This window comes from Ascidiella aspersa, chromosome 1 (genome assembly GCF_963924565.1).
Source record: "Ascidiella aspersa chromosome 1, kaAscAspe10.2, whole genome shotgun sequence".
In the NCBI taxonomy this organism is placed as follows: Eukaryota; Metazoa; Chordata; class Ascidiacea; order Phlebobranchia; family Ascidiidae; genus Ascidiella; species Ascidiella aspersa.
In genome coordinates this window covers 32,456,441-32,512,120 of record NC_139447.1, presented here as the reverse complement: position 1 = coordinate 32,512,120, position 55,680 = coordinate 32,456,441, and the positions used below count along the sequence as shown (strand labels likewise).

Genomic DNA, 55,680 nt, shown 5'->3' with positions numbered 1-55,680 from the left:
AGATGGTGGACAGGCTGTAAAGCGAGGTCTTCGTTAAGTAAGCGGCGGTTATAAGCAGCTTTAATAGCAACTACGTTCAAGGAAGAAAAGATTGACAACATATAATGGACAAGGCTGTAAAAATTAAAAGGATTTTCGTTAGAAGGGTCATAATGAGATCACTTTACATCACTTGATAAAGGACAGCCTGAAAAAGTAATCAGTTAACATGACATTTGGCGTTCTGTTTCTTTTAGCTCCGATTTACTTTTTACATTGCTGAGTTACAAATGCGCAGCTAAGTTTAAAGTTTTTACACAGCTTCGTTTAAAAATGACAGACTGGTTTTTAATATGCCTTGTTGCATTGGCCATGGTTTAAAACAACGCAAAACATCCCCAAAAATGAGGTTGGTTAAGCGGCGCCTACAGGCTACAGTAAGATGCAATCGGGACAAGTGCGTTGCGGTTGGGCCGGAAATCAATTAGCGAAGTGCGCAATTCCGCATTGAGCCGCTCGCTTTTCCTCAAAAATTGCAACCGAACTCGCTGTAAAGAGCTGCGCTGTTTGCCAGGCAATTACTCCGGCACCTTCCCTTTCTGCTTCGCGTGCGTAATCCTATTTCCACAAAGATGTCGGCCACAAACAACAACAACAAGGGATAAAGTTGCGCGCTGAATCATTCTGTCCGCTCAAAAGAAAATAAGCGTGGCAAAACTGGGGCAATTAAAAAAGCGGGCGACCCGCTATAAGGCAAGGCAAACAAACTGTGTGGTGTCGTATGATCGATTAGCAAGCGCGCTGATTCAACGGTACGTGTTCTGGGCTGTTGTGGTCGGCCCTAATGGGGAGTCGAATTGCGAGGTGACTGCCTATTGCTGACGTCTGGATAAAGACGCAAATCGGGCAGAGGATTGGTGTGTTAGGGGGGGGGTGCTTGGTGTGTGTTTTCGATCGCTTTCAACGCCGCTGACGTCGCGTAATCTCGCGCTCATAAAAGCGACGGGGAGATAAGGCAGATCTTCGACGGCTTTGCGCTTTTAAACCAGGGCGGCTTTTCTTTTTCCGATTGCGCGGCCGATCGTCATGATAACCAGTAGGGCATCAGGGGTGCGCAGCGCATGCGGACTCCTGCCATTCTCCGATAAATACCGTTTAAATAGAGAACGAGGGGGCGATGGTCCCCTCTTTTTGCGAAATGTCATTTGTATACACGCGCGATAAGGGGAAAGCGCGCTGCGCGAAAATCGAGCCATTAGTCTGGAAAACATCGCGCGATCCTGTCGATACAGGCCCGGGAGCGGCGACGCTTGTCGCATAAGCCATAAGCGATCGTATTGTCATAACGCATTCCTGAGGGTGGCGCGTAATTGCCATCGCGGGTTATCGCTCGGACGGGCATTGTTCCTCGATTGGAAGGGATGAGCGGCCTTACGAGCGCAATAACACGCGCCGGCGTGTCTCCGTCGGCGCGGAAAATTGTCGTGTTTGCTGATATAATTTTAGGCTGGCAGCTTTAAAAAGCGCAAACGCTCGAATCCAGCAAAAACAGGCGTTGAGTTTCGAAAATGCACCTTTTTTGGCCTTTTTTTTTACTATTCGACAACTCAAATCCAGCGAAAACAAGGTTTGAGTCCAAAAAGTGCCTTCGTTTCTGCCCTTTGCTTAAATGGCTGAAATCGGTTCAGGCCAAATTGAAGCGGCCACAAAAGGTGGCCAGTCTTTGGGTGCTGGCAAATTGCTTTAAACATCTCGCATTTGTAACTATCCCCGGAAGCGATTTCGATTCACAAGGCCTTGCCTGTTTTGTTGTGCGCGGGCTGCGTCCAAATCAGCATCGCCTCTCAAGTTAAATAAACGGCTTTTTAGATGATTAAGCCGTCGCTAAAAGTAGCAGACTCGACGTGGATCGACCAAATTGGCAAAACGACACATTAGAAGCGGCGAAATTGATGATCGGCTGTCCAACGCTCGCAGATGAAAAGCAGCCAAAACGCTCTGATCCGATTAAACGGCAACGCCGGGCAACGACAGCGGAAATTCCGAGTCGAATTTGAAGAGGGCCGCGCGTTCAGCGTTCCCCTTTACGCCTTTGAGAATTTGCTTGGGACAAGGTTGTTTGGTTGTGGATGGTCGAATCATCGGCCCCGCTTGTCAACATAAAAGCGATGATGTGATAAGGCGCTTTTGTCGCTATGGTGAGAACGTAGGAGTAAACTCGAACGTTCAGTAATTATGCTTTGACGAAATTTTTAACCGTTTGGACTATAAACGCTTTTTTCCATAGGTAATTTTGTAGGTTTTTATTAAAAGGTCGGTGTTGTTTTGACACAACCTTTGAGGTCAAGGTATCTTTGTTTAAAATTCTATTTTATGTCGTAAGCCTTAAACCAGTTTACACGCCTAATATCCAAGTCGACTGGCTATTTACCAATTTAAACCGCATAATAAAACTAGCGGGGAACATCGAAGAGCGAGGAATAGACATGCAAAGACCACAGTTGTGTTTGCGTTGTCTCGGCACGCTGTTTACCAGAACACACGGTCTCGAAACGGGCCTTTCAACGGGGCGGGCGTGTATATGCACGTGACGGTGACACGGCCAAAACCGACGTCAGGTGTTCCCTTACGCAACGTCGGCTACGTTCGTTGTGTCACGTATGCTGAAAAAAACCGCCGGATAAGTTCTAGTTAACACGACCACTTCAAATACAGCGGAATGTCGCCCTATTACCACCGCAGCCCACAGCTAAGTTCGCCAAATCCGGCAAGGTTACTTACAGGAATAAAGTCCAGCTCAAAAGTGTCATTCGAAAATGAGAACGTGGCTCGTTTTAAAGCAGTGTTATCGAATGAGAGAGAGATTTGTATGTAGTAAGGTTAAGGAGAGATCTAAACTCGATGTAAACTCGTGAACCTACCAAGCCGCTGAAACATAAACTCGTTGGGAGTTCGTTTCGACATCGACTGACACCCTTAAAACAGCCCGAAATGGCCACAGGCGCCAAAACAGCTACCGGAGCGAGTCTGTTCAAATTACCACCCCCGGGCAAATTATCAACCAAGTATTCCACACCCACACACTTACGCCATGATAAGGGTACTTCCACAAAAACAGCCAGCTTTTCCGCCTCAAAACGGCCGGCTCCATTTCCAGCGACCCGTAATCGGCCCAAACATGAAAATCGACCGAAAGGAAAAAAACGCCTCTCAAAACCCAGAAACGAAATCTTCGCGAAACGCTTGGACAAAAAAGGCTGAGGCGTGCTGGGCATCAGCGGCATTAATCTGGGCCAGAAGGGCCAGCACTCCCACCGTTCAGCGACGCCTCGATGTCTGACCCGCCGCCACCGCAGCGGATTTATCACAAAGGAATCGCATTTTTATCGCCTTTTCGCTGCGCCATGGCCTACCCTAGGCGATACTTGGGCGAATTGCGCACTGAACGCTTTATATTTTGCCATGGACGATTTGCTTTGGTACGTGACTTTGGGTCGGAGGAAAGTGGAAAGATTAGGCGCGAGCGGATTTCGGCCCAAACCGTGTTTTTTTTTCGGGCGTTTTGTATCGCGACGAAAGATGACAGGCTCTAACGTTTCCGTTGGCGAAAGAAACGACGGTTATTTTTTGCTGTTGAAGTGTTCTGTGGGTGTTGTAAATCCGACTGTTAGCGATTAATACGACTTCCACTTACGCATATTTTTTTTGCGACTCGTTGTCATATTGGCGGGAAAATTATTTGGGTTTAGCAGGGTAATCAAGTGAAAACAATAGTTTAAGGAGAATGGCCATTGGGAATTTTGCATAAAGTGCGAACCTCTGGTTTACTTGTTGTTTAATTCTACAAAAATAAATAATGAAATTAACCCGATGGCTAACTGTTTTACGCAGCGACCAACAGCTCTCAGGTCCCAATCACGTCATAAGGTTCCCAGAAGGCGCCACCATTTTGTTTCGGCCCGCGATTCACAAAAACCAAAACCGAGAAAAGAAATTGCACATCCTCGCGCGCCCGTGTCCCACAGGACCAAGTAGTTACAGCGGTCGCGGAACAAGACGCGAACCAACGAGAATTAGAGTAAAGGGGGGTTGCTGGCGAGTTCAGGCCTCCGATAAGTGGCTCGCTAATCTGCTAAGCTGTGGCGAAGAAAGAGCGATCTCGCGAGAGAGTCGTGTCGAGGACGTGTTCTCGTTAAGCGACTTAAAAGCGCGCCTAACTGTCGATGATGTTGCTGACCCGGGCGCAACCTGGAAATGAACCTACGTCCCTTGTCCCAAGAGATTTCAAGCCAGAAACAACATCGCGCTCTCATATTGTTGGCCTTATTGTTTCCACGCAGCCAGCAAGCACTTGGCCGTCGACCACGTCTATATATAATGCGCGCGTGTGTGCGTGTGTGTGCGTGTGTGTGCGGGGGTGTCACGGCGAGGTTAGGTAACGCGAAACGGGCAAGCTAAGGGAAAAAAGGCGGCGTAATCCTGAGGAAACCAGGTGGGATTTAAGTTTCGCCGCAGAGACAAAACACAGAAATAAAAAGAGAAAGAGAGGGGCGAATTTGGTCCACAAAGCTGCGGCGAAAAATACGCGGAATCGCCTTAATCCGTGTCATCATCAGACGCGCCGAATCGGGCACATGACGAATCGCGCCCGTCCTCACATACAAAGCGGCTAATTTTCCCATTACACCCCGCGTATCGGATTAGGCGGCCCGGCTAATGCGCCGCTTAAACAAAGATCCTGCCCGTGGATTTGGCGCCGTGTCCTTTGGATGACGTGAAAGCGACAGAAACTTCAACCCTGGGCGCGTCTTGGCCCGGCTGTCGTTTGACCGATCGACCCCCCCGTTCGAATCACCCGCTATTATGCAGAGGGGTTGTGGGGTTCAGCCAACATGCCAAGGGCCCTTCGGGGAGCCAGAAAACCATAACCTTTGTTCGTTACTGCAATCCGACGATCTGCTAAAGCAAGCGGCCTCGATTGGGTGACAAGAAGTTCACTTTAATAAAGATTGGAGCGGCTGTTTTAATTAGCTACAGTGCAGTTGCCATTGCCAAACACGCCACTCAACCCATATTAGGTTCTATACGGTTTAAATTTTAAAAGCAATCGCTTTTTAAATCCTATTTTTCTGCTGAGATAACTGGGAAAAAACACCAGGCGCGACTTATATCACTGGAGGGTCGGAAAAAAAACATTCAAAAAGTGACGCGATTTTCTAAGAGGTCATGTAAACGGTCCTTTTGACGGGATTAGCGCGCGGCGTTGCACAAAGAGACAACAGCGCTCTCGGAGCCGACAAAGGGCGTCTTTGTTTTTCGGCCGAGCGACGATAATACCGTCCATTAGGTACCACAGGGTAGGGGAGGGGGCAAAGGGGGTGCACTTAAGCCCAACGCGCTAATCCGCTCTGTTTCGAGGCGTATTTACCCGTTGCCAGACAAGGCAGAGCACAAAAGCTATCACGGCGCTCTTTTGAATGGCGCAGAGCGACCGGGCCGCAAAGTTTATTTAGCTTATAGCCTGGCGCGGGCATCGTCGTCGGCAGCGATATTACTGCGAAATATGGCGAGCTATACATCCTCGTTGAAAAGGCCATAGGGGTCGAGCAAAGGTGATACACGCCGGATGAAGGTTTTTTAGCGCGCGCTCGCCGCCACCTTTTGGGAATAGAGCGTCCGCGTAGCGCAAGGTTCGGACTTCGCCAGATTTTTATCGCCGGCCATTTGCCGCGCGATTTTGTTTTTCACCGTGATGTCATCGCAACAATCGCGCCCTAACGAAAAATCGAAGCTTTGAAAAAGCGTAATTTGCCTGTTTATTTGCACTCGCCGATTCGCCGCTGCGTTTTTAGCGCCGCTGCCGAGAAAATCCGCCCGGATCTTTAGTTCTTTTGCCTAGCAACGCGCTCGGATCAGATAAGCGCCCTGGCAACGCGCACGTTGAAAAAATAAGAGATGTGACATCGGACGCGAAACGAGAGGCGAAATTGCTTGGCTTATCGCTCGATCCGATCAACCTCGTTTCGTCCTCTATGCTCCCTCCTCCAAATCCGGAGGGGAGCGCGATTACGGGAGCGGGGTGATGACGATTAATCGATAAGGAGGCGGAACAAGGGGAGAACGCGGCGTCGAGTAAATGTCAAAGCTGAAGAGCAGGAGGTAACGCGAGATCCCGCTCCTCATTTTGCTCTTCGCTTGCTCATAAGTCCGCCTCATCCCTTAAGTCAACAAGCCGAGATTCGACGCTGCCTAAGTGGACGGGATTTCGCCAAACGCGCTTGCACGGTTTAGGCGCGCGAGGATGCACACACGCGCGTGCGCCCTTGTTTGTATTCGCAGCGACCCGGATCGGCCGTGAGAACGAGCGGAAAGATTAATCCCGAACGCTCGCACGAAATCCAGGATCGAACGAAAACAAAGCACGAGGCATGATTATTCTCCCGCCCGCGGCTACAGCGCACTTCAATTACATTTTTGCTGCAAAAATTGCGCTTCAAAAGCTCACGCGCTCGAAGAATTACACTGGCGCTTGTTACAGCAAATTTTCAGATTTTTTACCTGCGAAAAATGGCGTTTTAGAGCTTAAGCGATCGTCAAATTACACTCGCGTTGGTCGCACATTGATTTAATTTCAAAACGTGGTTATTTCTCCCCTGCGCATAACACGAGTGTTGGCAGACTCGTTTTAAGCGCGACAAATTTGTTTATCGCAGAATTCATGTACGATTTCACGCAGCCTAAAACGTAATGGCGGCCGCAAATATTGCGCCACTAACGAAACAGCTAGTTTCCAACTATTTTTTGCTGGAGCAATTCTGTTTTTAGTAACGCGCGATCGTAGATTTGTCTGGGGTTCGTCAAACGCTGATTAAACACACCAACTAGGGATTATCGGTTTTCCCAAACGGAGAATTTACAAACTCTTTTTGCTCTAGAAATCTTGTTTAAAAATCAAAGCCATGAATTTGAAGTTTGTTTAGCGCCGATTAACCCAACAGTCAAAACAAATTCTCACCCCGCCGCGACTGTTTTCCAGTTATTCCTTTCAGCGAGTCAACAACACAGACTTAATAGCCAAGAACCTCGCGTGTTCTCGCGGGCGCGGTACGGCTTTGAACGCGTTTCGATGCTTATCAGGCCGCCTTATTGGCCTCGAAATTGCGACCCGCGGGTCGTGAGTCGGAGCGCAAGAACTCCGAGCCAGATTTTATCGCCAGAGCCCAGTGACGACGGGCAGAGAGGAATTGCCTTACTGTGACGACGACCCATGCTGATAAAAGCAACGCCCACGCGAAATAGCACGCACGATGTGGCGGTGACTAAATACGGTCGGACGGAACCAAACTGTCGTGTGTTTCAATTCAACGCGTTACGCTACCGCCGAAGCGCAAGTACGACTCTTTTCGCACGCTAGTTTACAAATATGCGTCCGAATTGGGTGAACGTTGGAAACTAGGCTTGGTCATAACAAGCATCGCGAGGGACGAAAGCTACCGTCGGGCGCGGCTGCCATTTTGAAATCGCCAAAAGTCACCGGGTTTAGTTATCCATATTTGTTAAAACAGCGAAAACTTAAGTAGTTATTTTTATATATAACAATATGCCGCCTAGCTAGAGGTTGACAATATTTAAAATAAATACAATTTTATGAGGTTATGCGCTGTTTCCCGATTGTACCCTAGTTTTAGTAAACACAATTAAACAGAACCAAAAAAACAGTTCAAAGCCAAAATGGTGGGGATTTATATATTTTAATAATAATACCAAACATTCCAAATTAGGCGCCAAGCTAGTATAGGTGGCAGCAACTAAACGTTTCAAAATCACTCTTAAACCACAAATATGCGTTGGTCAATTAAATACAACACAAAACAAATCTACAAAAACCTACAGAAACACAGACAAATACTGCCAATTGAAAACGCGTAACTCACCAGAAGTCGGGTAGAGTCCCGCGTTGGATCCAACATAGGGGAACAGGTACGAATAGCAGCCGGCCAGGCCTGAGGCCGGGTAGTTGGCGGCGGCGGCCGCGGCGGCAGCGCTCAGGGAGGCCCGCATGTATGGCGCCATTGACGCCGTGCTGCTTGCGATCTGCGGAAGCGAGCTGGGCTCCGCGCGCGGCTGGTCCAACTTGCCGCCCAGAATGTTGTCGATGCTGAACTGAATAGACATGATGGCTTTGACGCTGATTTCTCGGTTCCTTTTTGAATAGATGCTTGGCGAAATTGAACTGGCGCGAGTGTTATTTTTCAAGGCAAAGTCCGGTTTCTTTCTTGATCTGATGAACAGATGTCTTCTTAACAGTCTTGGGACTGAGCTCTTCTTTGATCTCTTGAGATTGTTGCGATAAAGTGCTGAGTTTTTGCTTGGAGTTGATGCAAATAAAACGTCGACGAACGATCCGATTTCCAGTGAACCAGCCACTGAAGAATACGGATAAGTATATTTTTTATAATACAACAAGAGTCCTGCTCCGTGGTAAAAAGAAAACGGCTCGCGCTTTGTAACGTGTTACCTCGTGGTCATCTCTTGCTCGTGTGATGCCCGCCAAAGCCCGACACTAGCCTTTATCAGCGGGGCGGGCCGCGATCGCTGGTGCGTGACAGGTGCACTGAGGCGCGACGTGCTCGCATTTCTCTCGCGTGATGTAATGGCCGAAGTGCTGGTTGCTGGTTGAGGCTGGCGGTGGCGCAACGAAAGCCAGACAGGAGTTTAAACAAAGTGACTGTTGACAAACCTCGACTCTGAAGGCCTTGTGCGCGCGGTAACACCTTGTTTACGGCCTTTACGGCTTCTAATTGGACATGAACGAAAGCAAATTAGACCGGGGCCCTTGGGAAGCGGTCGCCGTTTACTGCTGTTTACCTTTGGTGGGTTTTGTTCCCTGGACCACACACAGCCGGTGACTGTTTGCGCTTGGGCAAGACGAATGTGGCGAATCGGACAAAAAGCGCCCCTAAAAGAGACGGTCCACGCGTCGCAAATAAACCGAGATGTGCATTAAGGCTGCGTTCAATCATACTTAAGGGATTCGAAAAGGCAACGGGCAGGTGTTCAGAAGAATCGCGGGTTTGCCCCATTTGTCCCAAATTAGGTTAAAAACAGCCCCAGAGCCATTATTCAAAACCACATTGTCAGTAAGATATTTAATTAAAATATTGTTGAGCATTATAGTCTTAGTTCACTATGGGTGGCAACGTTATCCCAGACAAAAATACACAGGTGCGAAAAAATGGAAATCCGTTGGTAAATCGTCCGCCTGTCCAGGATACTAAAATAAGCTCGGATTTAGACTTTGCGTGTCAATGTTTCAAGGGACAGCCTCCGATTTCGCCGTGAATCACGCCACTCGGTCGCGTATCGTATCCCTGACGCATTTTCAAGCCGCCGAAAAGGTCTCCCCAACAAGTTGGCAGATCAGTCTAATCCGTTCATCGGGTCGTATCACACGCAAGGGCGCGCTTCGCCTTAAATGGGCTTTGGCGTGGGCGCGAAGCCGTTTCTCCTATATGCTATTCTCTCCCTCTTTGTCCTGAAATTCCGTGCACTCGACACAACCGTATTGTACTGCAAGTCGTCGCCTGTAACGCGAGTTGCCTGACTAACCGGCCTTGTCGCGCAAAATCCACGCTCGATACAAGTGCGTCTGGAACTTGCAAGACCTGCACGACATTCCGAGCCCCACGTGCAATCTTTGATTTCCTGTCGTACCGATTTTGAGGAGAACTGTTTTACTAAAAATAATCGCGACACTATTTCGCAGCACACCTAAATTAGTAAGACTGTTTCGCTATTCTTTTTTTGAGTGCTGTGTTAATAGAATCTTTACTTTTAAGCGTAGAACGCAATTGCTTAAATTTGTAGTTATGCGTAGGAGAAATATCGAATCCAACATAAATTTATAGGCAATATTAGGTGAACCAATGTTGCTTATGCCTGTATAATCTTTGATGTTTTTCCGGAATCTTTAATCCGTTTAAGATTTATTTCGCAAAACTAAACATAACTAAAAAAATTAAAAATGTTTTTACGGCCACACGGTGTTTTTCAACACTTTTGCTGCACCCAGTTTTTTGTCCAAACATTAGGGTGAATCACACGTTATGAACCACCAACTACAATGACGGAGCATTTTTGCGTTATTTTCGCGAAACGTTCCCAAAGGCAACAAAGAGGAACGTCCAAAATATGTTGTGGCGGTTTATATTCAATGAATATTGAACTATATTAAAATAAATATGAATATTATTCATGGTTAAACTTATATAGTGGTTCGGGATCGAAGTTACCAAAACGAAAGCATAAAAATCAGATGAGAAAATCTGGCTCATGGTAATCAATTTTTTTATTTGAAGCACACCTGTCGAATATGGTTTTCAAATTCCAGGAAAATCGCAAGACGCTTTATACGACTTTGTGTTGATCCGGTTGTCATATCATAACCGTTGAGTTACAAGCTTGTCGCTTAAACCCTATATTGTTTCACGTTTCGTTTGTCGACCGGTCGTAAAATGACTAGATCGCTGTAAAACCGGGCTAGTGTTTTGACAGGTGACTTTTACACGACCGCAATAGACCAGATGTTGGCTGTAATGCCGCTGTATATCATATACCTGTAGGCCGGGGGATCATCGATTTAGGAGAAAAGTGGACAAAACAAACACAGGAAGGAGAGCTGAGGGATTACTGGATGATCACGAACGCCCCTGTGTACAAACGACGCTTCACGCTCCGGCGGACAGATCTCCTTCAATTGACGATGGAAAAGAATCCGGCCGTCGTTTGAAAGCTTCGAGAAGAATTCACTGGTAGAGATAGCTCGTGTTCCACATGAATTTAATAGTTTTCAAATAAGATTTGAAACTTATGATATTTTGCCAACAAAATGTAAATAATTTTTTTTTTCAACTTACAATACTTATTGGTCTGCTACTTATTCTGGGAAATAGCTATTAAGTTTAATTACTAAAAGCAGTTTCTCTCTTTTAAATGGCGGCGAAAAAGAAATTTGGAAGCTTCGAGAAAAATCGCACTGGAAATGAAATCGCCCGTGTGTTAAATTCGAATTAAAACTTACAATAATTGGTCCTCAAAATGTAAAATATTTTGTTTTACCTTACAACCGTTATGTGGCAGCATACCTATTCTGACTAACAGCTTTTAAGTGTAATCCAGTAAAGTGGATTTAATATTATATATTATATACAACCTCTAAGAAAAAATATCACACCTAAAAAACGTATGTATGTTTACACACACAGTGTCGAGCCAAGACGCGAAAAACAACGTTTACAGCTTAAACAACAGATGCGTTAATCCGTGGAAGCTTCCAGAAGAAACGCACCGGGCCAAACCTCGCCCCATGTTCCTGTGCTCAGGCCCTTTGAAGATTGGGATCGCCAAGGCAACGTCAGTCGCATCGCGTCGATTGCAATCGCGACAAAAAGTCCAGTGATGTGGCGAGATGTCGCGCATCTCCTGCGAGCTCCGATTACGCCTCGGAAGACATCATCTTCATCCTTGAATCCTTTAAAGCGGTCGCGTGATCCGACGAAGAGATTAGGCGCCCAAAAAAGAAGAAGCCGTCTAATCGGACCCGCGGTCTCTCTATATGCGCGTTTGCATGATGGCGTGTCGTGTCGTCTTTGTAGATAAATGTGGGATCTGATGGTGATGCGTGCGGACGGTGATGGCATCGACCGGTTGAAAAAATCCGAGCCCTTCAAAGCCCAGAGCGCCGCGCGCCGTTATCTGATGGTCGGACCGCGAGAGGCCTGCCCCGCGAGACGCGACGCACGTGTATTTTTATCCGGCAATATCTGATGGCTTCTGGGTGATGCACGTTGCTTCAAGCTTTTCGTCAGTGTTTTGAGCAAAAGTGCGACTCTGTTTACCGACAAATGCGCTTCGGAGGGAATAAATCCGCCGCAATTGGTGCTGCGTTACGCGTAATTTGTCCAGATAATCGTGACTAATACGGTGCAAAGTAATATTGCTTGTGTCTTTCAAGGGGTAAAGTTGTTTCTTGTTTTTTATCGTGTCCCGAGTCGGCTGAGTTAAATCGAAGGCGGACTTACATTAAATATGATATTGTGTTTCTGTATATGGCCAATTTTCCCGAATATCTGTGACTAATGTAGTGCAGAGTGACAAAAATTGCTTCTTCTCAAAGTTGAAGTTTTATTTCCCCAATCTCAAATCGGCTCAGTTAAATCCCAAACATGATCACGAAATATGGTATCGTGTCAATATAAAGTGCAATGTGATATTACTATTTGCTTTCAAGGGGTAAGACTTTTTTGTATACCAAATCGGCTTTGTTAATTTCTGAGCAGGCCTATTTATGTTGTGTAGTGTTCTGTTACTCGCCATTTTATTAAATTATTATGACTAATATTGCACAAGGAATATATTGCCTTACTTTCCGGAATTAAAAAGTACTATTCGTTTGCGTTTTCTACATCAGGCTATAGACAGGCCTGTATGAAACAAGATTTTATAATACTTTATGCGCATTCAGCCATAATTGATAAGTAACACTAAAGTAAAATTATTTTTTGTTTTCAGGGGTGAACGGTTGGAATATCGTTCGTTTGCCAAAAGGCTTAGTTATAAATTCAAAACAGACCAACGTTAAAATATTTTAAATTGATTAAGATCAAAACTCAGTTGGTATTAATGCGTTTTAAAATAATTATTTAATGTGCCAACAGCGCTTAATCATTGTCTATTTTTATCGAATTTCGATTCTCCATTGCGTTGCCTTATTAGTCAAGAGTTTAACACGCAGGGCTTAAGTTACAATCAACAGTTATTCTATAGCTTAAGCGGTTCGAGGTGTCAATGCCATGACGCGACACGATCCCACAATTAAACCACTTTGGACCACCATCAAAGGCGGCTTTCAAAAAGAGCGGGAAAACAAATCTTACCTTGCATCGCAAACACTCTGACGTCAGAACAGGGGTATTTGCTAAATAGGGGGCCGAAATTCCGTGGAAGTTTTGAAAGGGGTTCAGATTACCCTGCGCGGACCCCGATTTAATTGCAGGGTCCAAAGCGCTGGAAAAGGTTAACTGTGTGAAACGTTCCAAGGGGCCGAAATCTTACCCCGCCGTGGGGTCGAACAAAGGGGCGCGGGGTGCGGGGTCGATGCGGGTGCTTGACAAGCCCCCCTTAGGCCCCCTAAACTGGAAACCGCGCGGGGCGGATTAGGTGTTGAAGTCTTCGCAGTCGGCTCGAAGGCAAAGGATTCTTTTGCTTTGAGCTGCTTCCGGTCAAAAACAAGCTTTTCAAGCTGCTGCTGCTTAAGACGCTAACCTGGGTTTGAGCGCCTTTATAGAATGTAGACGTCTGGTTTAGCTCATCCGGGTTCGATCTTCGGTTCGTTTATCTGGGTGTAATCCCTTCAGTAGACAGTAACGCACAACTTTGGAATGATCACAATAAAGTTCCTATACTTGACTAATTGACGCAGGGTTTGTAACCAAGTCATTTTAAAACGACTTAAACTCCTGAAAAGTCATTTGCAAAATAATAAGTCCAAGTCGAGTCATTTGCAAAAAATTGCAACTCACGTCCCATTTAGGTCGCTTGCCTCAATGACTTCTAAATCAAGTCATTTTGCCGAAAAACTTTAATCAAGTCAGTTTATTTACAAACTAGAACTAAATTATAAGAGGGGGTCGCATGGCACCATGCATAAGGATAAAATAGGCTGTGATTCCCCGCTGGACTTCGCAATGTTGTAACTTATGACTTAACTCTTAAATCACTGTTTTTACATGACTCGATTGGTAGATTTGGTAAGCTTCGTAAATTAATAAATGTAAAGATTTTGCCTTGCCATTTATTTTGTGTTTGCTACGCGAACTATTGTCTAGAATGAAAAGTGTTCGTTGATTTTGTAAATTTAATATATGCATTGAAAATCAACGAATATGATTTGGATTTTGTACGGCAATGGCTTGACTGGGACGTCATTTTAACACAAACTTGTTTAAATGAGTTGAAAACAACACACGTAAACGTAAAGGTGTTCCAGCTTTGCCTTTGCTTTGTCGGGTATCTTCTGAGTGTTTCTGTACTTTAAGCAAACTAAAAATTCGATACATCGAAATAAAACGTATAGAGATATTACTCGTTTCTTTCGCATTGCATCTGCGATTCGATGCAATAAAATGCGAAGCTCGCATAAAAGGATTATTCAGTCAAATGAGTGAAATATTGCTGTGGTTTAGCTGACGACCGACACCAACATAAATATTTCATATTAACGAAACACGCAATTACGTTTGTGTAAACATTTGACGCACTTCTCCGCATGTCGTACATCTTCCTGGACACCAAAATTTAAGACTGGACAGAAATTGTTCGCAAATCTATCATACGTTGGACATTTACAGTGTTGTACAGAAGTCATTTTAAATACCTTGAAAAACCAACTTCAATCCCAGTCAAGTCTTTTGTAAAGAAAATAATAAGTCCTCAGTCCAATCAAGTCTTTATAAAAGCAAGTCAACTTCAAGTCGTGTCATTGGCATGAAAATAAAAAGGTTAAATATTAAAATTGGTAAACTTGACGATTATGATCAACAACCCAATTAAAAACACAAAAACGCAATAAACAGCAGGCAAATTGTTTTACGTGCAAAAGTTTTGACAAATAACCTAATTTATTGAAAAATATTAAATGAAAAAACTCAAGTCTAAGTCAAGTCTTTCTTCTACAAGACTTAAGTCAAATCAAGTGATTTGGAAACAGTGACTTAAGTAAACACTGGAAATTTAGCCATTGAAATTATAAGACTTCTTGGGAAGGGTTTACACGACATTTTAAACCAATTTGTCGTTTTTTTTTAATTTAAGGACGAGAGGAAACAGCTTATACCAGTTTTATTCAACTAGCGTTTTGGTCGTAGGCCAATTCCATCCAATCCATCGACAGATACTTTGCCAAAACAATCCCTTATGACGAAGATTTGTTTTTTCAGTTTATACTTTTGTTAATGCGAATGGCAGCCAAGTCATGGCGAATAAGCCAAATCCTCTTTGTGGATCTGACCTTTAACTTATCGCGTTACCCAAGCCGGGTAGTCCGTCCATTTCGTCGTGCCGTAATCCCATTTCTGGCGTCTACGGCTGCACCTTCGGGTCATCTTCGCCTTATTACTACAAGGGGCTTAGCGCCCGACCGCCAACCCTTTCCCATGGGAAGACGACGGGGCTAAACCTGTTAAGATTGGGCGCACAGGACAGATAGGCTTAGCCCAGTTAGAAGTCATTACAAAATCTAACCTTGCTTGCGAAATCACAGTAAGCCAGGCCACATCAGTAAAAGTCTACAAAGTTAATCCGAAGAAACAAACCTGTCAAGCCTTTAACAAATATTTCCAAAATCACTTTTTGACAAAATTCGATATACGTTTTAGTTAGGGCAACTCTAACAGAATTTGACACGGGGTTGAAATGTTAGACTTCTTTACACTATAAAGTGACGAAATGGCACATCACGGCGATGGAAATTGGCATTTGACTGCTTTTTATGGATGCAATTCAAACAATGTTAATGAAAATTAGCAGAAGTCTAGTGCACAACGAATGGGATTTACGTAAACAGAAGTTGTATATCGATTAACAAAGGCCCTTAAGTTAAATTTATTTCATTACAGTTTTAAGGGTTGGAAAATCACCAATAAATGTTAATTACCCTACAAGGCCTACATGATCTTATTTTACAATTTCATGGGTGGAAAATCAATGACAAAGTTCAACCTAGTGTTTTTTTAGATTTTGTTACAATTTAAGGGGCGAAAACGTTACTGATAAAAACATGTTGGAATTACCCAGTTGATATGTAACCAAACAGCCGAATCGGTCTCTTCAAACACGGTTTCGCCACCATCACTAAAAACAGAACAGCTCAGATCGAAGTATTAGCTGACTCGAGATCTAAAACGGCGACAGTCGAGAAGAGATTATCAGTTGGTTTGTGTCTCTTTTTTATCTTACGTTCAAGAAAAACGACACACTTAGGTTATGACTATAGTAGGCGTAACCCTTGTTCGAACCCCGCCTTACAACAAAAAAGAGACCGATTTCAACAACGAAAGGCGAACCTTTCGGCTAATCCCGGCCACTGCGTAATGCCACTTGTTCCTTATCAGAGCGGAGACGAGTGGTTAGCGGCATTTCATTCCCGACGACCGCCGCGTTGTTGATTCGCCTTCGAAAAGCGCCCGAATCAAGCCTTTCAACTCTTATCGCGACGCTTGTAAGAACCCGTCTCCCTTTGATGTCGAAACGTCGATTGACAGCCGGAGGCTTTACCGGCTCTGATCTCTTCGTAATCCGCCTTCGAAATTAGCGCGTTTAAAAGGCATTAGCCCACGCCGCAGATAGGAAATCAATCTATTCTAAAGGGTGTATTTTGGGGCACTTTGCTCTTTGAGATAGAGTTTGTTCGCACATTAAACTTGTGTTTGGGCCTTATTCGTCTAACTTTGGTTAACGCTAGCTGGAAACCCGTTACAAAATGTGTATGAACTTTTCACACTTAGCTTACTATACGTACTCTTTAAAACAAGTTTTTTTAACTTAATTTAATGGTAGGATCGAACCAAATTCTGCTTAACTGTGTTTTACTTTATATTAGGAATTATACGTTTATTAAGCTTCTCAATTTTTTGATGCTGTCTATTAGGAACTGTACAAAAAGCTAAAATGGAAAACTCCATGTTTCAAGCGTTTTATTTAAATTGAACAAAAACCCTCCTAAACTAAAAATGTCAACTTAATTAATCGTCGGTTATGTCTCAAAACCGTATAGTCTTCAATTTCAAGAGACAGACAAATGAAAATTCGCCAAAACGCTCCATACCGAGAAAAAGGTCACGACTTGCACTACACGAGTTGTTCCTCGTTGTAGCAAAAAGGTCACCGCTGTTCGACCAAGGGTGGTAACACAGAATGACATCAGCAAAAACTTTGTTTTCCACGGGGCCAAGTGTACAAGCTCCAATCAGGCCGAACCGACGGGTGCCGAGCAGTCTTCGAGAAGCCGACACCGAGTTAAGGTCGAAAACAAGAGTTGAAGCAGATACTTTTCGACTTACGAGCGATAATGGCACGGGGACGGGCAAATAAGCGCCAGCAATATTGCCCCTGTTAGTCGGTAAACAGTCTGAGCGGGTCTGTGTGGCGCTGGCCGAGCTATACTTGGCAAATAAGGCAACATAATCTTGCGGTGAGTGCGCGCCAGGGTGTATAGGGAGGGCTTACGAAATCGCTAATTGCACGCGGGAGTGCTTAACTCTTTCCAAGCCGTTGTTTCGAGAATTGGGCCCGCGTATGACTGAGCTTATTAAAGAAGCACATTTTACAAACCGAAATTGCGCGATGCATTTGTAAGGCAACAGCGTGACATAGGTTTTGATACATATTTTTGATAGTGCTCTTTAACAATGAGTACGCTTTCTAAAAAAAACACACGCCAGGTTCTAAACGGCTTTGATGTTTATTTCAGCATTGAACTATTTTCTGCTTAGGATTAGGACACCGAAAGGTACAGTTTGCGAAGTTTTGCGAAAATAAAATTTATCTTCCAACGGTGCTGCCTAAAGAAGTGTTTCTAAAAGTTTTTCACATTTGTTTACCCCTACCATAGAATTCTGCATGCCATCCACACAAATATAAAACCAATGTGACTGCAACATCGTGAACCACTTCCGAGTGGTTTGTATAAGCAACACTTGTTTCGGTGTTTTTATTGGGTGAGCATTGTTGAAGACTGAACTCACTGTGTTGTTACACCTTGTATATGTTTACCAAAACTGAAGTTTGTTATATTTATTTCAGATTAGTGCAACTTTATGAAACGGGTAAAAACACCAATATAAAAATTAAATTCTCACTGTATTACGCCTAGTATATGTTCACCACTAATGATGTTTGCTATATTTGTTTTAGATTGGTGCAAGTTTATAATATGGGTAAAAACACCAATTTAAAAATTCCTTTTTCCTTATTTCCTTAATTCTGTAACTGCTGGTTCGCCCTAGCAAAAATTTTCATTTAATCTGGGGTCAAACTATTCACCAGTGTGAGAAACACTTACCTAATAGACAGTTTTCAAATCAGGCAAATCGCATGACATTAACCAATCGAGATTTTTACCACAAAAAAACTTTCACTACGAAAAAAACACGCGGTGTTGAGAGTTGCCAGACAAGTTCAAGTCTTTCCGCTATGGTTAAATGCAAACCGCCCAAGGTTGCGGTAAAACGAAAAAAGGGGGTTAAAAATCGGACCCCGAATTTCGCCGTGACGTCATCAGACGCGTGGGGGCGCATCGGCGCGCTCCGACCCCATGAGCAAGAAGAATATCCGATTTCTATGTTCGTCCGGGCCGGCCTTGGTCTGCACGCGAACCCCCACGCACAGATTTGGCGCGCGTGGCCTTCGCACGAATCCGACGGGAAAAGTGAAAAACAAAACCGGCATTACGTCACTTTTTCGCGCTTCAGTGAACGAAAGGAAAGCGGAAAAAAATCTGTGCTGCTGCTGCAAAGCTGGATTACGACCCTTTTTTTGTGATTATAGGACTCCTTTTTAGGGCAAAACGCTGACTTTGACTCAAACTTTAAGTCACTGTTTTTAAATGACTTGACGCGACTAAGTCTTTCGGAGGAATGACTTGACTGAGACTTCGTCTTTACGAAACTACTGGTTTACAGCACTGACCAAATTCAATGAACATTTCAGGGCAAGTGTAACCCAATTTGGGGATAAAATGTTAAGACTTTTTACACGAAAAGGTGATAAAATAGAACTTAAAAAGTTGGAAATTGGTATTTGACTGATTTTATGGGGGTCACGTAAACAATGTGATAAAACATCTAGGGAAGTCTAGTGCACGTATAGAATTGAATATATGTAGTATTGTAAGCCGGATTGCCAACCAATTACTTGCTTCAGGTCAAAATGCTTATAGAAAAGAAACTCTAAATTATTAAACGAGCAAGACACACTTTAAATGCAAACATAAAATTCACCGCCATATTGGTTATATTTGCTTGTGTTACATACAAAACAGTCACTTTCAAAGCACTAAGATCGAAAATAGTTAAAATGTTGAAAACACAAAAGAATATAGCGATTCGAACAGCGTTCTTTGGTAGCGTAAACCGTCCAGAGATCTACCTTCCTATGATGACGTCATAGTATTACGTCACGTTATTGAGACTGAAAGGCGAAGGCCGACAACCTGGATTTCGCGTCCCCGGGGGCCGAGTCCCTGGGTCGCTTTCCTTTGGGGGGTTCGGACTCCCCTTGGATGGGGGGCTCATTTTCTTCGTCGTCATTTTGTTCGCCGCTTTCCCGCCTACGCTTTTGTCCGCTAGGGGTCGCACCCTGTCGGGCCTGCTTGGCTCGGTCGGCGTAAATCTGTGAAAAGAATTGAAAGCGTTCGAAAAAACAGGTAAATATTTAGTTCAGGGGTTCTTAAACTGGGGTCCATGGAGCCCCTTTGGGGTACGTGAACTTGTTTTGGGGGTGCATTAAGGCCTTATTGAAATATTCATTTATCTATATTTGAAAAATAGTTAATATTTTAAAGATAATAGTTTAATTAAAAATAAAACGTTTTTCCACTGAATGTGTTTTGACTTCCTTTCACTTATAGATTTTTTGGACAGAAAACATCTATCTGTATCGTGACGCCAATTTATGACGTCTTCCCTAAACATTTCTTGCCTATCCTGGTCCACCGAAGCCCCAAAAAATAGGGGTCCACGGAAAATAAAGTATAAGAACCCCTAATTTAGTTGAATATTCAAGAAACACTTTGAATTGGCTTTGAGCGCCGGTTTCCTAGTGAGTTCTTCAAGCTAATCCGAAATCGCAACCTTTATTTATTCTAAAGGACAGTTGTTTTTGTTCCGGCATTTTCTTATATAATTTCATGGTTTATAAAATTGACAATATTATTTCAAAGTATTTAAAGGGTTCTGCAATTCAATAAATTGAGGAACCACGAAGAATTAAAGCCAAAGGAATAATAAAACGTCTTAGGAACCTTTAACCCACTCTCATGAAAAATGCAAGTACTTATTTTCAAAACTTTACACAGTGTGCAATTCTTCTGGCATTTGCTGTTTATTTTACGCATCAAAACAACCTCCCAATCATTACGATACAAACGTTTATCATTTGGCAACGCCTTGTTTTCCTTTCAATGTATGACGTCACCTTGTTCTCACAATAGAATCAGCTGACTCGATTATTAAAATACAAATCAGTCATAAATTGTGGGTGTAATTATAAAATAATCTCATCTCACCACACAAACATGTAATTAGAGAAATAGAAAAATTGAAACAAATAAGGAAGTTTATTTTACTGTTGAATTGCCTTATCGTCAACAAGTGATGTACCGAAAATATTAACATTCCCTATATTTATGTTAATTTTAGGAAATTCTTATGATTTTTACCAGTTTTTCATAAAACATTCTCAATATCAATGGCAAATTGTAGTTCGAAAAAAACATGTTTTTTAATATTGTTTGAGCCATTAAAGCCCATAGAAAAGTAGCTATTATTATTTTGAACGTTTCGAGTATCTTATTCATTTTTACATAGTCATTCTAAACGTTCAAAATGATACATACTTCTGTATGGTATACAGAAAGCCATCGCAGAGTCACCGAATCTGTCGATGAATGATGCAAGCAAGGCAAGCTAGAAAAACAACTAGTCTACAGTGAGGCTCATTAACATAAGAAAGTTGACAAGGCCGAACAGCTTATGGCAAAATTGCCTTATTTAGCAAACAGTTTAAGATACATTGCAACCTAATAAGACGCTGTTGATTTACAGCATTGCGGGCGTAATTAAGAAAACAAAGCCCACAAAAAACAAACAACTTGGCAGATCTCCGAGAGAGAAGGCCAGAAATAGTTTGCCAGTTACCAACGAGCCACGGCGGAAAAGAAACGCGTTTAATATTCGCATTTCGTCATGTGCAAATATCGATATGTCGAATAGCGAGCAAATGACTCAGGCGGTACGTCAAACAATATGCGACGCTCAAGCAAAAAAGACCACTTGTTTCACAGCGAGTTATTGTGTCCTGGGATGTCCGGGCAGCGTTTTATTGCTGTTTATTCAGCGGGAAGGGCTTCCGAAATTGTGGCTGCGAAACGAGTAAGGGAACTTTTTGCCTCTCGAAGGCAAACGGCGAAGACGCTCCCCACAATTACAGTGACGCTCGAAATTTGAAGACCGGGATTTCCGGAATATTTTTTCGAAAAGAGAGTATATTAGGAACCTTTTGTCCAGATGTTGAAAATGAATCAAGAGATATTCGAAACTTTCGAAATGATAAATACGAAACTTTCGAAAATGATAACTACTTCTTCTGTATGGGCGATGATATTCTTACTACGACTGATGTCCAGTGTTTCTCAACATTTTTAGTGGCGACCCAAATTAAGTATAACAGCAAAAGTTTGGCGATCTAATTCTTTTTACTGATCTTTTTGTAAGCTTTAAGCAAACAAAACACTTCTGAAACATTAGCATAAATAAGTGTGTACTTATAATGATTTTTTTTTAGATTTAGAAAAATTTCTCAGAACCAATCTGACAAATTCAATGTGAACAGCTGCATTCGGCGACTCAACTAAATCGAATGGCGACCTAATTTTGGGGTCGCGACCCATGGCTCAGTGGTCAGGCCTTTGGTCAAAAATGGAACAAATATTTTTCTACATAAAGCAGCAAACCTATTTTATGGAAAGCAGATGCAAATCTCCATTTCAAAAATTTAAGTGTAGAGATAAAATCGCCTAATTGGACCAGAACGTTTAAGTTTCCAAAATTGGACTTGTACAAACAACGTTGGGATATAGCTTCACTATGTACACGGTACCTGTCAATCACTCATACGATTGCCATGAAATAAAAAAACAAAAATAAAATCCGTTTTGGGTTTACTGAGTTTCACTAAAAAATCTAATCTATACTTATGCCAAAAAAGAAATAATTTAAAATCGCTCCACACACAGAAATCGTTTTGCTGATTTCGTTTGAACATTACGTTTTTTCGACCGCTTGAAATTGTCGTTTATATAAAATTTGGGTATTGTATAACAAAAAAAACCTAAAATTGTGCGAAGGTGATTTTGGCAATAATATATTTTTTTTCGTATGTTTTGAAAGGCTTAATAAAAAAGTATCAGCCTTCCAAATCTATAAAACATAAAATCTATAAAACATAAAGATTGTGTTGTTGAAAAACATACCAAAATTAAATTAAAATTTATACAAGTTCTTGTTTTGTTTTTGTAAATCATTAACATGCAATTATTTGAACTTGAAAATGTGAATACCAAAATGCTTTAAGTTTATATTAGGGGTTGACGAAACCTAGTTCCAGAAGCACTGACTTAAAACACAAGTGTATTGCGAAAACAGGATTTAAAAAAAGGATCCGTTTGTCTTTAAAGCGACCAGAAAAAAGGGGGCTTGCAGTAGGTTGCCATGTAACGGGCACTATGAGTCATCCACGTGGACTTTTCAGGTGGCGTTGCTCTGACAGCAAGCCACAACAAGCGTCTTTGTTTGGAATCAGCGACGACCCGTCACCACATTGCCGGGGCGTGTCTCAGTCGAGGGGAAGCACCCGCGGCTAATTGTTCGCGACCAAATTTGGGTCGATGGCGATCGAACATGTACAATGGAATTTATTATTCGGAAAAAAATACGGTTGTTTTGAGAAATAAACTTGAGTTTTTTAGTAGAGGCCCATATCATTTTTAGGGCCGATTACAATACCCAGATTTTCAATGTTTTTGTCAATCGATACCCTATACCGATTTTTTTTACCCGCAATATGTCAAAATTTGAATTATTGAAATGTAAATCCAAATGACCTTTCAGTTTATCTACCTCAATTTTCATGCTGAACAAACCAAAAAAATTAGCAAAAAAAATTAAAAAAATTTGATTTGATTTTTAGGAAACCTATACGACATTTTCGTAGCAAATATCGACCGAAATAAGAACCAAAATTTAGCGATACCGATATGTTAGGTAAAAGCAAAAAGTCGACCCAGATTATCGGTAAACTGATATATCGGTCAAGCTCTTTTTTAACGGTACAAAAGATGTTGCTAACAAATCTGCATATAGCTAAAAACCTTTTTTATGTAAGAAATCTTTCGCAAAGCAGACAACAACTAGAGGGACAAAGCATAAATATTTTCTTAAAATCGACAGAAAAATATTTGTTGTAGTATAACAACCAGCAGATAAGTTACTGTAAAAAAAGCAAACAAGCGATAAATTGCCGAAATACTGATATCATTTAAATTTGTGCTGATTTTTTGGAATTATATATGAATTAAACCCGTTTACCATTATACAGTCAAATAGCCATCACAACTTATGATTCGAAAAAAAAAAGATTGTTTGAACTATTGTTTCATCGAGAAAGTTTTTTTTTTTGCACAACTTAAAACATTTGTCTACATATATCATTGACAAAATAAGGTTGATAAGACCGCACAGCTAAAAAGCCGCAATTGCGACAACTTTAGGCCTTTTGTGCTACTTCCGAAATCAATTTGAACTAAGGAAGATTCTGGAGTTTTCGACAGAAAAGATTTTGTCTGGATTATCAAATCAAGAGTTAATATCAGGAGGCAGAAACGAGTGCAAACAGCAGACAATTCAAAATCCAACGTTACACAAAGGTTGAGGGGGGGGGGGCTTTAAGGAAACACAATCTCGCCGTAATCGGCATCTGGAGGTTGTTAAAAGATCGCAAAACCCGAACGATTTTACCGCTTCCGATCGAAAATCCAATCGCTTCAGAGACAGGAAACAAAAAGGCAGGAGATAGCGTCTAAAGTCAACTTGCAATGAGGAAAACGCGGCTATCACATCCTAACATCGCGGGATTGCGCCCAAATCCGTTTGTTTTTTGCGGAAGGAGCGATCGCCGTTGGTCAATCGCTCAGGGTTCGTGTCATACGCGACGCTGTAGTTCCCACGCGCGTTTATTTGCACGGGTCCGGCGTTGGAAAGCACAGGGGAGTTGGGGGAGGTTTAGGAGGCGCGATAAGACGGGCTACGGGGAAAGGCCAGACTGTAGAGCGCCGGTGGGCAAATATACGACGACGGTGATGAGGTCTCGGTGGTGAAGCGATCGTGTCGCGGTCGTGTTGGGACTTTTGCGAGTCAAATCGCGACGTTGTGACTTGGGAGGGGGGAGGGGGGATTAAAAGAAAAAGGCGTGTATCGCGACCGCTTCCAAATTAACGGATCCTTTTTAGTTCGGCTTGCGTAATTAATCGCATATAGTGAGTTGTGTGTTAGACACCGAAGGGCATAGAATCGACTCACACAAAGCGACTTCAATTTTTTTTTTGCACGTTCTGTGGTCATCGAAACAAAAAAGGGAGAAAAATAGTTTTAACCGGACATCGTAACTTGGCCTAATAGCGCATTTGGACATTACAAATGTAGGCACTTTACAAATTTAAGACGCAATAAGCTCACGCATAAACGTGATGTGGGAACTTTTTCAATGCAAAGGGAGTTTTCGACATGTTTCCTTCTCTGCAAACTACAGTAAAAATGAATCACCTAAATATAAAAAAAAAAACAGAACAAAAAATCATCTTTTTGACAACTCTCGGGTACCCATTACAAAAGGTTAATCTATCCCAGTGTTTTCTCAATCTTTCACGCACCGTCCCAATTCCAATTTTTAACGGTTTGTGTCCCCCACTGCTTACATTTCAGAAAAAATACCTCTGGTCATAAGGGAGATCACAAGGCCATGGTGGCCCTTTCCCCCATACCCCCAGAGGGGCTGAGAGCCCCCGCTGGATCACAAGGTTTAACCTAAAACCAAGAAAAGTTGGCGTTCACAAGCTTACTCTAGGGTTGCATAAGCCAGTGTGAAAAAAGGCAATCACTTGATTTTACCATTGCAATACATACCGGTCGCTTATCGTTCGTACAAACGTCGCACCCTGCATATCATAGGCGCCACGGTTGTTTTTCGCGTGCATACTTCGGTCCTAACAAAGCAAATCGATCCAGCGCTGTTGCGATTATCCCGAAAACACTTTCAGGGCCCCCTCCCCCCATAGAAGCAGGTACAGGTAATTTCAATTAGACCGAACCTTGAACAACTCTTAACGTTCTTTGCACGAAGGCCAACCATTCCAACTTTCCGCCTCGTTATCTCATTAACGTTGCGAAACGGCCTCGCGGTATAAGCGCAAGTTTGCCAAAACACGAGTTTAATGCTTAGCCCGGCATTAAGAGCAAACTAATATCGATTCCTTCCAAAAGGGCGGGGTCTCTGGCGCCTTTAATGGTTTCGCGAGCGTCTCCTGTTTAAACTGGTAATTCAATTACAAGCTTACAGCATTACCGCAGGCCGATCGGTTGCTTGCGGCTTTGCGAATCGCAAATACGAGCGAATCGGACCTGGGAAAGGCAAACAGAAGGCCGTGCGACTAAAGCCTTACGTAATGAAGATGACGCGATAGGGTAATTCTGGAATCATGGGATTGATCCAGACAGACAGAGGGCTCGCTATAGGTCGCATACCAGAAAACGCAGCGGCTTCTTATATAGTCTTCCAAATACAATTTCACTAAATTACTCACGTTTTAATAAGTCCAAATATAAATTAAAATATCTCACTCCTCTGTGCTATAGACGCATAGTTTTAAAATATAGGCCGATTAATGTGGCAAAGACGGGACATAATTTACAGCAGTTGTGTTTATGTGACTTTTGCTGCAGTGAACCAGTCGTGTCTATGACTTCATTATTACAATTTTCAATTATATTGAATCAAGCGTAACTTCAGTCAAACAATGTCTAATATAAATGAATGGACGCTCAAACCATAACTTGAGTTGGTCTGCATACTTAACTCCGGACATTTTATCCAAATTTGGATACAATCAGTTTAGATTTTTCTCAATCTAAATTCTTCCAATTTTGAAATGTGTATTTTATTGACTCTGGTCTATGTATGATACACTATATTTTGGGGGGTCGCGCACATTATCGAAAACTTAAAAGGGGTCGCGAGAACAAAAGGTTGGGACTGCACTAAGAGTAGTTCGCTTATCACCTAAAACGCCAGCGCGTGTATATCATTAGTGGCACGTCTAACACTGGTTAATAACCACTGGCTCTGTAGGTGCAAAAATGATGCAATTTACGCTAATTTGATGCAAAATTATAGAACAGTAGTTCTTAAACCGTGTGAAAATATCACTAAAAGGGTAGCTTGGCAATTTCGTGGGGGTAATTTTGATAACGAAATAAAATGTTTCGTTTCACCGCTATGAAACAAGAAGTATGTAGTAATGCCAACTAATAGGTTATTCATATGCTGTTTATTTAAGTATAAATTTATAAAGAAAGCCTAAATAAAATTCATGAAGTTATTGTTAGGCGAAAAGACACGAAAAGGGTATGAATGAATGCCTTAAGAGATTGGAAACAACTGTTTATTTAAACTAAATGCAATGACGGACACCAAACTCGTATATTTTTTTCAACATTTCATATCTCTAATTTTAATAGCTGTAAGAAAGCTGCCCAAAAAAGATTCTGTTACAAACTTTCTAAAAATACCCAACTCCCCCGAAAAATGCGGGGGGGGTGTAATTTATAACCCAGCAGTCCAAATCACCGACTGTAAGGTATTCCGAGTGGCGGGACGAAAAACCGCAGCCGTCATTTCAAAATTCAAATCAAGCGTGGGCGCTTATTCGGCGAACAATGGCCGATTGTGACGCGTGACGCAGCAGAGGCAGCAGAAGAGAATACCCGGCGAGGACAGATGAGTCAAAACAAGCTTCCTAAGGCAGCATAAGCGACGCTCGACGATTGATTGAAGGATACGCTTCTGCGCCAAACTTCGGAAAGTTGGAAATTGATTCAGGGTGGGGGGGGGTCAGTTTTGGGCAAAAAATTACGACCGTCCTTAGTTACAGAAACACAATATTATTATTTTATTCGGATATATAAAGTTAAAAAACAATTTTTTAGGTTTGTTTTTTTGCATCTAACAAATTAAACTTAGCTGTTTATTCATTTTTTTTACTTTCTTGTTTGCAATTACCATTTGTTTTCCTAAAGCAGGGGTTTGTTAAGCTGTTTTTACCGCGAACCCCTTAAAAAAATGTTTGCTGGTTATTGACTAGTGTAGACAAGAAACTTTGATCACGTTATAGATTTTCGTCACAATACCAATAAACTTCTGAAATCTGCTGTTACCGGTTAAAATATGTGAAAGTGAAATAGCGTCTAAATACATTCAGTGCAAAAAAGTTTCATTTATCTTAAATTATTTTCTTCAAAAATTTGCCTACTTTTTAACTATGCACTAACATTTGAATTAGGCCTTCATAGACCCCCTAAAACTAGTTCACGCACCCCCAAGGGATCCATGGACCCCAGTTTAAGAACCCTGTGCCAAAGGGCAGACAACTAGCCCGGTTTGTTTGCTTGTTTAGGCATTACGTTCGACAAAAGCGCTCTTGCTTATTGGCGGTGAACATTTGGACGACATTCCATCTTGCTGACGTATTTCGGTCGCGACAAAACATATCGCCAGATTCACATCTGTAATTAGCGGTGACGTACAGGAGAAATTTTGAGGCTTTACTGAAGTCCAGTAGGTTCTCATGTACACTATGCACGGATCTGTAATGTAGCTTAATAATGATTTTCAAAGCCGAAATGTGCCAGTGTCACATTAACTGATGATTTTATACAAGTACGTATTAGAAACGTCTTTATCGAGATGATGTCGATTTACTCGAGCGTTTTGGCTTTGAGATGCATTATCAAGCAACAGATTCATGACCAAGCTAAAGTTCTCTTGTCTAAACGTTTGTATGACTTTGATCTACAAACATTCTGCTGAAAATTGTATATGTTATAAGGAGCAATTTCTAAACACATAACTCACTTTGGATAAAATATATTACAAAAAAAATAAAAATGAAAACAAAAAAAAATATTTTTTGAAGGCTTTTTAACACGCAAATCAATTCAAAGACGTGGTGGCAACCTTAAAATGAGTGAGAAAGCGCAGATCGTTCAAGGTCTACGGATCGCGTGGTTCTCAAATGTCGCCAAAGCGCCTATTAGAGCTTCGACTTACGCCCATGTTCCCACACTACTTCAGTGGCCTTTTCGGCTTTGCTGCACGGATTAAGGCAAATCACCGCTTGCCTGATCAGAGCCGCGCGGCCGAGGGCTGGCGTGGCAATTAGCGCGGGCAAAAGAAATGAGAAAAAGTCGGTGCACCTTACGAAAAGCTAATTGGGAGCTTAGCCTCTTTAGCGGGTCGCTGAAGGTAAGCATCGGAAGAAAATACCTGGCATTATCTACAATAAGGGATACATGATACTAGGATTTGTGTGCGGACTTTATTTTTTTTGATAAATTTACCTTGGTATAGTCAATGCTATTAATTGCAAAATATGCTGGAATTACTAATGTTGTAATGACTAAAGTCAATGATTTAACTTACGGGCACTTAAGTCACTGTTGGTAAATGAGTGACTTGACTTGACTTGACTTGACTTGACTTTAGTCTTTTGAACAAATAAATTTGGTTAGAAAGAAGTATTTTCATTTGGCTTTTTTATAATTATTCTTAGGAGTACTATTTCAGTTTTTACTCAAAAAGTGTCAAAAAGCGCCCCAAAGAGTCTTGTGAAATTAAAAAAAAGCTGTATAGCTACATTGTGTGCATTTGTCTTTGCCATAATATACTGATTAAGCTATCCGAAAAACGTCTCATTCGAGAAAAAAGTCAAACATTAACCTTAACAGTACCTATTGAGTTTTTAAATTAAAAAGTGTCCCAAAATCAAAGAGTCATATTTTGTGAAATAAAAAAGATAAGAAAATGAAAAAAATCGCCTCAAGAGCCATAGTTTGTGAAATGAAAACAAAAGAAAAGCGCACTAAAATGCCTAAAACAGTACCGCAAAATACCCTATCGCCTATCCCATCCAAAAGTTTAACCGACGTAAAAGCGAAAATTCCGGCCCGATTTGCATGCGAGTAATTGCGGGGCCGGCTTCAAAGACCCTGACATTACGCCAGGCGGTGATCACGGATTAAACCATCCAATAAACGTCATATTCGGGAAAGAAAATTAACCTTATCATTGAGAGTACTTAAAAAGTCCCAAAACGCCAAAGAGAGACTTAGTTTGCAAAAAGAAAAAAAAAATAGAAAAAGCGCAAAAAATTGCCTAAAAAGAGTCTTAGTTTGTGAAATAAAAAAGATCAAAAAAATCGTAAAAAATGGGCTAAAACACGCTATCCCATCCCGAGATTAACCGAAGTAAAAGTGAAAATTCCGGCCCGATTTGCATGCGAGTAATTGCGGGGGCGGCTTCAAAGACCCTGCCATTACGCAAGGCCGTGATCACTCGGATAGAAGCGAGGATTTGGCGGCGAAAACCACATCCGCGTCTCCCGTGTGAGAACCGGGACCTCGACGGACTAGTCGGGGCTGAAATTAGACGGATTAGGCGCGGAATCGGCAGCAGTAGCGTTTATGGACAACCTTAAACCTTGGGTTAGGCGCTTCGTGACCTTTTCTTCTTTGTTGTACTTGTCGTGGGACTCTTTGTGTTGTTACCTTCTGTTGGTCCGTGAGACAATCGACAGTCGTCTTTTGTGGCTTTTTGTAAAGTTTTTTAACATTTTTAATTTATTTTATGTTGTAATGCTTACATTTATGTTACATTTTTAATTTATTTGTTGACGACGCGGCGCCCTTGATGATGTTTTTGATTTATAGGGAATTATCGGTGCCTTTCAGGGATTGATGGAACAAAGTGTATGATTCTGCACTAGAGTTTAAAACTTTAAGTTTCTACTTGGCCTTAGAAAGTTTTCTTATACTTCCAAGCTCATTAATTTTCTCCCGAAAAAATGAATTTTGAAATGTATTACATCACTTGCTAAGGGAGTAGTGAAGTGAGGAGCCAATAGCGATTTTAAAGCCAATAAACTAGTCATTACCAACCCTCATATACGCACAATGTGGCTGTGTTCGGATTTACCCATGACAAATTAGGACTTTAGGCTAAAATCGATTAGCAAACCAACCAAAGGCATTCCTTTCAATTTCACAGCGGCTATCAGGTTTCAGGACTCAGATTTGCGGCAAAACGATACCGCCATGTCGCGGTTTAATGTACCAGACTGCCTCGACAATCTCATAATCGCTGAAGACCGCAGCCCGCGGAAAATTGATCCCCGATCTTGACATTATTCGAAAAAGGTACCAATTAAAGTGCCAGGTGCGATTAAACGCCACGGTTTTAGCGCGAAATCGAACAAAGCGGGCCGTTTAGCTGGAGAAAGACGGTCGCTGAATGCCTCGCATACCTGCTGCGATTAAGTATCAGACGTCAAACAAACCACATAATGCCCAGTTTAAATTTTTACGAAGGTTGTTTTTTAAAGGATTGCGGCGTTTTTTTCCGGTTAAGCGGTAATATTGGAAAAGAGCATACAAAAAATGTAGACTATTATTACCGATTTTCCAAAATCGGTTTTGTGCCACCCATCGCGAACCGGGATTGAAATTTAACCACTAAGGGTGATGGGGTAAAAAATTTACCCACATAGGGTTCGGGTGATGGGTAAAAAACAAATGAAATCGACCCCATTCAACGCCAAGGATAAGCAAGAGCCGCGCAACCGCGGGGGTCCGAGCTTTAGTTCGACCCCGGTTTGATTGGGGGTAAATAGCCCCCCGAAAGGTGGGTAACCCAACCAACGTCTGCAACCACAACAAGCGCTAACGCAGCAGAATTCTCTGAGAAAAATGCCGGTTGTTGTTGTTATTGTCGTGGGCCTTGAACCAAGAAAATTTCACGACAAATAAAAACCAGGACGATCAATTACTTTGCTTTCTTGCACCGTATAATGCCGTTATTTGGATGATTTCGATTTAATGTATTTTGTTTGTTCTGGCATAGTAATGACGTCATTGCTATCTGCCATCGGATCGGACCGCGGTAGTTTTTTCTGAATTATCGGGTATCGCTATCGAAATGAAATATCAAGTATCGGACATCCCTAATTGGGCATTACTCGTCACATACACATTACAAGTTATCATGTCACTTCTAATTCAGTAGGATTCTGACGTGCCTTTCGAAATTTTCAAACTGTTTCACACACTATTCTAGTCTTATGACAAAACTGCACAACGCAATATAGTATAGACATCCTATACTTCTGTATTTTTTATTCTTTGGCCAAATATTACGGATGGTTTAGAAGAAATCTCTCCCATATTTTCTGTAGTGCATTTGAATCGTGCGTTTTTGCCACCAAAACTTAAAAAATTGTTCATGTCATTGTTTACCGCCACACAAACCAGAATCGTTACTGTCGCAAACGCCCCAAAACGCAGAGGAAAACGCACGACCCACCCCCCATACCAGTCAAACCGAGATAAACGCCAACATCCCGAAATCGCGCTCGAAAAACAAATAATCACAGCCTTCCACTTATCGCGGCTTGTGCGTCAGCCAGCGAGCGAATTAGCCCGGGTTGGCGCAATGGGGCGCAGTCGCCAAATCCCGTGGCCGCTTCTCAACTAATCCAATTAAGGGCTTAACGCGACGCAGGGAGACGGCTCACATTTTAGAATCAACTGAATCACGAGCAAGGCCCGGATTCCGACCATTTCACGCCTGTCATCGGCTGGAAAAACAAGCTTAGCGCCTCGAATCCGAGAGAAGATACCCCAAGGCCCGTTTGCATGGCCGATTTGCGAAAGCGCCAGACAACATTCGATCGTGCTATATAGGTGTGCCTTTTCCACCAAGTTTACGTCAGTGGTTTACTTTTTTGTTGTCGCGACCCCCTTTGCAGTTTTCGAAAACCTACGAGACCCCTCAATTAGATTACAATCATATACCATTTAGCAACTATTTCAAATTTCGAGATATATTTTTTTCTTTGAATTTTTTAGGTGGAAAAAACATTGTTACTAAGAGTTATAGAGTGTCGCAAAACGCCTTTTGGGCGGTAGAATGGCCACAGTACCTATTTGTATTAGATATGGCCAATCGACTTGACTATGATTCGGCTATTGGTTGAAAAAAATTGGTTGAAATTAAGAGCAATGGTGACGTCATAAACACAGCAGTTCCACTGAAACAAATGTCATAAAAGCAATTGTTAGACTGGAGGTTTTTCTACTGCTTAATTTATCTTTTATATTTTTTATTGTAAATATTTCGTTTAACAATACTCGGCGAAACTCAGTGGATGTGTGAGTTACAGCTGTTAATTGGATATTGGAGTCTAACCTTAATTTGAAACTTGTTAGTTTAACCTTAAATAGTAAGACATAATCGTTATCATCTATCAGTCTATTTTTTTATTAAACTTGTTAACTAAAAGCTCCATTTTAATCGTATATTGATTTCGTGTCCAGCTTGACTTATCTAAACTATAAATTTTTCCATAACGTTTTTGGCCCGTTTTGAAACAAAAACAAGATAAAACTCAAAGGATTTGCATTTAAAAAACGGCCAAAGGCCAAAGAAACTGCTAAAATAGCCAAGAAAACTGGCCACTTTTGCGACGAGAGCGGGCCGAGAACGATTCGTGCGCGGATCAAACCAAAAACGAAGGGAAATGATTTCAGTTTCTGTTTATTTAGCGAGGCTTGTTAGATGCATTTTCACTGATGCTTAACACCTGCGAAAAAACGCTAAAGCCGCAAAGACGTCAAAGTCGCCCTCTGGCCCCTGTTTGACGCATCACGAATTTTTGGGGGCTAATTTCGGCACGATCCCATTCGGATGTTAAACGTGTGTGTGAGCTTCAAGAAACCGCTTTTTGTGAAGAGTTTGTTATTTTTCTTTTCGCCTCGCAAACATTTTAGGCTAAATTTTGCACTTTTTTCTATTACTGATTTATGCTTTTACTATCTATTTTTTTATTTTTTTATAATGCAATGGGACGTCAAAATGTAAGTTTGACCTTCAACTTGTAGATTTAACTCTGTTTCGTGATATGACCAACTTGAGTTACGCCTTTTGGGCCATTAAACAGGTTATAAATGTCAAAACAATACATCGAATAAAGCTTAACCTTAAAATACGTGAAATCTATTATAAAGAAAAGTAAAATAAATGGCTAAGTTTGATAGAATTGTTTTTTTAACCTGAATAAACTTCAATATCGACTCAACTTAAACCCTAGTTGATCCAAAATATTATGAGAAATTATTTTTTTCAGTTTCTAAGGCGGTTCGATTAAGTGGTTAAAATTTGGACCACAGTCAGCTCTACAATATGATGTAAACCAGGGACTATATATTGACTATAAGTTACAAGTTTATCGATTTAGCGACATGACTATGACTTACGGTAACACAACTTCAATAGATGATGTGAATCGGTATTAAGTTACAGAAGGAAACCGATCTAGCCACCATCAAATAGTCTACGTTAGACATGCGACGCGTCTAAATGCGAACGACCACGTGCAGATTCGGCAATTTGGCCGCAATGACTTCGCAATTTCGGGTTACGGGATTAGAGACCGCCTCATGGCACGGGCGCAATTGAAAAGCGTTTTAAAAGCCATCAAGGCCTGCCGCGCCCAGCAAAATAGCCGCCGATCAGGACGCAAATCCGACACAGTATAAAGTGCTTGAAACGGTTAAGCCTTGGTTTGGCACTTAGGCGGTGCCTTGATAAATTCCGTCGTAAACAAGCACGGGATATTTCTCTTTTCGGGACTTAGAGATAATGCGGGAATAGAACGATGACCTCGACGCAATTTCGAAGCGATTTGAGCATAATAAGCCACTTGGTCGATGTTGTGTTGTGCCGTAATGTAGGACACTTAACGATCCCAAAATTGCGTCATTATTACGAATACGGTCAACAAAGCGGCTTGTTTTTGTTAAGACAGCAATGTAAACTGGTTTAATGGGACAACTTTTCTTCAATATGTAAAGTTTACAGCTAAATGTCAGGAAAAGTTTTAACTGTTTTATTTTGGGTTGTAAGTATATTGCATTAAATGCCAAGGCGAATACCCGCGCTCACAACTCAAATTTTCGGTTTGTGGCTGGGTTCTTTCCATTGGTTAAGAAGGAGGCCGGATATTTCCGAACAAGTCAGTAGTGACTGATCCCCAGTTCTCTAGCAACCTGTCTCCACAAGGGAGCAGTCAACATTTCTGAGAACTGATGTCTTAATCAAAACAGGCTATATAGCGCACCTAGTGGCCACAACAGACATTTCACACGTGCGACCACGTGCTTCCACTTCAACCTGTGTTTTCGACCTATATACTTGCCTTTATATTCAACTATTAGACAAATAAAAGTCACAAACCATTCAAAGGAACTATAGTGTTGTAATCATGGACACGTACTAAATAGATACGTATATCCATTAGAACACGGGTTTGATCAGTTCGGTTCAATTTCCCGGTCAGCGACATATTTAACTAATAAAGATAAAACACGTTTAATCAAAATTTTGTTTACGTAATGTTTGTTGGATGCGAATCAAAGCTAAATTTTAATGAACTTTTAAACTATACAACAATTTATGAAAACCACCAATTTTTTTACTAATATTTTTTATGTTTGCTTCATTTAACAATAATTGAGTCAAATAAGTCCTTGAAGTTAATCAGTCCTTGAAGTTATCTGGCACTTTACCCCTGCTGTAGAGGAATAACAAAACGTGCCAAAATGTTGTTTGTACGAGTTTGTGAGGACTGAGTAAATTTATTAAACATCGAATGGAGTCGGATGACAACAAAGATTGTATAGATAGTTCCTTAAGAGTTTGTAGAATTATTTTTTCACGTCCAAGACATTTATGTACAAAAACAGCCGTATATGTCAATTCAAAATGGTGTTTGAGGCGGGATTCGATTCGCTAATGATCAGTAATAATCGCACTGCCGAATTGAACCTATACCCTATACGTGTCATTTAAAGCAGAGCAAATATACGGGCCTTATTAAAACCGGCAACAGGGCATAAGGCAAATTAACGTTGAAAAGTCACCTTGCGGTCGTCTTCAGCCAGTGACCTGAAAGCTTCCATGGCCGCTTTCCTTGCTCCAACTCCATCCAAGTCGGGATTGTCGCGCTCAATCTCTCCCAGTTTCTCGTCAACGTAAAGCTGCTCCGCACTGGAAACAAGACGTGTGGGTAAGTTGAGGTAAATGCTCGCACCAGAGCGCGTTTTAATGTTGTTACCTAAAGGTTTTTGGAGTATTCAACTATATTGCAAAAAGTACACCGAAAGACAACGAAGAGCAGGGCTGGCTAGAAAAACAACTAGCCTGCAATGAGGTTCGAACTCACGACCTCCAGCCACACAAGGGACCGTTGGTCTACCAACTTAACTACACGGGCATATATATAAAAGCTCATGCTAAGGTTATAATGTTAAAATAAGCAAGGAGGTTACATGTAAGTTAAGCACTAAAACTCAAAATTTACCTACCCGAGTGAAACACAGGATAATACATTTATTCAACGAATATATATTTCGCTTACACTGGCATCGTCAGTTCCTTAATTCGGATTTTTGTAAAACCAAAAGGTAATTTGTAAAAAAGGGATTCCTTAACCCACAGACTGTCAAACGGTTTTAGTCACTTATTGTTTTTTAATTTAGCTGCGTGCCGCATAGAGTTAGGGATAACTGATTTGCTTAAACGCCATTACTGTATAATTTGTAAAATACACAAATCAATTACCCCAAAAAAAATTGTTCACAAATATGCGACGGCTCCAAAAAACCTGAATAAAAAAATATTGAAGACCGAAAGCTGCCTATTGGAAGGTTTACTAGACAGTTTAAGAACCACTGCACTAAAAAAATAAGAAAAATAAACACTCTTACCGAAAAGGGCGGCAAAATCTTAGTGTACGGGGGGAATGAAATATATAAAAAAGCAAAAATAAAACAAAAAATTTAAAAGCTCCCGAGCCGTACATTGTTACAAATTGGCAAAAGGTATGGCCTTGGTTTCCCAACTTTGCTTTCGTGGGCGATTATGGCTTTACAATGACCAAAAAAGGTCGTTATTTTAGGCAGGTATTCGTCATTACGCGCTTATTTTCTCTTTATATGAGACACACCTCGTCGTGCGGTTGGTGCCAAGCTTTTCCTTTAGCACGGGAAGATCAATTTCGTCGCCGCTGTTGTTCGCTTGAGCCGAGACCTTGTCACTGTTGAAAAAAACCCTTTTTTACAAAATTGCAAAACCAAACTAATGTTTAGTTAAAGACAGCCACAAATATCAAACGTATTTCGCTCGTACCAATATATCGGTATTGGTAAATCTGAGCCGACATTTTGGCATGCAAATAGTGTATAGCTTTTCCCGAAAAACAGACCAATTTTTTATTTTTGCCAAAAATTTTCAGATTAATATAAAACACTGCTTTAGTAATGAAGATCATTATACATTAAAAGTAACAGTGTGCATAATTTTACAGTTTTACATTTATTAGGCACGTTTTTTCACAAAGTAATATTTATATGAATACGAAACACGGCTTTTATAATGCAGATCATTCTGCATTAAAAGTAACAGTGTATAAACACGTATTTGAGTGGAAATGTTTCAATATTTGAAGAGGAATCGTTTTAAAAACAAATGAGCCGCATTACATTTAATAGTTATCTCGAAAAAACGAAAACGCCATTGAGTAGAAAAGTCAACCTTTTGTGTTTGCTTACAAAAAAATGTTACTGTACAAACGATATTAAGTTTACAGTTTAATATATATCACTTTCTAGTTTTATATATTACTGTATAAACAAGTTTATAAATAAATACCAGTGTTTCTTAACTATGCGCCCTAAAAGATTCTGAAATTTGTAGGATCAGATTTTTTTACACTACCTATTATGATTATATTATGCTCTACCAATGCCGTTTTTAAACCAACTTTTTGTAATCCTTTAAGCAACTTTTGTCAAAGTTGTTACATCAAAACTAAATGCGACTACCGACTAAAAAAAGCACAAAAAATTCTGCCTAACACAACACAGTGGCGTCGATACAGTGAAATTTCAGTGACCAGATGAGCAATTGTTATCCTAGAGACTTGTTACCTCGTATCTTCGCTATCGTTTAGATCGCCTTGCATCTTAGGGGCTTCCCCCAGGCCTTCGGTGGTCTTGGCCCTCGGGGCCTTCTTGGCCTTGGGGGTCGAGGTCAGGTTGAGTTTGGTCGAGAAGAGGGTCGTCTGGCCGGACTGGGGAGGGGTTAAAAATTGTTTACTTAGCTTGTAACTAGGGCAGTGATTCTTAACCTTTTATGGCTTACGGCACCCCTCAAAAATAATAAGTAGATTTTCGGCAATTTTTCGTGAAGTATTTTACTGAAATGTTACTATAAGTGGAACTGGAACAACACAATCAATTTGAAACTTGTAGGAAAATGTCATTTGAAATAATGGTTTGTAATCGTACACAAATAGTTGTTTTAATAAGCTTAACAATTGAGCAAAAATCAAATTCCTAAAAAAAAAAAATTCTCAAATACCTATCGGCACTCTTCAGCGTTATAAATTCCACACCAGGGCGTCACCCGGTTAAGAACCACTGAACTAGGGCACTATATAAGACAAATTGTAATAAAAATCTTAACAAGCTTTACCCTATTTAGAATTGGACAAATACAGTTATTTAGAAAGATTGACTTGTAACGACATCCTTTGGCGAAAGGTTTATTATGGAAAAGTGAATTTCTATGAAGTTTTGCGTTTTAACCAGCGACCAAAAAATGTTTGCTTGTATTTACACTTTTCGGTGTTTTGGTATTTTTCTCTGTTTATATGTCGCTTTGAAACGTGGGCGTGGTTAAATCTTGAAACTAGATATTTTATTCCGAATTAGTTCGATAGGATATCAACCAAAATATAAAACTTTTTCGCCTTTTTTCTGGATAGTCACTCCAGAAAAACACAAAGTAAGGTTATATTAGCAAAAAATATACACCACGCTACAAAAACTACAAGATGTAAGCCTTAATGAAAGATACACACATATATGAGTGATGGAAACTGTGATCTAGCCCTTCTGAAGCCGCTTTTTGACCAACGATTACGGCTTACGTATTATCAGTCCACCGAAAAGCCATGTAGACTCACTGAATCTGGCGAGCAGGGCTGGCTAAAAAAAACAAGCCTGCAGTGAGGTTCGAACTCACGACCTCCGGTCATACCGGGACCGTCGCTCTACCAACTGAGATACACAGGCTCAGAGAGGAGCAATTCGAGAAAACAACGTATTGTTGCACCAATGCATCATTCATCGACAGATTCGATGAGTCTGCAATGGCTTTTCGGTGTAAAGATATGAGCATAGAATGTTTTTACTGATAACAACACACAAATCCGGCTAAAACTATTTTTAACCACTAACCTTGGCCTTATTGCCCGAATCCTTGTTCTTTCGGCCACCGGAGTCGGAGATATTGAGGGGGCGACGAGGGGCGTTGGGGGTGGTTCGCTTTATGTTGTCCAGCACACTGCCGCCAGGTGTCGCACCGAGCGCTGACTGCGACGGTTTGGCAGCGGGGGTTGTCGATTTCTACACAAAATGGTGAATATACCCAAACATACGTATAGCCAATATCGAGAGAAAACTGTCAGTTATGAAACAAAGTAACGTAACTGAGCCATGGATTACACTTGGGACTTCGGTTTATACTGTGATCCAGCCCCGTTAGAGTAGCATTGACCGGCGATTATCGGGCATTCTCAGAAAGGATATTGTCGAAATCAGTTGGCTTAAAATATCCTGTTTATTTTTGTGGTGACTATATTGTAAGAATTCATTTGCGAGAAACGAGAAGGGTCATTTTCTAAACTATTGGATTCCACATATGCGATTATATTACCTCTAAAAAATCCTTGTATTGTGTTTATTCATATAGTTCCAGGTGTATTTTTTTCAGATCGTAAAGCGACAAACTTCAAGATACATTAGGGTTCCGCACAACGTAAGTAGTTGTTTTTCGCGAAACCTTTTTATTTTTACCTTGAAAGGGTTTCTCCTGGACCCAGCCAACTGTGACGATAGAGATCGAATCGGCTTCACTCTGCTCTCTGGCTCCACCGCTGGACGAAAAAGATAACGTTTAAAACATGCTTTAAATCCTCTATATAATACATTATCTAAAATGTTCTCGTTTTTTATACCCATGTTAACTTTTTTCAAGTTTAAGTATTGACAACACAATTATCTTTTATCTTCACTGAAGTTTTTGCAACCTTAAAGCGCACAAAGAAAAGATAAGACAGCAGAATTAATCAATTCAAGTTCAATAAATATGTGCCATGCCTTCGTAATGTTAACGCAGTTTTTCACATTTGGAGCAATGTTGCTCAAAACCAATCTAAAAAAATCTAACCATTTGAACAACTGCAGTCGGCGACCCAACCAAACCATGGGTTGAGAGACACTGTTTTAGACTGTTAAAAAATTCTAAAATAGAGAAATTAATTTTCAAGTATGTATGAAGCCCGACTCTTTGTAAATTAGCCACGATTCTTGTAATAAACGCTGTTTACTACTAACAGAAGTAACCAAACCTAGTACTATAAAGACCGCACTTGACCTCTACCAAGTTCTTACTTTCAGCTGGCGTTTGTGACGTCATCACTTCGACGTCATCTTCTTCGACGGGAGCAGTGACGCGTGACGATTGTGACGTAGTTACCGAAGGCGTAGGTTGCGATTTGCGTTTTGTCCATTCGGTTTCAGAAGCGCTATAACTGAAATAACATCAAATAAAAAGTGGTAAATTTTGAACGCTTTGAAAAGGGATGAAAATAAACTACATGTAAAGGTTATGTTTAAGTGCATTTTTTTGGCTTAAACAAATGAAGGGCTGCATGGAATTAAAGGTATTGCGAAAACCTTAAAACCCTTCAACTAATTAGCCACTGTACTTTAATTTTATGTACAATAGCTGGTTGCAAAGATAAAAATACATTATGCTTTAAAAAGTGATGCCGCCTGAATGCATACAAGCCCATAAATAACTCCCTGGTGGATGTTTGACAGTTGAATTAGACGTTCGAAAAGTGTATTTTTTAGGGAAAAAACTTTTTTAAATACTATTTTCTATGCAGAATGTGTTAATTACCCGGCCTGGAGCTCGCTCCTGAAGTCTTGCTCCTCCTCCTCCTCACTCTCCTCTCCCTCCTCTTGGTTCGCTCCGAGCATCATCATCTGCTTGCTTTGCTTCAAGCGAGCGGCCTCCATTTCTTCGAGCGCCTTCTCCTGGGCGACCTAAAAAAGAGAGTGGAAAAATGTTTTTTATCTGAAAATAGCAAGTCAAGCGATCCAACTCCAAAAAATTTAAGGATAGGAAATGCTTCATAGTTCTTTCACTAATAGGATATCGCGGTATTTCGATTTTGACATATCGGGTTTCCACCTGCTATGATCTTCGCTCTTTACAATTATTCTTTAGACTTTTCTGTCTTAGTCAAAGTCAGTAATTAATAAGCTCTTGTCATTTAAAAGAGAAATATATTTCGCCACAAAACAAGGCATGACCAGTCTCTTATCCAAATAGATTCTATTTGATGACTAGGATTCCATGTGAATAAGAGACTGACGATGCCCTATTTTGTGGCGAAATATATTTCTCTTTTAAATGACTAGAGCTTATTAATGACTGACTTTGACTAAGACAGGAAGTCCAAAGTATATTTGCTCTCATTTGAAGTCATTGTCGTCTTTTACGTGTAAGGGCGAGGAGATATCTTCATATCTTACACATTCAGTATGTCTCTTTACAATTATTGTTATTATTTCACGTTAGGCTTGAAAACTTTAGGCAGTTTATAAAAAAAAGAAGTGAAAAACAGACGTAGGAGTGATATCATTACGTAACACTCGTTACAAACGTTAAGTAACTCATATTTACAGAAATTAGATTGTCATGTGACGCAATAAATAAATTGAGAACATAGATGACGAATCGTTTCATGTTTACAAAATTCAGAAAAAAACATTGCCATTTCATAAAATATGAGTCAAGTCCATTGAAAAAGTGCTTTACTAAAGTCCAGTCAAGGTAAAAACAACAAAGTCGGCATTGGACTATGGTCATTGCAAATTTGCAACGTTAGCTAGTGCGTCAAAAATCATATTTCCATGAAGTAAGGTTTCCAGAAAAAAAAGCAATAACAGGAAAAACTATATTTTCAATCTATTGAATAACGTGACTTGACTTTAGAAAACTGCAGTATTCTTACCTCGGACAGTCTTTGCGCGAGCAATATCTTTCTCATCCTGGATGCGTACTTGATGGCGAGGTTTACTGAAGCTGCGTTGGGCATCAGAGAGCAGACCTCGTGTGCTTTAAACTCCTGCTCTGTCTTGCAGCAAAGCTGGACATATAGAATAAACGAAATATTGAGAAATTTTGCTAAGAGGCGATAAGCTTTACTGTAAATGTTGTTTGGTGGTGTCATGAAACAAACCACATTAGAGAAGAGAAAAAGCAGGATTCGTGGCAACTTTTCTTGGCAACTGAATAGTAAATAAAAACTAATAGATTTGGAGTCTTTAAAAGTAAATTGGTATTTTTCGGGGGAGAGCAATCCAAATGTGTTTTATACTTAAAAATAGGACTATTTTCTACTTTTGGTCACTGTTTGTTACTTGCGCACTCTTTATATTTGTTCTAATTGAATAGAAGAGTTCCATGCATAATTCAACGTTTTTTTAAAGCTATCTTTACAAACTCAATATTCAAACAATATGATATACCCAGGACCTCCATAAAACCTTACAGCAGGGCTACTCAGCTATTTTTAGCAGAGGTCCAGTTACAAAAGTTAAAAACTTGCTTAGGTCCGTTATAACTCTCATGAAATAAGTCATAAAAAATGTAATACGGTATAATTTACTTATTTCCTCCGCTTCAACTGATAACTCTGTAATGTCCGCTACTATGAAGAAATGAGTTTTCAATGAACAGCAGAAACTGTTTGCCAAAAAATAACTTATCAAATCGCATTGTAAGTAAAGTACTGAGACAGATAAGGTCCGGATTTAACACTGAAAAGGTTCGCAATCAAACTGCGGTCCGCCAGTTGAGTAGCCCTGCCTTACAGGATTCTAATGCATCAAAAAACATTACCCAGTTGGTATAGGTAACAAGATTTGAAAAATGCTAAACAACAATCAACAATGCGCGTTCTATGACGCAACAAGCGACCCACGGCGAAGAGCCTCATGAGCGAGTGCTGCATCTCGAGCTGCGACTTGCGCTTCGCCTCAGCGTCCTCCTCGTAACCCCGTGACGTCAGGTAGTCCGAGTGTGACGTAAATAATCGAGTGCGCCAATATTCCTCCTGCAATTAAAAAGGGACGTTGTTGAAATGTTGTTGCAAATTTTAAGAGTCGTTGCTTATGATTCATGACTTATTAACACTAAGCAGCTTGAAAGTTACATTATCTAAAAAGAATGTTGCAAAAAAAAATATTTATGAAGTTTTTTTTTTATCGTTGCGCGTTTGATATCCTCCATAGATAATTTAATCGCCGCTTTAACCAGCTTTTGTATAAATGGTGAAAAATGCAAACACAAAGGCAAAAAATGGAAGATACAAAAGCAAAGCAAACGAATTTAGACAAAGCAATATGTTGCCCAAAAAGCTATTTTCGTTCAACTTAGTGTGCTAATTTCACCAACATTTATTTGAAGCATATTCTGAAAATTAACAGCGAGTTAGGATGCGGACAATCATCAGGTTGTTTCGTACGAATTGTGTTCAAAATATATTATTGTTTCCTTAAAAACTTCCAATTTTGTCTTAACTTCTTCGTAACAAATTAAAAGTAATAGAGGACACCATTATAACGGATTGCCTATATCAGAGACGTCCGCATTAAGTTATCAATACACGTCCGATCATATGGTGGTGTCGATCCCGGTCCAAAACCAAATAAATTTGTGCATTTCAACAGTGGTTTGTTATCCAATGCAGTTTTTTTTTTTACCCTTATCTTTTTTCCTGTTAAATCTTAGAAAACGTAGATAAAAATAGGCCTCACGAAAAGCAAATTAGGGTTAACAACCTGGAAAATTAACTTTGCACTTTTCAGTTTTATCAATTTTACTGACGATAGCAGTGACGTAAGTTGGTGTCGCATAGGGCGCCCGTACGTTTGTCGCTAATATCGGGCATCGTTGTTGTAATAAAAAATGCCTAATTATAATTAGTCGAGTTAGTCAGAGTTTTCACAAAGACCAACTACAACAACCCACCTCGTATTTGCCTTTGTCGCTCCCCATCTCGCACAGGGGCAGCTTGTAGGCCAGCACGGCCAGGGTGGGCCGGGGCAGGGTTTGGGGGTAGTTGAGCCCCTTGCAGAGAATGCACCTCACCTGCTGGGGGTTCTCGTGCAGACCCACAACCCAGTAGTGGTCGTAGCGGCTTTTTGTCTAATCACAAAGCAAACAGAAGGCAATTATAAATCATTTCTTAAGTCACACCATATTACACATTACTATTATCAACGTTTTTTTGTTTGCTGTTAGTTCATTGCGCAAAAAAATGAGTTACACTTTTTGAACGCTGTTTTGGCTTCCTCGCTTCTAATTCAATTTTTGTAGGAAAGTATTTCTGACAACATTTCGGCTACAAATTCAAACTGGTTTAAAAAGTGGTTGGATATACGAATGCCTGTTATACAGGGATTTTTTTAAGAAAAAACATTATACAGCTTTGAAATAATAAACCTAATTTTTGATACCCTATATGCGTAGCGCAAAATTTGTGGCCTTTAAATAAAAAGTGCTGATTAAACTGAACATTGGAAATCAGCTTATTTAAAGTAAGATTAAAAGCGAAACTCGTGTTGGCCTGGTGCAAAGAAATTTTAAACCAATTGCACAGATTTAGGTTTTTATTTAACATGTTATTTTTGAGGCAAATGAAAAAAAAATCACAAAGTGCATATGTGCATCTAACTTTCTAATTCTAAAAAAGTTGTGACGTTACCAAGTTGAATTTTTTTACACAGTCCTTGTATTGGCTACACCTTTCCAGCAAACACGCATTTAGCAGAAAATATTTAAAAAAACATTAAATGGCCCAATAAGTAAATTTAAACCTATTCACACTGGAAACAAAAAATCAGCCACAAATCCTTTAGAACCAGGGGTGCGAGAACTGTTTCACGGGGGTGTGGGGATGAGTCAGACACAGAAAATGTATTACTGTAATATATTTTTTCGCTCGGTTAAAAAAATTTACTTCACATTTCAGTTTTGTGTTATTGTGTTAACAGTTACTTGCATAAATATAAAATTACGATGGTTTTGTTATTTAAGCAATTCTTGAAGGGGTGCGAGAATTGGTTGGTGATTTGGGAAGGGGTGAAGCAAGGAAAAAGGTTAAGAACCACTGCTTTAAAATCAAAACAAATCAAAGGATAAACGTAAGACTCACAAGTTCCTTGGTCCGGAGCACCACGGTCCAGGTGGAGCAAAAGGCGCGATTCATCATCCGAATCACCCCCAGGTTATCCACCGTGGCCGGGGTACCCTCGGCGCTGAACCCCAACCAGTGGAGGGTGGACCCCGAGCTGATGGGTAGGGGCTGACCCCCGACCACCTTCCGGGGCTTGCATCCACCCCCGGCCCCCAACTCGAGGAGGGTAAAACCCAGACATTGGTTGGAGCCGAAACCTGAAGTTGGGTTTGCATTATTGTAAGTGTATTTCGTTTATGAATGTAGTAGTTCACTATTTAGATTAGAATTAGAATTAGCTACATTTTGCTCAAGTTCTTAAAATTAAAAACTATTATCTATAGTTGTCTAAGTCTCGTTTTGTTTGCCAGAATAAATAGTTTAATATTACTGTTCAAATTACCGTAATCGTTGAGAACGTTGTTTGTCAAAATAATTCTTAAACATTGAAGGTTAAAAATAAAAAAAATAAAAAAAATTGCTTAAACTAAGTGAGTGAATTCGACGAGTCATGACTTAATATAACTGTAAGGTTATCTATTAGATTTAAAACTATCTTTTTAGTCTAACACAAAACTGAAGAGGGAATAATTATTTAACGATTCAACTTTCGGTCGAAAACGTCAAAGACGAGTTTTACTCCCAAAACGTGTTACGTCAAAGCAAATGACGTATCGCCAAACCTTGCGTGACGTGATAGCAGACGATCAGCTGATCGGTGTGCGCTGCCATGGCAACCACCGGGCCCGGGATGCTGAAGATCTGCCGCTGGGTGCCGCCAAGTGAAAAGAGTCGGACTTGTAACGCATCAGTGCACACAGCGATCCAACAATCGCCTGCAGAAGAAATAATACTGCCAACATTTCCTGAATAATATGCCTATGCGATATAGAATTTTAATTTAAAACAACCTCGTGCAATGTTAAGATTTCACCAACCCAGAATCACAATAAATCAACTTTTTAATATAATCAAACTTTAAAGTTCAAAGACTGGAAACAAGCGGCGCTTTTGACAAATGTAAGAAACTCTGACCTGATAAAGCTCGGTTGTGCGAAAGCATTAAATTACAATTTGTCGACAGTGGCACTTGTTTTTGAATCAAAAAATTATGACAGTTGGCGCTATTTTACGAGATATTCCATATCTACTTTACATAAGTATTTAAAGCGTCTGGGTAAAATTTATGTCTCGCCGTTCGTCGCTTTACCAAGGTAGTGTTAAGCCAGTTTATGCGGCCACTGTCTTATTTTTTTTTAATTACTCTCGCCATTTTTGCAAACCTGTAATATAGCGTGGAAAGACTTCGTTTGTAGCGGGTAATAAGCTGTTAAAAACGCAAAAGAATGGTGTCAACGCAACCTGGCGGTTTTCCAAATAAACAGCTCCTAAGCACCCTATTGAAGTGTCATGACATATTATCCCATTATAAATAATGGGTGAAAAAATGAGTTTGCTAATTTAAAACGGCCTTGCGAACTAAGCTAGTTTAGCCCAAATACAATTAAGGGTAACCTGACAGTTTGAAACTGGCCAATCTATGCTTTAAAATGGCAAATTTACATAGCGCCTTTCAATGGGTCGGGGCAAACCTCGGATCTATAATTGATCTCACCTGTTGCGATGGCCTGAATATCCTCTCCCTCCGGCATGTCGATAGCCCAATCCTTGTTGTTGTCCCAAGACGAAAAGTGGACGCACTTCAGTTTGCTGAAAGTGTCACACAAATAGGCGTATTATTTTTTACTGCGTTGTTAAATTGCAGGATAATACTTAAAAACCACACAAAAAATCAACTTAGTTATGATAAGCTTAAGGCTAAACCTAACGCCATAACATTTTTATACAAGTTTGGACAATACAGAATATGTAAAGGGGTTATATATTAAATATACTTCATTGAAAAACCCAGATAAGTTGAAAAACAGTAAATTAAGGACACTTAAGTTATTCCATCCTCTTAATCTATCACTACTTACTTTACATTACACCAAAAGTCATCACAAACTTGTCGATCAATGATGCAAGCAAGAAAGGCAAGAAAAACAACTAAAGCCTTTATTGAGGTTTAAACTCACGAACTCCGGTCAAGACGGACCCTCGCTCTACCAACTGAGCGACACAAGCTCAGACAAGAGCGAGTAGAGAAACAACCATGACGCAACATTATGTTAGTCGAGCAACCTCACATGTAAAGGGATCTACAGCACCATTGCAGATCCTCTTCAAAGTGAAGTAAAAACGACCTCATTACCTTGCCACGTCATCATTGGCCTGTGAAGCAAGCACGGCAGCGCTGGACGACAGGTCTGCCATGGTGAATCGTTCGGTGTTGCTGATGTGCAGGGGGTGGTGCGTCTGTGCGTCGTGGAACTCGACGTCGATCGCGTTCTCCAGTTCGTCGTCATAGCAACGGATGACGCCCACCGCGTTCCAAACCTGGCAAAAAGTTTTTTTTACCAGCATTAGTTAAATTTCTAGAATTATACGTCAAGGAAGAGCGGTTAAGGCTCTTCTTAGTTGTAGGAAGTTTTATTTTATGCAAGGCGTCGTATTGGCAGTATAGCAAATGTAGTTTGCCGTAAATATAGAGATCGACCGATATCACTTTTTCTTCAGACCGATAATGATAACCGATTTTTTAGGTTTGGGCTTTTTGCCAACCGAATACCGATTTTTTTATATATCTGGGATATGTTAATAAAATAAATTAAAATAAAATAGAAATTACATTTCAGTTTAACTAGAGTTATTCAACTCCTATTTTGCATATCGACGTTACATGATGCTGAACAAAAAAAAATGCCTGTTGTAGGGAAAATCATATTTTCATAACAAAATATCGGCCTAAATATACCGATACCTATATATCGCTCAATCTCTAGATGGCCTGTAAAAAAGTGGGTGACATTCGTCGACGGTTTAAATAGGTGTTTACTTGTTTTCCAAATTATGGAAAAAAACAGCACCAAGTCGAAGATACAAAAAGCACAAAAATCCGACAATAGAGCCTATACTCACTACTAAATTGCGAGGCACGCAAAAATAGCGCAAAATCTTTTAAAATGTCAACCGTAACTCGCCCGGGCGGTGCGACCGAAAATGTCAAAAGTGAATCAACTTTTTGAAATTGGCAAAACTGGCAAAACTGTTTCTTTCCATTTTGTTCACTTTGTGGAATTGCAACCAGCGGTAAGGAGGCACGTAAAAATCGAAAAAAAAACACTAACGCTGTAGACGCAAGATATGCAAAAATCTTAACTTTTAGCCTTGAAAGAAGATTACCTCACGCACGCACGCACGCACGCACGCACGCACGCACGCACGCAATACGTCTCACCATGAACCTTTGTGACAAATGCACGGGTGTAGACGAGAAATAAGCGAATATCTCCACGTTTTTCCTTTTGGGAAAGATTACCTCACACACCCGCACTCACGTCTCACACACAAACACACGTCTCACCATGAACCTGTGCGACAAATGCACAGGAGTAGATCCGGGCTGGAATGGAGGTTGCATGTTGGACGCCTGGACACGTGAAGACCCGACAGCCGCAGCAGCGTTGCCCGTGGCAACAGAGGAAGCGTCATCATCGATGATCCCCGACCCTGGAGGTCCGGATTGAAGAGGAGGGATGGTAGGGGGAGCAAGGTGGTCCAGGTCGTCATTTGCAAACACGTCCAGAGTTGAAGGAATGGGGGCTGGCGAATTTACGGAGAGGGTTATTGTTGTTTCTCATAAGGTTGAAGTTTATTTCAAACTATTGCTTGGGGTAAGTAATTCTAAATATTTTTATCCTGGAGCGTCCCGTTTGCCTCATTGGGGCAATCGAGGAGAACAATATTTTTTAAAACAAGGAATTACCGTTTAACAATACAGTAACAAACCAGTACTGATAAAATCTACCTACGGGTAACAAGCTATCTTATTTAATATTATCATCAACACTTAATTAAAAGTATGTGCACCGGCTAAGATAAAGTATGTGCACCGGCTAAGATTATCAGTAGTTCGTTAACTAAGTGTGGTGCAGAGTCTAACTCCAGGGGTTGGTGGCTGGTGATTTCGCAGAGGATAATGTTGTTGTGGTAAATTTGTGTCGTGTACCTTATTTTATGTTATTTATTACGCTATGTCTCATTTGTGACTTGTAGTGCTGCAGGTGATGTTTAGTTTAAAGTTTAAACACAGTTAATTAAAGCCTGGCAAACCCTAGGTCACCGCGGTTGTTCTATAACAGCGGTTCTTAAACTTGGGTCCGCGAGACAACTTTCGGGGTCCGCGAAGCATCTATAACAAACAATCAACACGACGCTTCTGACGAAGAAAACTTTTAGTGCAATAAAATTTTCAGGCAACTTACTTTTCAAAACAAAGCTGAATATAGTTGTTCATTAAAATTATTGTGCGCTTAGAGCTGATTTGTCCATTGTGACGTCATAGTGTTGCGTTGTGCTAATGAGAATTGCGTTTTCATAGCTTGCTGCGATGACACTGTAGGCTGTACGGTCAGTCACGGTTTTAAAACTGTTCGTGATTGCTTTACTCAAATAAAGTGATTCGTTAGAGGTTAACATACCCGAGCTGATAGCAAAGAAAAAAAAGTGCACCAGTCCCATTTATACCATTAAAAACAAATGTTATTTTGTGTATATTTTTGAGGGACCGTGAGCAATTTAAAAAGTTGCTAAGGGGCCGTTGCGTAATTTTTTTTTAAAGTTTGAGAACCACTGTTCTATAATCTATTCCTTTCATTGCAAACCAAAGACAAAATGGCTGTATCTGTTTGGTGTTAGATGGGCATGATAGCACCCTAGTATCGCTATGCTAAAATAAGCCAAAAAGTGTTGTTTTTCTTTCGGAAATTCGTATACAATCTAGTTGCGTTGAATAGCAAACTGCAACAAAAAAGGCTAAATCTGTTTACTATCGCAATGGCACAGAAACAGTTCATTATTATCGGACAACAACCGATACTACAGTTGACACCGGACTTTCGATCAGATCCAATACTATCAGACATCAAAAGCTGGACCCACGCAAGTCTGACGATTGCGTGGCGTCTCTTCGTGAACCTGCGTCGCTGTCATTATCGCTGTCATCCAGGACGCGCTGTCGCTTCTTAGAAGATGGTACGTCATCCTGGAACACAATCAAAGGCACTTTTCTCAAGAGGGTAATTAAATAATAAATGAATGACCGTAATATATGTAATATATGTACTGGCTAGAGGAGCAGTGCTCCTAACACTTATATCGCATGCGGCTCACTGACAATGTTTCTAAAAATTCGATGGCGCATAAACACAATGGGGACATTGAAAAAAATATATTAAAATGTCTACAAAAACACCTTATTTATAATAAAAATGTTATTGAGGATACATGGTAAACACAGAGCTTAGTTTCGGGACCTTTCAGTCAAAATAATTGATTGAAGTCAAATATATTTGTTTAACGAAGAAATAGAAACTTATTTTACCTTGTCTTCGTCTGCCATGAGATCGACCATCATATTGTCATCGTCATCATCAAACAATGCATTTAGGTCTTCGTTCTCTGTTGCTCTCTGGCAAATAACGCATCAAATGTTAAAGGTAAAAGGAATGGCAAAACTTAAACACGCTATAGACTCGATCGAGTAAGAAGTATTGCGCAATTATATGCTGAATACTCGGTTGCGGTTTATGACGTCATTGTAGACTTAATTAAATGGAAGCGCTACCTTTAAATAACGGTAATTGTTTTTAATATTAGAAAACGAATACAATGTTGGACGTGTACAGGACGCATGTTTTTGCCGTTTGAACAAAAATTAATTTAAAAATATTTGATAAAAAATGTATTTTTAACAGCATGAAAAGTTTGGTTGATACCGAAATGAGACCAATTACTCCAGTCCAGCGGTTCTCAACCAGTGGGCCATTGACACTTTTTAGATGGGCCACAGACCAATTTAAAAAAGCTAGATTTATTAAACAATTTAGTTTCATTTGTGTCACTATACCTAATTTTACAGAAATGATGGCTTGGGAAGGAATTGAGAAGGAATGTAAATGAAACCTAAATTTATTGTTTAGAAGCAAGTAACTCACTAATGCACGGTTGAATAAACAATCTGTTTTGATATATGCTCTGATATTTTTTGTTCCAAACCTTTTTTATATTTTGTTCTTTCATAAAAACTATTGGGCCACAGCATTTTTGTGCAACGAAAATGGGCCACGAGAGAAAAAAAGGTTGAGAACCACTGGTCTAGTCTAAGTCAATGGTTCTTAAGCTATTTTCATAATTTGTTTGTAGTTTTGTTGTTAAAATTTGTAAAAACATATTGTGGAGAGGTTGGCATATCATTCTGTTCTGACTAAACAACAAAAAAGTCGGCCGTAATAAATGACAAATATTGTCCAAAAAATATGAAAGCAAAATTAACAATCAAAGCAACATGAAACCAATAAAATCATTACAAAAAGTTAAATAGTGGAGTAGCCTCACTTTTTAGTTAATATTTTAAGTACTTAAATTACTGCATACCTTTTTAGTGGGCTGTTCTGTTGGGACAACGTTATCGAGCACTCCCATCTGACCTCTGGTGTCCGAAATAGCGAGAGAGTTGTTTTCCTTTGGGTTCCAAGCTATCGAGCTGATGCAAGACTTCAATGGGTGCTGCTCTCTGAACAATGAATATGCTAAAGATACATTTTGGCATCTATGCTTTTTGGGCATGCTTAAACAAGATGCTAAAAGTTAACTGAGACTTTTTTTTTTTTTTATTATATTACCAATGCCTGAACTTTTTAGAGAGAAAATAAACTTAATTGATCCAACTGCAATAAATTAAATACTTGGTAATTATTAATGAAATAATACAGTTAGGGCATTCAACACTGATAACAACTAACTAAAATGTTTTTTTTGACAAAATTATATTTAGGAGTAAAATCCCAACTATAACAATATAAACTGCCATCTGCAGACTTATGTGTTAAGCACCCCAGCAATCCAACACCCTTGTATATTCCTATATCATAGTGTTCTAAAATATCAAGCAATTTTTTAGGGATGTCCGACACTTGACATTTTATTCCATGCCGATACCTAATATTTAAGACAAAAAGTATCGTGATTTGATACTAAATGACGTCATCCCTATGCTCAAATAAGAAGAATTTATCAAATTGAAGTTTAAAAGTTCAAATGTATTGTTTTCAGGTTATTGAGCCAACTTTGTTTTAAGCAGAATTTGCTAATCTACAGTATTTCAATGAACACTTTTTTCAAGGGAAAAATCACAGTCTCGGATGGCAAATCATGGCTAAAACACTCATATCAATTTGGCATGATAAATACTCTCTCTTGGCATTGGGTATTGGTTCTGATCTAAAGTTATGAGAAAATATTATAGCCGTCTAGCTACTATAATATTTTCACAGTCCAAGCCCAATAATGAAATGTAAATGAATATGCTAAAGATACTATTTGGCCTACAATTATGGCGAAAACGCCTATTTGAATTTAGCATCGGACGGGTACTGATTATAACGTTTATTTGTTTTTTATATTATTATTTGTAATGTACCGATACTGTCACTTGGAACCGGGTATCGGCTCAGATGCAAAATCATCGCTATCCCTAGCTACTATATTAATTGACTAAACAGTTCAAGTCCAGTAAGTATAGATAGAAGTTCAGATCTTATTCTTACTTCCTCACACACTCTTGGGTCTCAGCGTCCCACACAACAATCCATCCGTCAACTGAACCAGCGGCTACAAACCGGCCGCAAAGAGAAAAGGCACAGCACTGAAATGCCTGTATGAAAAAAAAGGTACAGGATTTACCTATGATTGAAACTTTCAAAAAACAATAAAAATAAAATTTTTAAGAAAATATATAACAATTTAAGAAACAAGTGCAAAATTCATAGTAAGGAAAAAAGGCTTATTTTAAAATAAATGTACAAAAATTCAGGTTGCAAAAAGTCAGAAAGCGAAAAAAATTAGGCAAGACATTTCAACTTTTTTTTGAAAACTAAACCCACCTTTGACGTAACGTCACATTTGAATGTGTGAGCTACTTGCCAGGTGAGCCGGGAGTAAAGGGCAATTCCATCTGGAACCGGCACAGCCACGTCTTCGCCGGTCGCAGGTCGCCAGCATAACCTTCATTTTTGTAAGTTAAAAAAAATTGAATAAAGGGTATATCATGTTGACAGCTTTACACACTACTTCTATAGCAGGATTTGAAATTTTAAATAGTGAAATTTTTTTTTAATATACTAAAACTTTTCAGAAGTCTAGCTATAAATACTTAATCGATATACAGTGTTCTACAATAATTTTTTATATTTTCCTAAAGTAGCTATGCAGGTTTTAGTTACGTTCAACACATGCACTCACTTTCCAAGGCTCTCAGAGTTTCCAATGTCATTTGAGGGTTTTAATATCTTCACCGTAAACACAGTTTCCTAAAAAATAGCATAAATGAGTTTATTTGTCAATATTCCATAATAAAAGGAAACAAATGCACAAACAAACAAACTTACCTGATTTGATAAGTTCCAAATTTTCAAAGTGCCGTCGCAGCTAACTGATGCCTAAAAAAGTTACTAACTTTAGAAAAAAAATGAAACAACAAAGTAGCATTTAAATACCAAAGTGTTAAAAATAGCATTTTTAGCAAACATAACATTGCAAAACACGTTTTCTCACCAAGAATTCATCCATTGGATCAAGAGCAACACTCAAAACAGGAGCTTGATGACCGAGAAAGCACTTTTGCTTTCCTTCAGAGTTTACAATTTTCAGGTCAAAGTCACTGAAATAAAAGTTTGCTGGATAAAGATTGAGATATATGCTTACATGCCTGATTGCTGCGATGTGTAACTATTCGATTTATCTGTTTTGTGCCATATACTTAAGACTCTATGTAAGCTTGTGCTTTGAAAGTAATACACATCAACCTGGTCGTTTTCATTGATTTTAGGGTTTTGTGTGTTTGGCAAATGTTATGTTAGAGGAATAAATCTGGTTCAACCTAAGTTGCAGTATGACTTTTTCAACTTTATTCAGTCAACTATACTGACAAGTTTAAGCTAGGAGCATCGAGAAGTAAGAAGCATCAAACTGTTCAAGATGAAGTGATAGTCATCTTGGTAAATTACCATCATCTTGGTAGTATTGTGTTGAGAGAAAATACAATAACTTGGGATGTAAATATAATTCAAGTAAAAAACAAAGAGATAATTTAAACAGAAGATATCAAACAAAATTCTACAACAAGCATAATAAGTTTCCTAATTAAACATGTAATTCCAAATTGAATACCCCACCCCTAATTCTCACAAAAAACATAAAATACACATTCTTAAAGAACAATGCCTATACCTTGAACCAGCAGCGACAAACTTTTTAGACTCAGATACAGCGAGGCAAGTCACATTCCCAGTGAATCGAGCAAGTATTCCATTTGCATCTCCACTTGGGAACTCGTAGCGATCAACAGAGTTGTTGTCAGTGGCAACAAACAAATTTTCATTCTATCAACAGAAAATACTTAAATTATCACGCTTTTTTTTTAAGAACTCTCGCAACTGTATGCTAAAGCGCACTATTATATTTGCACCAATTATGTGTTTATGACACAAGTTAAAAAAAGACAATGAGTTCAGGCAAACTTTTACAAAATTATAAAATAATAAAAACAAATTAAAAAAAATGTATGTAACAAAGTTAAAAACTAGGTTGGAAAGTAAGGCCTAGATAAATCCCCCGCGCAGTGTCCCGCTTGGCCGCGGTAATAGCCCCGCATTTCATGTAAAATCTACGTAAAAGGCAGTCAGCCGCGAAAAACTTACATCGCGTTTTCAGTATAGTACTCCATTTTTACCCGTGCAAATTTTACAAATAACGTTATTACAGTAGCGCAAATTTGGGCAGAAATGTTATTACAGCTGCGCAATTTCAAGCTGCAAATCGTCTCCCCTACGCAAAATCCAAAGTTTCCAATCTGGGTTGAATACAATATTAAAGCATTACATACAGCTACAAAATCAATAATTTCTGAACCTGAATTGCGACGCTGTACACTCTTTCTCCTGATTTAATGCTGGTAGGTTTGTCATCATTGACATCACTCCAGATCTTTACTGTTCCGTCGTAACCACAGGACACCACATGTCTGTGTGAGAACAATAAAAACACTTTAGCTTTAAGTTAAGAACATGAACATAAAATGTTGTATACACTTACTCTCCGCTGTCATCATAACAAACAGTAGACAGACCTTCGCTGTGACCATAGCGCAAAACCAAATCATCTTCACCCATTGCACAATATTTATAAAATTATTCTGAAAAATTGATGTAAAAAGTAAAAAAAGTTTTCAATTAAGCTAGAGCAGGCATTTTTATCAGATTTTGGCATGCAGAGTAAAATGTTAATGATGCTTCAAACTTTTTGCATAATATAATATTAAACAGTTATCTTAACTTATAATAAGTAAGACCCTATCATTTTAAACTATGGTAAGACGTAAGAGTGTGGGAGTTATTTGTTTAAATGCGGCCAGGATACAAAATCTGTTTGGCGGCTTTGAAAAACTAACTACCACTTGGGGCAATACATTATTCCAAGTGGTTATTGGTTTTTGAAAATTCAGGCAGAAAAATTACTAAACGATTTCACAATAGAGCATTCGCATAAATGCTTAACTCACACAACTTATAAAGGCAAACATAACAGTAAAACGGTGGCGGTTTTAAGTTTTCGTTGAGGTAACCATGACACCATGTTAATCATTGGGCTTTCAACAATGATTTTCCCACACTAAACGGCTTTAGTTAAACACAAACGTTAGTTTCAAACTATAAGTACAGCAATAAAGAATTATTAAAATATTTTTTATTATTCCCCGGTAAAGTTTCGCGCCAGATCCGAGTAAACATTTACGTCAAACCATAGAATACTAATTGGTATTCTATGGTCAAACAAATATTGTCGTAATGGTGAATAAATGCAAAATATTCTATTATTACTATTATATAGATTGAATTTGCAATTATTTACCAATAAAAATGAAAAATATATACTAATTTACGTTTAAT

General features: G+C 40.0%; 2 protein-coding genes and 1 non-coding gene across 3 annotated transcripts in view; all 3 read right to left on the bottom strand.

Moving 5' to 3' along the window:
- Nucleotides 1-8,509, bottom strand: part of LOC146169820 (uncharacterized) — a 14,978-nt gene extending 6,469 nt beyond the window's left edge. The window contains exons 1-2 of the mRNA XM_083392670.1: nt 7,914-8,509; nt 1-14 (exon numbers count right to left, since the gene is read on the bottom strand). The exon at nt 1-14 is cut by the window's left edge and continues 288 nt beyond it. Coding sequence (XP_083248796.1) covers nt 1-14; nt 7,914-8,154 — 255 coding nt within the window. The 5' untranslated portion in view covers nt 8,155-8,509. The remainder of the gene's footprint in view (nt 15-7,913) is intronic.
- A 10,706-nt stretch (nt 8,510-19,215) lies between these two features.
- On the bottom strand, nt 19,216-54,903 carry LOC146169818 (WD repeat and HMG-box DNA-binding protein 1-like). Its single transcript, XM_083387456.1, has 27 exons — nt 54,827-54,903; nt 54,644-54,755; nt 53,963-54,114; nt 53,288-53,393; nt 53,122-53,172; nt 52,976-53,043; nt 52,618-52,738; nt 52,282-52,388; nt 51,110-51,248; nt 50,058-50,144; nt 49,616-49,718; nt 48,039-48,277; nt 46,827-47,011; nt 46,188-46,282; nt 45,256-45,408; nt 44,552-44,790; nt 43,366-43,542; nt 42,317-42,448; nt 41,345-41,479; nt 40,225-40,370; nt 39,711-39,850; nt 39,114-39,193; nt 38,496-38,663; nt 37,182-37,324; nt 36,200-36,289; nt 35,115-35,241; nt 19,216-19,425 (listed from the first exon to the last, which is right to left on the bottom strand). The coding sequence occupies exons 1-27, from the start codon at nt 54,901-54,903 to the stop codon at nt 19,216-19,218; spliced, it is 3,582 nt and encodes a 1,193-aa protein (XP_083243582.1).
- On the bottom strand, nt 38,256-38,330 carry Trnat-ggu (transfer RNA threonine (anticodon GGU)). Its single transcript has one exon. It is a non-coding gene; the product is annotated as a tRNA-Thr (tRNA).
- Nucleotides 54,904-55,680: the final 777 nt, after the last annotated feature.

Bases quoted from the DNA above. Each gene is read 5' to 3' on its own strand.
- LOC146169818 (XM_083387456.1), bottom strand. From the start codon at position 54,903: ATGGGTGAAGATGATTTGGTTTTGCGCTATGGTCACAGCGAAGGTCTG. The intron at 52,739-52,975 runs GTGAGTGCATGT...ACAAAAATGAAG, and splicing joins AACTCTGAGAGCCTTGGAAA to GTTATGCTGGCGACCTGCGA. The intron at 41,480-42,316 runs GTGGGTCGCTTG...CTATATGTCCAG, and splicing joins CGCTCATGAGGCTCTTCGCC to CTTTGCTGCAAGACAGAGCA.